Genomic DNA, 72,089 nt, shown 5'->3' with positions numbered 1-72,089 from the left:
GGGGGAAATTAGGGCAATATCTTAATTAATTATGCTGCTGCTGTAAATAAAACCTATCACCGTTTTAAGCATTAAAACTCAACATTGCTTTTTAAAGGTTTTTTTTAAGGAGCTCTGGAGTGAAACATATACCATTAAAGATTAGAGCAAGAAGAGACCTTCAACTGATTTGTGTGAGGTTTATTACCAGCCAGTGTTACTAAGAATAAACACTTCAAATCCTTTGACTTCAATTGAACCAAATTTCAGAAGTGGAGTACGACTGACTATTATTGACCAAGGTCAAGTTTTTCAATCAATATGTTTGTAATTTTTTAAGCATTTTGGTCTATAATGATTTTTCATATCATAGCACTCACTGTATTCCGCTGGGATGTTTCTTGAGGCTGCACAGACTGTAAATGACAGAATGACTGGGAAACATTTTTCAGTACTGCATTGTGATAAGGCTTAGTTCAGGAAATGTAGTACAGTCAGTTGTACACTCCTGGAATGGAGTTCATTTCATCACTAGATGTGAGCTAACGTGAATCTTATTTATGGCTCTCCATTGCTTAAAATGCAAAATAATACTGCAAGCTTCAATTGTAGCAGAACCTGGAAGTGAAAATAAGGGATGTTCAAGACTTGAATTAATTAATTTAAATAAACTGACTTGAATTAATTAATTAAAATAAACACACACAAATTAACAATATAGTTTATAATTCTGTTTAAATTGCAATATTTTGAAACCAATCTCATAATACACTGGGGTTTTATTAATATCAGTTAGCGAATCAGGCTGAAACTCAAGCTCTTCCCACTTTGCAGCAAAAACAGGTCTTTCAGTCTGACCTGCATATACTGACTTCAGATTGATTGATTGATTGATTTATTAAGTACAGCATGAAAACAGGTCCTTCAGCCCCCCGAGTCCATGCTGACCATCAAAAATCCATTTGCGCATGTTCTATATTATCCCATTTTAGCATCCACTCAATACACAACGAGGGGCAATTTACAGAAGCCAATTAACCTACAAACAGGGGTAAAATTTTGAGCTGGGCCATGGCAGTTCTCTCACTGCTAATTTAGGCACTTTAAGCAAAGTGAATGGAAGTTAAAGTGAAGCATTGCCTTATGCAATTATCAGTCCCAGTTCATATTTTATCTTAATTTAAATGTTTTCTATTTAAGCTTTGTTAAATGTAATCATCTCCACCAGGCAGAGATTCCATTTTGTAGTTAACCTTCCACTATGGCTAAAAGGATGAATGGTGCAGTAGAACAGAATCATGCAGGAAAGGGCCCTTTGCCCACCATATCTGTGCCGAACATAAAGCAAATTGAAACTGCCCAGCTGCCCACATGTAATGCTTTCTCCATTTCCCCTGATAGTGCATTTCAAGCGCCAACCAGTCTGTGTTTAAAAACTTGCCTCGTAAATCTCCTTTAAACTCTCCCTCCTCACCATAAAGCCATGCTTTCTATTATCTGACATTTCCACCCTGATAAAAAGGACTCGATCTGCCCTCTCTAAGCCTGTCTCATCCTTTTATTTGGTTCTATCGCGTTGCCTCTCAGCCTAGAAGCTCTGAGAAGATGAGATGGAGAGAGAAGGAGGGTGGGATTTATCCGAAATTGGAGAATTCAGTGTTCATGCATTTTTGCTGCAGACTACCCAAGTGGAATATGAGGTGCTATTCTTCCAGCAATTTCATTCTGGCAATGGAGGAAGACAAGAATAGACAGGTCTGTATGTGTCCCCCATTATCTCAACGTGTTTATCTTCCTCCAGACATTACGGAGGTGATCTTGCATTCACTCATCCCTCTAATTGTAAAGAGTCAATGTGAGAGCCTGCATTCACTGAGTATTAGCCAACAGAGAACACAATACACTAGTGCCACTGTACTATCAAACTGTGAGTGTATCCTTTCTTCAGTCAAGGAATTACAACTGTTAAACATTATTATATCATTTTCTATTGCCTCAAGCTTTACTTACATTGTAATGCAACAGACAACAAACAATGCAGGGCCTTCCATTTTCCATTTAGAGTTATTTTCTTGTCTCAGTTTCGATCCATAATTTACTATTGCTGCATTTTGTATAATATCACTATTGACTTGACGTAAATAATTTACATATTTTTGATACTAAAGCTAGTAATAGGAGCTAGTAATGTTGGAAATATTGAGTGAACATGAGAATATTCGGAATTGGCCTTGACATCAACCCAGCAGCCTCGGGTGCATCTGTATCCATGCTCGCCATTGTGGACATCGCTTCAGCCTTCCTGAGTGTGAACCTGCAAAAAATGACTGGCCCAGATAGAGTCCTGACCTGCTGTGTCCTCAGAACCTGCATGGACCAGCTGGCAGGACTGTATGTCAACATCTTTAACCTCTCTCTACGCCATTCCTATGTATCCACCTGCTTTAAAAAGACCACCATCATCTTCATCATATCATATCATATATATACAGCGCGGAAACAGGCCTTTTCGGCCCACCAAGTCCGCGCCGCCCAGCGATCCCCGCACACTAACACTATTAACACTATCCTACACACACTAGGGACAATTTTTAAAAAAAACATTTACCCAGCCTTTGGAGTGTGGGAGGAAACCGAAGATCTCGGAGAAAACCCACGCAGGTCACGGGGAGAACGTACAAACTCCTTACAGTACAGCACCCGTAGTCAGGATCGAACCTGAGTCTCCGGCGCTGCATTCGCTGTAAAGCAGCAACTCTACCGCTGCGCTACCGTGCCGCCAAAGATATGCCAAAGAAAATGAAGTAGCCTGCTTGAATGACAACTGTCCAGTGGCTCTGACATCCACCAACTTGAAGTGCTTTGAGAACTTTGTCGCTGCCTCTGTGGCGACACTTTAGTGTACTTTGTATGCAAAAACAAAGATTTTCACTCTACCTAGCTATTTACAAGTGACAATAAAATATCATTATCATCATCATCATCATCAACAGAATCCTATTTATTGATTATGGCTCTCCCTTCAACATTATAATCCCAAACAAACTCATCTCCACTCCATCCTATCCCCCCTGGTTAAATCCCTCCCCACCTATGTCCAAGACACCTCACACGCTCTCCATCTCCTGGATAACTTCCGGTTCCCAGGCCCCCACTCCCTCATTTTCACCATGGATGTCCAGTCACTCTACACTTCCATCCCCCACAAGGATGGTCTCGAAGCCCTCCGTTTCTTCCTCGACCGTAGAACCAGCCAATCCCCATCGACCAACACTCTCCTCCGCCTAGCAGAGCTGGTTCTTACCATCAACAACTTCTCCTTTGACTCCTCCCACTTCCTCCAAACCAGAGGCGTAGCTATGGGCACTCGCATGGGCCCTAGCTACGCCTGCCTCTTTGTCGGGTACGTCAAACAATCCCTGTTCCAGACGTACACTGGCCCCATCCCCGAACTCTACCTCTGCTACATCGACGACTGCATTGGTGCTACCTCTTGCACCCATGCAGAACTCACTGACTTCATACACTTCACCTCCAATTTCCATCCTGCCCTTAAATATACCTGGACTATCTCTGACATCTCCCTCCCGTTTCTGGACCTCACCATCTCCATCACAGGAGAAAAACTAGTGACGGACATTTTCTACAAGCCCACCGACTCGCACAGCTATCTGGACTACACTTCTTCCCACCCGGTCCCCTGCAAAAAGTCTATCCCCTACTCCCAATTCCTCCGTCTACGCCGCATCTGCGCCCGGGATGAGGTGTTTCAGACTAGGGCTTCCGAGATGTCCTCGTTTTTCAGAAAACGGGGCTTCCCCTCCTCCATTATAGATGAGGCTCTCACTAGGGTCTCTTCTACATCCCACAGCTCCGCTCTTGCTCCCCCTCCCCCCACTCGCAACAAGGACAGGATCCCCCTCGTTCTCACCTTCCACCCCACCAGCCAGCGGATCCAACATATCATCCACCAACATTTCCGTCACCTACAACAGGACCCCACCACTGGCCATATCTTCCCATCCCCTCCCCTCTCTGCGTTCCGCAGAGACCGTTCCCTCCGCAACTCCCTGGTCCACTCGTCCCTTCCTACCCAAACCACCCTAACCCCGGGCACTTTCCCTTGCAACCGCACGAGATGCAACCCCTGTCCCTTCACCTCCCCCCTCAACTCCATCAAAGGACCCAAACAGTCTTTCCAGGTGAGACAGAGGTTCACCTGCACCTCCTCCAACCTCATCTATTGCATCCGCTGCTCTAGATGTCAACTTACTTATATCGGCGAAACCAAGCGCAGGCTCGGCGATCGCTTCGCTGAACACCTGCGCTCGGTCCGCATTAACGCAACTGATCTCCCGGTGGCCCAGCACTTTAACTCCCCCTCCCATTCCCAGTCTGACCTCTCTGTCATGGGCCTCCTCCAGTGCCATAGTGAGGCCCACCGGAAATTGGAGGAGCAGCACCTCATATTTCGCCTGGGCAGTTTGCGGCCCGGTGGTATGAACGTCGACTTCTCCAACTTCAGATAGCTCCTCTGTCCCTCCCTTCCCCTCCTCCTTCCCAGATCTCCCTCTATCTTCCTGTCTCCACCTATATCCTTCCTTTGTCCCACCCCCGACATCAGTCTGAAGAAGGGTCTCGACCCGAAACGTCACCCATTCCTTCTCTCCCGAGATGCTGCCTGACCTGCTGAGTTACTCCAGCATTTTGTGAATAAACTCATCTCCAAACTCCTTAATTTTAAATGTAAATGAGGTCCTCATTTAATGTAAAAAGTATATATTGGATCATTAATATTCCTGATGTAATTTAAGAAGTGATACTAAAATTACAGATATGTAATGAAGGTGCAATCTCCATCTTATTGTTGACACCCTGCAAAGGAGGTTATGATGAAAGTTAAAACATAGAACATAGAACGGTACAGCACAAGAACAAGCCCTTCAGCCCACAAATGTCGATGCTGCACATAATTTTAAGACCAATTCTTATCTGCCTGCACATAATCCAATGCCTATCCAAAAGTCTCTTCAATGCCACAATCTCATCTGCCTCTGCCACCACTCCCGGGAGACCATTCCAAGGACTCACCACCTTTATAAAGAATTTGTCTTGCACATCTCCTTTAAACGTTGCCCCTCTCACCTTAAAGCTATGCCCTCTAGTATTTGACTTTTCCATCCTATCTACCCGAGCTATGCCTCTCATAATTATATATACTTAGATCAGAATCAAACCCGGGTCTCCGGCATCATGAGGCAGCAGCACTATCACTGCGCTACTGTGCTGCCCTTTGAATGAGAGCCCAGATAACAGGACTGAACTTCTTTGCAGAAAGATAATAAACGGCCCTGACAGTGACCACTGAAGATGTCATCAGAAAGTTGATTTTAAGATATATTTGGCCAGACCTGGTGGTTGGCAGCCGATCGCCACTTGCCTTATGCATAGTGGGAAGCTGTTGGAGTCTAACAATCTAGTATTGCCCATGGCAATTCTCCCAAACCTTGCTGATGACATTGCTATTTACATGTGAGGTATATAGGCCCTTAAATGGAACAGGGAAATTGATTTACTTCACAAGTAGACTGTTACTTTTGTGTACAGTTTTGGTCTCCTAATCTGAGGAAAGACATTCTAGCCTTAGAGGGAGTACAGAGAAGGTTCACCAGATTGATCCCTGGGATGGCAGGACTTTCATATGAAGAAAGACTGGATAGACTGGGCTTATACTCACTGGAATTTAGAAGACTGAGGGGGGATCTTATTGAAACATATAAAATTCTTAAGGGGTTGGAGAGGCTAGATGCGGGAAGATTGTTCCCGATGTTGGGGAAGTCCATAACCAGGGGTCACAGCTTAAGGATAAGTGGGAAGTCTTTTAGGACCGAGATGAGAAAACATTTCTTCACACAGAGAGTGGCGAGTCTGTGGAATTCTCTGCCGCAGAAGGTAGTTGAGGCCAGTTCATTGGCTATCTTTAAGAGGGAGTTAGATGTGGTCCTTATGGCTAAAGGGATCAGGGGGTATGGAGAGTAGGCAGGTACAGGTTACTGAGCTGGATGATCAGCCATGATCATATTGAATGGCGGTGCAGGCTCGAAGGGCCGAATGGCCTTCTCCTGTACCTATCTTCTATGTTTCTATGTTACAAATTATATTAACACTAGATTTTGTACTACTTAAATCAATAAGATTGGAAAGACTGGGCTTGTATTCACTGGAGTTTGCAAGGATGAGAGGGGATCTTATAGAGATATATAAAATTATAAAAGGAATGGACAAGCTAGATGCAGGAAAATGTTTCCTGTGTTGGGGGACTCCAGAACCAGGGGCCACATTCTAAGAATAAAGGGGGGGGGGGGCATTTAAAACTGAGGTGACAAGAAACTTTTTCACCCAGAGAGTAGTGAATTTGTGTAATTCTCTGCCACAGAAGGCCCTGGAGGCCAATTCACTGGATGAATTTAAATGAGAGTTAGATAGAGCTCTAGGGGCTAGTGGAATCAAGGGATATGGGGAGAAGGCAGGCACAGGTTACTGATTGTGGATGATCAGCCATGATCTCAATGAATGGTGGTGCTGGCTCGAAGGGCCAAATGGCCTCCTCCTGCACCAATTTTCTATGTTTCTATATCATATCCCTTAACTACTAACTGCGCATTCAATTCATCCACCTTATTTCGAATGCTCTTCGCATTAAGGCACAAAGCTTTCAGGTTAGTTTTTCTTATCTCCCTTTTACCTTTTGCTTCTGTCCTTTTATGGCCCTCTATCTCCTTGCATTGGGTCCCATCCCTCTGCCCTGTTAGTTTAAATGTGACCTTTCCTACACTCTCTTTACCATTAGCTGCATGGATACGCTTCCACGCACATTGTCGACTCCCCCCCCCCCACACTTTTTAGGTTAAACCCACCCTTCACATGATTACTGTGTGGGAATTATTCCATAAAATAAACTGTTACTTACCTTTAATAAAGACATCAGGAAATATGATTGGGAATACTTGACATTTTATATTGTATTTATATTAAGAAGAGACATTTTGTATGTAATTATTTCCAAAATGATAACTGCTATTGACTCCGAACCTATGAATTGTTCAAGCACAGATTATTAAATAGGCCTAAAGTGCTCAGATTTACATTTTATTCCTGGATCATATGCTTAAAAAAAAATCCATTGCTTATGCAGAATCTAGTAACGTGCTCAACTGTCAGCATTATAATAGTCTTCTATCATTGTCAATTCTCATCATAATAAACATCTACAAATTAAGTGATGTGAAATATAAAGCATATAATGTTCTACATTGTTGCTGCGTGGTAATATTTCAAGATTTCTATAATATACTGGTTGCTCTAAATTTGATTGAATGATTATATTGAAACCAAGTAGAAGTTCAGGTGTTGGTGGATATATATATCTAATAACAGGAAAGCCTGCTCTCAATGTCCAAAAGTCTAGGATATGCTGAATTTGAGTGATAATGCATATTGATGATGAATATTTTGTGGTGGAAGACAAATTGTCAACAAAAAGGTACGTACATATTAGAGTTCTTCAGTCTAAAATGAGCACAACACTAAATAAATTCACAATTGTATAAAAAATCATCTGTCTGGAAACAAGAATATTTGACAGGGTCCCAAGATATGCTACTCAAAATGAGAAAATGTTGGAACAACATAAACGATATATCATGAATTGCAAATGTTAGTGTTTTGGATATTATTTTCTGTCAGATCCACATGAGGCAAGGATTGACATGTGCTTACCCATTTCACTTGTACCATTTTGGTTTTGGTGTAATTTTACATAAATGACTGGAATTTGCATTGGAAGTACAGGCATCTTGCTTCTATGCATGTTTGATTTATGTGTTTTTGAAATCATACGCTTGTTCCTTTAATACCAAAGTTTGGTTTACGCGCTCGCAATTTTAAAATAAGGTCAGCATATGTTGCTGCTGCTGCAGCTGCTTTTAAGCATGTAACCCCCGCATAAAACACAAGACGCCTGTACACCTAATCTGCTTTTATTTGCCAAACAAAAAGTGCTGGATTAACTCAGCGGGTCAGGCAGCATCTGTGGAGTCATTAGACAGCTGATGTTTCAGGTCTGAAGAAGTGGCCCAACCCAAAACCTGCCTATTCATTCCCTCCACAAATTCTGCCTGTTCCACAGCACTTTTATGTTTTGCTCAAGATTACAGCAAGTTCTTTGTGTGTGCTTTGTTTTTCCATACTTTTCAATAAATTGGATTAAGAAAAATGCATTCCACTCAAGCTTGTCATTAATATAGATTCAACATTAATATAGAGTTAGTTGCTCCTTAGTAGGAACATCCATGCTCATCAGGTTAAGGCCGTGAGTGGCTGAGAAAGGCTAGTGAAGAAAATCCCAGTCTCAGTCCTCAGTTTGTGCTTCATTTCTTGATTTCATTCAAGGCAATGTACTAATCACATCTACCTGCACTGTCTTTTTCTATCATCTCTATGCTTTCTATTCCAGCTTACAAGATTGATGAAAGTAGCTGGAGATGAAGAGGCACAGGTTCCTACCTTTATAACCTTTCCAAATATCCATTGTTTCCCGTGAGTTCTAGCCAACTCAGTAATCTTCCAGTATCACAGGTAGAAATGGCTTCCTATCAGATGTGGCCATTGCAGAGAGGTGCACACTGGCACCTTCCCGAAATGGGCTTTTCATGCAGTCCACTTCAGTCATGATATGCAACCAAAAGCTTCCTAAATTAGAGGGTATGAGGTTTTAGGTCTGAAGAAGGGTCTCGACCCAAAACGTCACCCATTCCTTTTCTCCACAGATGCTGCCTGTCCCGTTGAATTACTCTAGCATTTTGTGTCTATCTTAGGTTTAAGGACAAATTGGACAAACTGGATTGTTTTCTCTTAAACATTAGAGGTTGAGGGGAAACCTGGTAGGTATATAAAATTATAAGAGGCATAGACAGGGTAGACAGTCGGAGACTTTTTCCCTGGGGACAAGAATATAATTGGGTGTTGGCTGTATGGAGTTTGCACATTCTCCTGTGACCACGTGGGTTACCTTCACCTATTTCAGTTTCTTACCATATTCCAAAGACTTGCAGGTTTGTCGGTTAATTGGCCTCTGTAAACAGTCACAAGCTCGTCGGGAGTGAATGCGAAAGTGGGATAGCATTCAACTGGTGCGAATGGGTGATCGATGGCCGATGTGGACTCGGTGGGCCAAAGGGCCTGTTTCCATGTTGTATTTCTCATTCATTTAATCAATCCTCTGCAGATATCCCTGCTGCAGGAGCCCCTCCTGGAACATGTGACACAGCACAGGGAAGGAGGCCCGAAATTTGGGAGGTGGGGGGGGGGGGGGATGTGAAATTGTCTCCTCTCTTTAATTATCCCCATCACCTCTTCATTCTGTCAAGATTAAAACAGAGAGAAATTATCAATAAATATCCTTTCTTTGATCATGAATTTGCTCCTTAATGTGATATATAAACTATGGTAAATCGATCGCTTGCTAATTTCATTTCACCATGTAATTGTTTTAGCATTCTCAGATCTTTTAGCAAAAGATACATTCAAATGTCCTCTCTGAGGTTACTTGCCTCAAAGAAACACCAATGTCATTGTTTATACTCTATACCACCCACTTTGTTGCTTCTTTGAGTAAAATAACTGGATTCCAGATGGTAAGCAGTGTTGCTGCTTAGTACATTGAGCTGCAAGCTTATTTCTTATGAACGTATTTATAGTCAACCACTGGGGAAATCCAGATTCCAGAGGTGAAATGCAACTATGTTGATCCATTTTCTCAAGCAGTCTGGATAATGTAGTACCTCACTAATTAAGTATTATTTTCTATTGTTATTTGCAACTTCCCCTGAGGATACATGGAATCAGCACAGAAAATGGAGAAGTGATTCTGCCACTTTGTGTATTTAAAGTGAACTGCACAAAGCAAAATGATTACTATGCAATGACTTAAATACCTAGAAATTTACCTAATACATTTATAAGGTCCTTTTGCAGCTATTGTGGGTGAATCTGTTGAAAGGAATAGAAACAGAAACTCTGACATCCTTCCATCTGCGGGAGATGATGGTGCAGATCAACATGTGTCCTGCTTGGAGAGGGGGATTTTTCATCTGTGTCCTCTCCACTGATTTGGCCGCTGAGCCTGGGCAAGTAAATGGGAATGCAAACTTGCCCAGCATCTGCATTCCCCTCTCGATCTGATAGGCTGATTCCAGAGGAACAGCATGGCTGCTACGTCTGGGGTCTACTCGGTTGCAGGAGTTGCCGGAAGGCGGACGCATGGGGGATCAGCCGACCGTCTTTAGGAACTCCAGTTCCAGTGCCTTTGGCTCTCCTGAGCCTTACCCACAAGGCAGCGGGGTGCTATTTAACCCATAGTTGGGACCTGGTTGATGGACGTCAGGACGTGCCCACACGCCGGTAGGCCTTCACATCACATCTCTGGGGACCAGAGTTCCTCCGAGATCCCCGCGCAGTTTAGCCTGGGACTGAAGGTGGCCCAGTTACCATGTATTGCCACGAGGAGGCACTGCGAGAGTCTTGATGATGCAGAGGTTATGTACTGGCGGGGGAGGCTTACGCACTCGGTTCCCTTTTTCACAAAGAAATTGCTAGCCAGCGGCATCTGGATTTATACCAGGGCACTAGACACATGCAACACCCTGTGGCTCGCGCCACCAACACACCGAAAAGGCTGCCAATATTCAAAAGATCGTTAAGCATCTGTGGAATGAGAAAAGCAGAATTGATGAGGGTGGCACAGTAGTGCTGCTGGTAGAGCTGCTGCCTCACAGCGCCAAGGACCCAGTTCGATCCTGACCATGGGTGCTGCCTGTGTGTAGTTTCCACATTCTCCCTGTGGACAACTTTTTAACACAAAAGGTGTTAGATATATGGAATGGGCTGCCAGAGGAGGTAGTTGAGGCAGGTACTATCACAATGTTTAAGAAACACCTCGACATGTACATGATTAGGAAAGGTTTGGAGAAATATGGGCCAAAAGCAGGCAGGTGGGACGAGTGTAGATGGGGCATGATGGTCAACATAGGGTAGTTGGGCCGAGGGGTCCATTTCCACGCTGTGTGACCCTATGACTCTATGACTGTATGACTCAATGTTCACATGGGTTTCATGCGGGTGCTTTGGTATCCTCCCACATCCCAAAGATGTGCAGGTTTGTAGATTAATTGGCCACTGTAAAATTGCCCTTAATGTGTAGGGAGCGGATGAGAAAGTGGGATAACATAGAACTAGTGTGAACAGGTGATCACTGATCAGCGTGGAATCAGTGGGCCAAAATGCCTGATCCATGCTGTATCTCTAAACAAAGCTAAATTAAACTAAACATTTCAAGTCAATGACTATTTATCAGAACTGAGAAAAGTTAGAAGTGGAGTAAGTTTTAAGTTGCAGAGAAAGCAGAAGTCTGACATCAGTGGTGGGGAAGATGCTGGAGTCAATTATAAAAGACGAAATTGCTGAGCATTTGGATAGCAGTAACGGGATCATTCCGAGTCAGCATGGATTTACGAAGGGGAAATCATGCTTGACAAATCTACTGGAATTTTTTGAGGATGTAACTAGGAAAATTGACAGGGGAGAGTCAGTGGATGTGGTGTACCTCGACTTTCAGAAAGCCTTCGACAAGGTCCCCCATAGGAGATTAGTGGGCAAAATTAGGGCACATGGTATTGGGGGTAGGGTACTGACATGGATAGAAAATTGGTTGACAGACAGAAAGCAAAGAGTGGGGATAAATGGGACCCTTTCGGAATGGCAGGCAGTGACCAGTGGAGTACCGCAAGGTTCGGTGCTGGGACCCCAGCTATTTACAATATACATTAATGACTTAGACGAAGGGATTAAAAGTACCATTAGCAAATTTGCAGATGATACTAAGCTGGGGGGTAGTGTGAATTATGAGGAAGATGCAATAAGGCTGCAGGGTGACTTGGACAGGTTGTGTGAGTGGGCGGATACATGGCAGATGCAGTTTAATGTAGATAAGTGTGAGGTTATTCACTTTGGAAGTAAGAATAGAAAGGCAGATTATTATCTGAATGGTGTCAAGTTAGGAGGAGGGGGAGTTCAACGAGATCTGGGTGTCCTAGTGCATCAGTCAATGAAAGGAAGCATGCAGGTACAGCAGGCAGTGAAGAAAGCCAATGGAATGTTGGCCTTCATAACAAGAGGAGTTGAGTATAGGAGCAAAGAGGTCCTTCTACAGTTGTACCGGGCCCTGGTGAGACCGCACCTGGAGTACTGTGTGCAGTTTTGGTCTCCAAATTTGAGGAAGGATATTCTTGCTATGGAGGGCGTGCAGCGTAGGTTCACTAGGTTAATTCCCGGAATGGCGGGACTGTCGTATGTTGAAAGGCTGGAGCGATTGGGCTTGTATACACTGGAATTTAGAAGGATGAGGGGGGATCTTATTGAAACATATAAGATAATTAGGGGATTGGACACATTAGAGGCAGGAAACATGTTCCCAATGTTGGGGGAGTCCAGAACAAGGGGCCACAGTTTAAGAATAAGGGGTAGGCCATTTAGAACGGAGATGAGGAAGAACTTTTTCAGTCAGAGAGTGGTGAAGGTGTGGAATTCTCCGCCTCAGAAGGCAGTGGAGGCCAGTTCGTTGGATGCTTTCAAGAGAGAGCTGGATAGAGCTCTTAAGGATAGCGGAGTGAGGGGGTATGGGGAGAAGGCAGGAACAGGGTACTGATTGAGAGTGATCAGCCATGATCGCATTGAATGGCGGTGCTGGCTCGAAGGGCTGAATGGCCTACTCCTGCACCTATTGTCTATTGTCTATTGTCTATTGAAAGGGGGAGAGAACAAAAAGGGGAAGATCTGTGATATATGGAGGTAAGGGGAGATTAAATGACATGACTGGTGGTTCTAGCTGAAGGCATGAATGGGAAGATTTGTAAATGGGATTTTGGTTTTAGTTTTAGTTTTATAGGGACAATATATAGAAGTCAATCAACCTACGAACCTGCACATCTTTGGGATGTGAGGGGAAAGCATGCGACAGCACCCGCAATAAGCTACGATACCTGGCGATAAGCCAGCTGTCGCTGAGAAATTTCTAGCGGGTAAATTTTTCCGCGACATGCCAAGATCCGCTACGATTCATTAAAGACTCCTCACGATCATGCCCGCGACACCCCGGAACGTTCGGCGACAGCCTAGCCGCCAGCAGTCGCCTTAAAATCGCTTAACTGGGACAGGCCCTTAAGACAATTCTCCTTGGGAGAAACAATCTACGTCCAAAATAACTCTAAAGAGCTCCTCAGATCCTCTTAAAAAATCAGACATGTTCTTGCAATAGCTAGTTAAATTACCTCAAAATATAATTTCATATTCCTAATATCTATGGTTCATTGTAACTATATGTATAATAAATCCATTTATTAAAGGAATTATATTAAAATCGCTCTAAACATATGAGAAAAAATATCCATAATTATCACCAGTTTCACAGATATCAAATAAGTAATAGAGAAGGTAAAAACCAAAAATACAAACTGCTCCAGCATTGAAAAATATACAACCATAAAATATTGTTATGTAATACTCTCACATAAATAGTAAGATTGATTGTTCAATATTGTAAAATATTCCTTATGCCCTTGTAAAATTACTTGGTGAAAAACATTATAAAAGCAATTTGTAGTTATATAACACAGAAGTATTTCGGTTCGACCGAATTATGGCAATTGTGTGCCATGGGCTCCCTCTACTGATTGTATTTAATATAGCAGCAAAGTATTCCTCTGAACTGGAGCACAAGGAACCGCAGATGCTGGAATCATGAGCAAAAGGCAAAGTGGTGGATGAACTCAGCGGGTCCGACGGCATCTGGGGAGAGAATAGACAGAAAGTGTTTTGGGTCGAGACTGTCCTTCTGACATGGAGTGGGGGAGAAAGCTGGTTGGGGTGAAGGGAAGCCTGGTAGGTGATGTGATTAGAGGTGAGGGGGGGGAGATTAATTGGCCATAGGTGGAGTAAGTGACAAAGACTGGAGGTGAAAAATAGACAAACAGAGTCAGATAAGTAATAAAGAGGAGGAGTGAAATGTTATATAGTAGAAACATAGAAAATAGGTGCAGGAGGAGGCCATTTGGCACTTCGAGCCAGCACCGCCATTCATTGTGATCATGGCTGATCGTCCACAATCAGTAACCCGTGCCTGCCTTCTCCCCATATCCCTTGATTCCACTAGCCCCTAGAGCTCTATCTAACTCTCTTTTAAATTCATCCAGTGAATTGGCCTCCAGGGTCTTCTGTGGCAGAGAATTACACAAATTCACTACTCTCTGGGTGAAAACGTTTCTTGTCACCTCAGTTTTAAATGCCCCCCCCCCTTTATTCTTAGAATGTGGCCCCTGGTTCTGGAGTCCCCCAACATTGGGAACATTTTTCCTGCATCTAGCTTGTCCATTCCTTTTATAATTTTATATATCTCTATAAGATCCCCTCTCATCCTTGCAAACTCCAGTGAATACAAGCCCAGTCTTTCCAATCTTATTGACTTAAGTAGTACAAAATCTAGTGTTAATATCATTTGTAACATAGAAACATAGAAAATAGGTGCAGGAGTAGGCCATTCGGCCCTTCGAGCCTGCACCGCCATTCAATATGATCATGGCTGATCATCCAGCTCAGTAACCTGTACCTGCCTTCTCTCCATACCCCCTGATCCCTTTAGCCATAAGGACCACATCTAACTCCCTCTTAAAGATAGCCAATGAACTGGCCTCAACTACCTTCTGCGGCAGAGAATTCCACAGACTCACCACTCTGTGTGAAGAAATGTTTTCTCATCTCGGTCCTAAAAGACTTCCCCCTTATCCTTAAGCTGTGACCGCTGGTTCTGGACTTCCCCAACATCGGGAACAATCTTCCCGCATCTAGCCTCTCCAACCCCTTGTTTCAATTAGATCCCCCCTTAGTCTTCTAAATTCCAGCGAGTATAAGCCCAGTCTATCCAGTCTTTCTTCATATGAAAGTCCTGCCATCCCAGGGATCAATCTGGTGAACCTTCTCTGTACTCCCTCTAAGGCTAGAATGTCTTTCCTCAGATTAGGAGACCAAAACTGTACACAAAGGTAACAGTCTACTTGTGAAGTAAATCAATTTCCCTGTTCCATTTAAGGGCCTATATACCTCACATGTAAATAGCAATGTCATCAGCAAGGTTTGGGAGAATTGCCATGGGCAATACTAGATTGTTAGACTCCAACAGCTTCCCACTATGCATAAGGCAAGTGGCGATCGGCTGCCAACCACCAGGTCTGGCGAAATATATCTTAAAATCAACTTTCTAATGACATCTTCAGTGGTCACTGTCAGGGCCGTTTATTATCTTTCTGCAAAGAAGTTCAGTCCTGTTATCTGGGCTCTCATTCAAAGGGCAGCACTGTAGCGCAGTGATAGTGCTGCTGCCTCATGATGCCGGAGACCCAGGTTTGATTCTGATCTAAGTATATATAATTATGAGAGGCATAGCTCGGGTAGATAGGATGGAAAAGTCAAATACTGGAGGCCATAGCTTTAAGGTGAGAGGGGCAACGTTTAAAGGAGATGTGCAAGACAAATTCTTTATAAAGGTGGTGAGTCCTTGGAATGGTCTCCCGGGAGTGGTGGCAGAGGCAGATGAGATTGTGGCATTGAAGAGACTTTTGGATAGGCATTGGATTATGTGCAGGCAGATAAGAATTGGTCTTAAAATTATGTGCAGCATCGACATTTGTGGGCTGAAGGGCTTGTTCTTGTGCTGTACTCTTCTATGTTCTATGTTTTAACTTTCATCATAACCTCCTTTGCAGGGTGTCAACAATAAGATGGAGATTGCACCTTCATTACATATCTGTCATTTTAGTATCACTTCTTAAATTACATCAGGAATATTAATGATCCAATATATACTTTTTACATTAAATGAGGACCTCATTTGCTTATTTAAAATTAAGGAGTTTGGAGATGAGTTTGTTTGGGATTATAATGTTGAAGGGAGAGCCATAATCAATAAATAGGATTCTGTTGATGATAATGATATTTTATTGTCACTTGTAAATAGCTAGGTAGAGTGAAAATCTTTGTTTTTGCATACGCAATGCGCAGTTAGTAGTTAAGGGATATGATATAGAAACATAGAAAATTGGTGCAGGAGGAGGCCATTTGGCCCTTCGAGCCAGCAACACCATTTATTGAGATCATGGCTGATCATCCACAATCAGCAACCTGTGCCTGCCTTCTCCCCATATCCCTTGATTCCACTAGCCCCTAGAGCTCTATCTAACTCTATTTTAAGTTCATCCAGTGAATTGGCCTCTACTGCCTTCTGTAGCAGAGAATTCCACAAATTCACAACTTTCTGGGTGAAAAATATTTTTCTCATCTCAGTTTTAAATGGCCTCCCCTTTATTCTTAGACTGTGGCCGTTGCTTCTGCAGTCCCCCATAATTGGGAACATTTTTCTTGCATCTAGCTTGTCCTGTCCTTTTATCATTTTATATGTTTCTATAAGATCCCCTCTCATCCTAAATTCCAGTGAATACAAGCCCAGTCTTTCCAATCCTTCCTCATTTGAGTCCCGCCATCCCGGGGATTAACCTCGTGAACCTACGCTGCACTGCCTCAATAGCAAGGATATCCTTCCTCAAATTAGGAGACCAAAACTGCACACAATACCTCAAATGTGGTCTCACCGGGGCAGACAAATTCAGAAGGACCTCTTTACTCCTATACTCAAATCCTCCCGTTATGGTGGCCAACATGCCGTTAGCTTTCTTCACTGCCTGCTGTACCTGCATGTTTACTTTCAGTGACTGGTGTACAAGGACACCCAGGTCTCGTTGTACTTCCCTTTTTCCTAATTTGACACTATTGAGATAATAATCTGCCTCCTTGTTCTTGCCACCAAAGTGGATAACCTCATATTTATCTACATTATACTGCATCTGCCATGCATCTGTCCACTCACTCAACCTGTCCAAGTCACCCTGCAACCTCCTAGCATCCTCTTTGCAGTTCACACTGCCACCCAGCTTTGTGTCATCTGCAAATTTGCGAGTGTTGCTGGATGTCAATCCAGAGGGATGGATATGGGTGAAAGGGGACAAGGGAGAAGGGAAAGAGGGGTATAAAAGGAAAATAAGGAACTCAAGGATGGGATGGGATTGGAGTGCAATGAGTATTTACTAGGCTGGTTCGAAAGATGGCAGGTGAGATGAAATTAAGTATACAAGCCACGTATTCTGAAAAGTTTGTTAGAAAGAAAGGACACTCTGGTCTCCGTTAGAAGTACATAATATTATGAGAACCATAGTCAGAATAGAAGTCAGAACCTTTTCCCCCAGGGTGGAAATATCAAATACTAGAGGGTATAGTTTTAAGGTGAGAGTGGCAACATTTAAAGGTAATGTGTGGGGCAAGTTTTTAATTTACACAGAGGGTGGTGGATGTCTGAATGCTGCTAAGGGTGGTGGCAGATACTTAAAGTGGTGTTTAAGAGGCCTTTAGATAGGCACATGGGTATGCAGTAAATGGAGGGATATGGACCACATATAGACTGAGAAAATTAGTTTCACTTGGCATCATGTTGGACACTGACGTTGTGGGTGAAAGGACCTGTTCCTGTGCTGTGTTCTGAGACCATGTTGAAACTTCTTAAAGAGCTCAAATGGCTGGATACTGAAAGGATGTTTCATCTGCCTTAGGACTCTAGAACCAGAGGCCATAGCCTCAGGAAGTGGCGGAAGCCAGAGAGGACGTACAGGTATGTAGGTTAATTGGCTGGGTAAATGTAAAAATTGTCCCTAGTGGGTGTAGGATAGTGTTAATGTGCGGGGATCGCTGGGCGGCACGGACTTGGAGGGCCGAAAAGGCCTGTTTCCGGCTGTATATATATGATATGATATGATATGATAGGACACTGGAATTTAGAAGGATGAGAGGGGATCTTATTGAAACATATAAGATAATTAGGGGATTGGACACATTAGAGGCAGGAAACATGTTCCCAATGTTGGGGGAGTCCAGAACAAGGGGCCACAGTTTAAGAATAAGGGGTAGGCCATTTAGAACGGAGATGAGGAAGAACGTTTTCAGTCAGAGAGTGGTGAAGGTGTGGAATTCTCTGCCTCAGAAGGCAGTGGAGGCCAGTTCGTTGGATGCTTTCAAGAGAGAGCTGGATAGAGCTCTTAAGGATAGTGGAGTGAGGGGGTATGGGGAGAAGGCAGGAACGGGGTACTGATTGAGAGTGATCAGCCATGATCACATTGAATGGCGGTGCTGGCTCGAAGGGCTGAATGGCCTACTCCTGCACCTATTGTCTATTGTCTATTGTCTATTGAATGTGGAAATAATGCAAGAAATTAGTGTTGAGGTCGAGGATCAACCATCATCTTGATGTAGCAGGCGAGAAGTGTAAATCTGCTACTCCTGGTCTTTATTCTTAAGTTTTTACATTCTTACTACAGTGTCCAGACCAACTGGCTTCTTTTGGAAGGTGATGAAAATATATCTTTTGCAGCCGTAGCATTGCTTCGGTCAGGATTTAAGTGGGCAGCATCAGACTATTATCAGACTCAATTAGATTCTAAGTAATAGAATTGTTAATCATTTCTGTGGAAAAAAATCAATACAAACCATCAACAGAGTTTTTTATTCTCCTCCTGTTATTACTCACCAATCATCATTTTGCAATGATGCCAAAATCATCTTCCATTAGTATGAGTGTGGGTCCAAAATGGGACTTGCATGGATATGCATCACAGTCAGCATGGAGAGGTTGGGCTGAGGGCCTGTTTTCTGTATTGCACAGCACTGTGGCTCTATAACAGAACTCAGAATCTAGTATTTTGGGAACCTGGTGCTGGTCATTCAAATGACTGAGTATAACTTGGACCTCAATGCCGCTGAGGTAATCCTCGGAGAGAACATTTACATTGGTTTGTTTATTTTTGCAGTGCATTTGCAGGATTTTGTAGAGACATCATTGATGGTATTTCCAGTGCCTTCAGGTACTTAATATTGGTACTGCAAGTCTCAAAGGTACAGAGGTCAAGGATCACTGGTGCCAGCAGACCAAAGCATTGTTCCGGGTCTGAGTTAATGACCTTTTCCTCAATTCATCAATGAGTTCAGTTTATGAGTTAAGGGTGGCATGGAGTTGACCTCCAAATGTGTGCAGCCATAAATGTTACCTAGTTACTGTAGCTGGTGAAATTTGGGTGACCTTGGCTCCGAAGTATGTAGGAAAATAACTGCAGATGCTCGTACAAATCGAAGGTATCACAAAAAGCTGGAGTAACTCAGCGGGTCAGACAGTATCTCAGGCGAGAAGGAATGGGTGACGTTTCGGGTCGAGACGCTTCTTCAGACTGAAGTCTGCTACATGCAGCACGCAAGAATGACAAAAGTGTTGCGGCAAATACACAGCCTTCTAAGAAACCAACCTGCACTGAGATTGTCTCTATTGTGGTCCCGTTGGTTAGTATCCATGCTATCATGAATTAAATGTACATAGCGACAACTTTGTGTAGGCAGCTGAATTCGAGACGGATGTTCTAAATCCATCCTAATAGACAATAGACAATAGGTGTAGGAGTAGGCCATTCAGCCCTTCGAGCCAGCACCGCCATTCAATGCGATCATGGCTGATCACTCTCAATCAGTACCCCGTTCCTGCCTTCTCCCCATACCCCCTGACTCCGCTATCCTTAAGAGCTCTATCTAGCTCTCTCCTGAACGCATTCAGAGAATTGGCCTCCACTGCCTTCTGAGGCAGAGAATTCCACAGATTTACAACTCTGACTGAAAAAGTTTTTCCTCATCTCCGTTCTAAATGGCCTACCCCTTATTCTAAAACTGTGGCCCCTGGTTCTGGACTCCCCCAACATTGGGAACATGTTTCCTGCCTCTAACGTGTCCAATCCCTTAATAATCTTATACATTTCGATAAGATCCCCTCTCATCCTTCTAAATTCCAGTGTATACAAGCCTAGTCGCTCCAGTCTTTCAACATATGACAGTCCCGCCATTCCGGGAATTAACCTAGTAAACCAACGCTGCACGCCCTCAATAGCAAGAATATCCTTCCTCAAATTTGGAGACCAAAACTGCACACAGTACTCCAGGTGCGGTCTCACCAGGGCCCTGTACAACTGCAGAAGGACCTCTTTGCTCCTATACTCAACTCCTCTTGTTATGAAGGAGAACATTCCATTGGCTTTCTTCACTGCCTGCTGTAACTGCATGCTTCCTTTCAGTGACTGATGCACTTGGACACCCAGATCTCGTTGTACGTCCCCTTTTCCTAACGTGACAGATAATACTCTGCCTTCCTATTCTTACCTCCAAAGAGGAAACCTCACACTTATCCACATTAAACTGCATCTGCCCTGCATCCGCCCACTCACACAACCTGTCCAAGTCACCCTGCAACCTCATAGCATCTTCCTCGCAGTTCACACTACCACCCAGCTTTGTATCATCTGCAATTTTGCTAATGGTACTTTTAATCCCTTCATCCAAGTCATTGATGTATATTGTAAATTGCTGCGGTCCCAGCACCGAAGCCTTGCGGTACCCCACTAGTCACTGCCTGCCATTCTGAAAGGGACCCATTTATCCCCACTCTTTGCTTTCTGTCTGTCAACCAATTTTCTATCCATGTCAGTATCCTACCTCCAATACCATGTGCTCCAACTTTGCCCACCAATCTCCTATGTGGGACCTTGTCGAAGGCTTTCTGAAAGTCGAGGTACACCACACATCCACCGGCTCTCCCCTGTCAATTTTCCTAGTTACATCCCCAAAAAATTCCAGTAGATTAGTCAAGCATGATTTCCCCTTCGTAAATCCATGCTGACTCGGAACGATCCTGTTACTGCTATCCAAATGCTCCACAATTTCGTCTTTTATAATTGACTCCAGCATCTTCCCCACCACTGATGTCAGACTAACTGGTCTATAATTTCCCGTTTTCTCTCTCCCTCCTTTTTTAAAAAGTGGGATAACATTAGCTACCCTCCAATCCACAGGAACTGACCCTGAATCTATAGAACATTGGAAATATTTATTATAATTAAATATGTATAATAAATATTTTCATTATAAATATTTATTCACAATTAAATTTGAATAAATGTATTATTTGGCTAATAAATGACAGACTTTTAAGGTGCTTTTGACAACACATTTTACAAACTTGCTGAAAAAATTGGAACCAAACCAGAATTATAGAGATATTTTAATATTTTCATGTGAAAGAACATTATTTCTATTCATACTTTAAAAACTTTATATGAACATCTCAAACACTGACTGCATGATAACATTTGACAATTCCAACTATTTTTTGGACCACAACTACAGTAAAAAGTTTTAATTGAGAATAATGTTACAACTACTTAGTCAGCATATTGATAGGAATTTGTTATCAATGTTGTGCCCAGAATAAGCTGACAAAAAAATTGTGCCTCAACTTGAAATTTTGAAACCGTTCTAACATTTCAGAAATTGCAAAAGTTGATGCATTTAACCTTTTTTTTTAAAATCTTAAATTCCTTGAAGAAATTATAAATGTTTAACAGGTTAAAGTCTCTGATATCTGAATTTCATCCAGGACCTCACGGAATGTTTCTACTGACACCTCTCCCTTTAAATGTCTCATGGCAGCTTGCGTCCATACCTCTTCAAAGGTCTCCCTGGTCATATCCACTCCAGCTTTACAAAATATTCGCTTTATCTGACGCAATAAAATGGGAAATGAGTGTCAGTGCAAATTCAACACCAAATTACTGCCTTCTTTGTGATTACATATTGAATCTGTAAATATGATTTAACCATCAAAAGGAAAATTGAAATAAAGGGTTATTGGAATGAATTTGATTGAAAAGATCCAACAGTTACCTAACACAGATTAAAATGTAAATACATACATTCACTAAATAAAATAATCAGAACATTTTATTATTAATTCATCCACTACATTAAGGGCCAAATCTGTATTTTTTTAAATCAGCATCTTACAGCAACGTGGAAAGAATCAAGGTTACATTCTTGAATGTACAAATGGTATGTAATTGTAACCAGCATATCATGATAGTCAGCATCTGGTACCATAAATGCAGCTGTATTGCATTGACGTTGTATTACTATGTTATGTTTCCCACAGCCAAGTAACCATGCCAAGGCAAGACATAGCTATATGAAACAAGGGCTATATGCTCTGACTACTTGGCTTTTAGCTTCAGTGTGCAATCCATGTACAACAGCACAATGAGTTACCAACTAAAGCCCTGCTTCCACCAGTGATAATTGTAAATCCCAGAACAAGCTTTGTTGCCTGGGACCCTCAGGAAAGGTCTTGCTGTAGGAGTTGAGTGAGTTCACTGTGGTGTGCTCCATGTTACACAATGTCATAATCATACCGCCTGAGGAGCAGGATGAAGCAAGAGAGATGAATATATGGAAATCCCCTCCTCACACCCAACTCCCTTTTCAGTCTTGGCTGTCACAGTCCAGCTCATTATATCACACCTTCCATGAACTCAGTGACAATTTCTCATTCTAAAGTTCTTCGCTCTGTTGAACCAAGGAACTGCAGATGCTAGTTTACAAAAAAAGACACAAAGTGCTGGAGTAACTCAATGGATCCGGCATCTCTGCAGAACATTCCTAGGTAACATTTTTTACCGTGGGGTCATGGTCAAGAGAGTAGGTTTGAGGAGGGTGCCGCAGAAAGCTGCCACCTGGCCTCAGCATGCCGGAGGTCAGCCTGTTAAACTGCAACAGCTCTCCCTTGTCAGCGAGTTTAATAATAATGTTGGGATTGTTGTTGAGTGAACAGAGGGCTCTGCATTCAGAGGGGGTGAGATTGGAGTGGGCAAGGGGAGTGGTTGATGTTGCACCGGCAGTAGGAAATGAAGGTCCAAAAAGAGTAGGAGGCCGACAGGGGGAGGAGGAGGAACTTTAGAAATGGGACAAGGAGTCCTCACTGGTTGACGAGGACCCGCCTATCCATATTCTCCAGAGATGCTGCCTAATCCGCTGAGTTACTCCAGCACTTTGTGTCTTTCTACGCTCTATTATTTGATATCTCACCATCTATTTGGGAACCCAAACCAATAGTGTGGCAGATGGGAGAATAGAGCCTGATATCTATGTTAATATAAACAATTTCAGTGGAGAGGACAGACAGGGAGTGAGGAAGGTCAGATAGATGAACAAGGTACCAGACGTGGCAGAAATGAGTACAGTTATGACACTTAGACAGATACGTGGATTGGAAAGACTTGTTGGGATATGAGCCAGGCACAAGCAAGTGGGACTAGCTTGGTTAGGCATTTTGGTCAGCATGGACACATTGGGCCAAATGGCCTGTTTCTGTACTAGATAGCTCTGTGACACTAGGACTGTAAGTGTTGAAATGGAGCTGGTCTTCACTTCTATGATGGAAAGGATGAGCACCATACACTCTGCAAAGCACTGTCACTGTCCATGTTCCTTGACATTGATCCCATATTTTCTTGCAGCCTGCCATTGCTCAGGGTGTTGTTATTGCAGGCTGGCAAAATCTTTTTTTTTTTTTTTTTGCAGGCTGCCTCTATGAATCTTAATCTAAGTCGACAGCTGCAGAAAGAATATACAACTTCATCCTTGAAAGTTCATAGCCGGGCTATCTTTTCTTTCTGCCTTGCTCAGCTTACTCATACCAGGTTACTCACATTTTGAGATCCGACTTCTAACCCAACCTCTTCAGACTGCTAAATCTGAGCTATTAGTTTTGAATGCCAGATTAAGCAAAAATCTGCCTTAATCTTTGATCTCAAACTATTAAATCATTGCAATGGCAAATGGGACTCCTTGACTGACTGGAAGGTGAATAAAGGAAGGTGAGGTCATGATGAGGGAAAGGTGAGTAACAAGAAATGCATGTTAACACCGTCTGCAGCTTGTAAATGTGAAGACCCTTGAGTTAAAGGGAAGTGAAATATTAGAAAAAATGAATATGTACGAGTACATAGACATGGGTAGATAGATGAGTATGTTATATATACACCAAGATCTATTCCCCACTGCTAATAAGAGACAAGGATTACTTAAATATGGTCAGCAAACTCTCTTTGGGGTGAGTAAATCATTGCAAGAGCGCGTGTTTCCATATGTTTTTGCTGTCCATTATGGGTCACGCTATGGGACACAGAGGGACAGAGTGTGGTGTTTGGTGTACTATGTGGGGTGGGAGGACCCATTGCTCCTCCTGTGCCGCAGGTGGCGTTGCACAGGACAAAGGGAGATGTTTTGTACATAGTTATCTTGGCTGTACACAGTGTGGAGTGTGCAGTCAGATTGTGGGGTGGCAGACATTTTAGCTGTCCTGCTGCCAGCATTGAGTTACTGTAATAAAGACTTCTGTTGTACCTTGAAGACACGCAAAGTTTCATATAGGCATAGAACAAGAACACAAAAGTGGTGTCAGGAACGGGAGACTTCAGATTGTGTCCAAAGACCCAGATAGGAGCCTATTTTTCAATTTAAAAAAAAAACATGTCTCGGCAATTCGATCGTTTCGATCCCGAGCGAGAAAGGTGGTCATCGTATTTAATGTGCGCTGAGTTTTAGTTTGAAAGTATGGGAATTACGACTGACCTGAGGAAGAAGGCTCTCTTGTGTTCATCAATGTCTCCAGAAACTTTTGCACTACTTCAAAATTTACTTACAGAAGAAGTAACTGAAGTTTCATATGCTGAAATCACAACGGCTTTGCAGCTGCATTACGACGAAAGTCAAAATTTCCTCGCAGCTCGCCTCGATTTCTACCGGACGGTGCAACAGGAAGGGCAATCTATCACCGAATTTCTTGCCGAACTTCGCACCAAGGCAAAGGCATGTGATTTTAAAGCTCAATGCTGTGAAAAGTGCCAAGACAATGCGTTGCGGGATAGACTGGTCACGGGCTGCAGGCACGCATTCATCCAGCAGGCGATTCTCAAGGAATCGGACGCCTCATTGAAGAATGTGCTGCAGTGTGCTAAGATGGCCGAGCTGCTAAGTAAAGAACTGCACAAAATGGCCGGCGATACAGCGTCGAAGCTCCCTCAAGAGGTGCATACAGTTCGTCAGACTTGTCCGCAACACGTGCATACAGTTTATCAGACTTGTCCGCAATGCCAGAAACCATTTGATCGACCCAGAGCAAATCCGGAGAAGAAGGGACAGTTTCAGAAGAGCCGCTCCCCTGTGGAGGAAGGATCAAAACCCTGCTACCGGTGCGGCTCGACTACTCATCATCACCGTGATTGCCCGTATATCGAGTCCGTTTGTTACGCCTGTGACCAAAAAGGTAATCTCCAGGCAGTGTGTCAATCTGTAAGAAAGCGGAGAAAGGGCAAGAAAGCGCAAAACATAGTCGACCAAATTGCGGAGACCATTTCTATTGAAGTGCTCGGTGTGTCCACGATCACCGACAAGCCGAGGATTTCGCTGCAGGTCTCGAACGTTGATCTACAGTTCCAGGTGGGCACTGGTGCGGCTGTGTCACTAGTAGGTCAGGACATCTGGCAGAGGATCGGATCGCCGAAACTGAAACCGGCCAACATCCGCCTTTTCGGATACGGACGACATGCCATTCCCACGAAAGGCAAGTGCACTGTTGCCGTTTCCTGTAATGGTATGACACAGATGTTGCCGCTGATTGTCGTTGGCAAAGAAGGCCATCGACTGGATCCATGCACCATCGACTGGATCCGTGCTTTCAAGCTCGACATGAATGCCTTGATCTACGAAGGATCAACTAGGGCATTATCATCTACCACAGACTGCAACATGGTTAGCAAGTGCGAGAACAACCTGCAGAAGGGTCATGACCATTTTACAGCCGTTTTCGCACCTGGACTCGGGCATTGCACAAAGATGAAGTCATGGCTCATACTCAAAGATGATGCCGGCCCTAAGTTCTTCAAACCAAGACCAGTTCGGTTCAGTCGGATGGACTCCGTCAACAAGGAACTCTGCCGTCAGTCTGCAAAGGAGCACTCGGGTAATACGGCCGCCAAAACAACAGCAGCAACACCAGCAAGCAAGCAGCGACCACCTCTGGAAGCGGGTATGGCTTCAGGAGATCTATACGAGGTGGAGAAAATTGTCGACAAAAGGAAAAATGAAAAAGGGGAAGTGGGAGTACCTTACACGATGGAAAGGCTATGGAAGTAATGAAGACACTTGGGAACCAGAGCATCACCTTCTTCACTGGGAAGAATTTATTGATGAGTTCAATGGACTCAACTCATCCAAAGAAAAGCTAACTAATAATACTCTTCAGAAGCAAAAGCGGGTATTCAATGGCTAAAGATGGAAAGCATGCTCTGGGGGATAACAAGAAAATCGTAGCTAAGAAAACAGTGCATTACAGAACCATTGCAAGCGTAGTACAGATTATGTCTTACAGAAAGACGTTAACTCGTTTCAGAATGGCAATGCTAGACATAGCAAAAATGCATTACAGTTTGACAATACCCCAAGGCGACTCGTTCAGGAATAGAGACGTTCAAACTGGAAAGGGGGAGTGTGGTGTTTGGTGTACTGTGTGGGGTGGGACGACCCGTTGCTCCTCATGTGCAGCAGGAGATGTTTTGTACATAGTTATCTTGGCTGTACACAGTGTGGAGTGTGCAGCCATTTTAGTTGTCTTGCTGCCAGCATTGAGTTACTGTAATAAAGACTTCTGTTGTACCTTGAAGACTCACAAAGTTTCATACAGGCATAGAACAAGAACACGAGGCGGAGAGGCATGAAGTGTGCAAGCAAGAGCTGTCACACTAGGCTAGGTGCAAGTCCTAATCAATAGAGTGTTGGTCATTGAGCAGTGAGTGTGATACACTGAGCAACATACGAGGCTGGTGATGCAGTTGGATGATGACCTACGCAGCAACACTGAACATTTTTGTAGCACTGCATCCTGATCCTTAACATTAGATTCCTTGCAATGATTTCTATGGTTGTGCCTTGTATTTTATTACAAAAGCATTTGCCTGGAGGACCACTTCATTAAAATTCAGCTCAGATCAAAGGCCTCATACTTTGTCAGAAAATCTCAGGTCCCACCCTTGCCAATGATCTTATCAGCCAATTCAAGTGACTCCCGAAATGGACACCAAGATGAGATCCAGCTAAAAGTATGTATCCCATTTATGAGTGTTTCTCATCATTATAGTCCAATTCACAAAATTAGAATCAGTGCTGATATCCTAATGAAATGAACAACACATTTATAGCTGGGTAATAACTGATAGCGTGGTAAAGGCGGCTTTAAGTGCATTGAGTAGAAACAAAGAACTGCAGATGCTGGTTTATACCAAAGATAAACACAATGTGCTGGAGTAACTCAGCAGGTCTGACAGCATCTCTGGAGAAATAGGTCAGGTGACGTTTCAGGTCAGGACCCTTCTTCAGTGCCTCCACCCACAATCTGAAGAAAGGTCCTGACCTGAAACGTCACCTGACCTTTTTCTCCAGAGATGTTGTCAGACCTGCTGAGTTGCTCCAGCTTTTTGTGTCCCTTCTTCAGACTGTTGGGCTTTGTTGTTGTCAAGGAATAATCATCCATCATGCTGATCAATGCAAGCTTCCTTAATTGTACTTGGATCAGGAAGATTTAAATGATGTTTGCTAATAACTTACCTCTTCTTTAGACCTGCCTAAAAACATGTCTTTCTCATAAACGTGTCTTTGAGCAAAGATAGAAGGATTTAGCAAGCCAGTAGCTGTTGCTTCATCACCGTAGTTAATTGTATCACTAATACGGCGAAAACGAGGAGCTGCTAAATCAGTTCGAATAGTAGGTACACCATAGGTTCGAAAATCTGTTGGAAATAAAATATTCAAATATTTCATATTTTAAACAAAATTAGACCAACAACAGGTATATTTCTTGAAAATTATAACTAAATTGTTGTTGGACTATATTTGAGTTCTTCTAGGTATAGCATGCTGTTATAAATCATTAGCAGCCTATCGTAAAACCACTTATTAGAGTAAACTTTTAGTTTTAAATATCTAATTTATTAATTCTCATTTGACACAATCTTTATAGATACCTTTTCATATTCAGCATTCAAAATGCTGAGCCTCAGATAAGGAGCATTCATCAGGAATCCGTGCATGGCCTATATCCCATCCAATAAAGTAAATGAATAAGGAATTTTCTCTAAGCAGTGAATTAAATTCACTGACTAAGTAGTGAATTAACAATTGAAATGATTAAATTCCTTGAATGGTGCAAAGAGGAGCCGATTTGTATTTATGGAGCACTGAAATAAAAAGTACCCCTTCACTTTCTCCTGATCACACCCTGTTTACTAGATAATTGGAACATGAGAAACAGAAGCAGGAATAGGCTGCCTCCTGCAAAGTATCTAATGCACAAGACAAGAGTTGCATGCCATAGGATGAAACTATAATTTCAGATATTCAAGAATTAATCTGAACTATATCATATATTCTGTCTAGAAGCACAAAACTTAATCTAAAATAACATTATCTGTGAAGAAAATTAAAATATTTGTCAGCACACTTACCTTCTGGTGAGTAATTACCAACAACAGCATTGATCAATGAAGAGCTTTTACTATAGTGGCCATTAGACTTATCTTCCTTTCTAGTTATGGTTCTGAGTGTCTTGACTGAGCTACCAATTTCTAATGGTACAATATCGTCATGTGCTACTAGCCCACAGCCATCATCGTTTGTTGCATTTCCTATTGAAGAATTGATTTCTCTTTAATAAAGGGGCACATGGATATCAAAAGTAAAATAAGTTAATACAATTAAACTGAAAATTGCAGTCAGTTAACTTCTGGGGTGAGCAAAAAAGAATTAATGATAACTCTTCTCTCCACAGACATTGCGTGACCTAATTAATATTTACAACATTTTTAATATTTTCCAAAATATGCAGCACAGATATCTTGTACCTTTTGTAATTATCATTTGTTCTCGTTCTCCAATAAGCATTTTATCTTTCCAGTTCAGAAAATTTGCAAACTCTAAGAAGTTGATGGCGCCAACCCCTTCTAAGTCACAGTAGTCAAATAATTCATCTATTATCTTGGGGTCTAATTTCAGGTTAAACTGTAAAAGGACATCTCGTAGTTCTTCTCGGTCAATCTTACCATCCCCATTCTGGACAGAATAAAAAAAAGAATAGGTCAATTATCTTGCTTCTGTCTGACACAATTACATACATTCATAAGTTGTAGCAGCAGAATTAGGCTATTTGGCCCTTTGAGTCCACTGCATTCAATCATGGCATACCTACCATTCTCTCTCAATCTATTCTCCTGCCTTCTCCCCATAACCATTGAGACCCTAACCAATCAAGAATCTGTCAATCTCCACCTTAAAAATATTCATTCACGGCCTCCACAGCGGTCTGGAGTCTTGATCTTTGTGACAGAGAACATAGTCTATACTATCCCCAAGACAACTACGTATCTCTTCTCTCTCCCTGTTGAATGGCTCCCTAATCCACGGTTTGGATGCCCATGCTTTTCTAAACCCCCACACTCATCTGCACAGGGAGCAAGAATCTCAGACCTGCTTAACAAGGTCAAGGGCTGAGGCTCCTCTAACACTGCCTTTACCTCTATCCCACTACCTGCCTCACTTGCTGTCACATCCTCCTCCTGACCACGGACTATGTTGGAAGCAGTTACCCAAAGAGGTGTGACCGCCTCCAGAAATGCAGCATCCAGGTAATTCTCCCCCCACCCATCCCTGATGTGCTGCAGCGTTTGAAGCTCAGACATTGAGCCCGAGTTCTTCAATCAACCCAACTAGTTTTTACAATTAATATATTCAGATTATTTTTCTAACAATGTATCTGCTATCATTTGGAATTCTCCTATCTCCTTGGTAATTTATTGTTTTTTTCCAAAGAACGTAACCTAACACTTTTAGGAAGTTTGGTCTAGATATGGCCCTAGAGAAAGATATATTCACTGGCATGGACTGTGAAGTTTGTATGCATTCCCTTTGGTTCTCAGTAATGGATCCATTACTATCACAAATAACAATTCTTCATTATATCCCTACTTCATTATATACAATTTAAATATTTTCTCAGTACCCAAGACAAAAAGCATGGTTTCTAATACCTTTTAAGATTATTTATTATTCTTAACACATTGTTAATTGGCCAAAATAATTTGAATAACATTGAAATAAAAAGGGAAACCAACAGTATTAATTAATGGAATCAGGTTTCTACTTGTTAATTAATTAAGACTGAGTAGAGTCATAGTCACAGTGATATAGTGTGGAAACAGGCCCTTCGGTCCAACTTGCCCACACCGGTCAACATGTCCCAGCTACACTAATCCTATCTGCCTGTGCTTGGGCCATAACCTGTCCTATCCATGTACCTGTCTAACTGTTTCTTAAATGTTGGGATAGTCCCAAGCCTCAACAACCTCATATGGCAGCTTGTTCCATACACCCAACATCCTTTATGTGAAAAAGTTACCCCTCGGATTCCTATTAAATCTTTTCCCCTTCACCTTGAACCTATGTCCTCTAGTCCTCGATTCCCATACTCTGCTCAAGAGAATCTGTGCATCTACCTGATCTAATCCTCTCATAATTTTAGACACCTCTATAAGATCACCCCTCTTCCTCTTGCGCTCCATGGAATAGAGACCCAGCCTACTCAACCTCTCCCTATAGCTCACACCCTCTAGTCCTGGCAACATCCTCATAAATCATCTCAGAACCCTTTCAAGCTTGACAATATCTTTCCTATAAAATGGTGCCCAGAACTGAACACAATATTCTAAATACAATCTCACCAACGTCTTATACAACTGCAACATGGTCTCCCAACTTCTATACTCAATACTCTGACTGATGAAGGCCAATGTGTCAAAAGCCTTTTTGACCACCTTATGAAGTACGATACACCGATGAGCCAAAACATTATGACCACTGACAGGTGAAGTGAAAAAAATGGATTATCTTGTTACAATGGCACCTGTCAAGGGATGGGATTATATTAGGCAGCAAGTGAACAGTCAGTTCTTGAAGTTGATGTGTTGGATGCAGGAGAAATGGGCAGGAGGAAAGACCTAAGCGACTTTGACAAGGGCCAAATTGTTATGGCCAGACGACCGGGTCAGAGCATCTCTGAAACGACAAAGCTTGTGGGGTGCTCCCAGTCAGCAGTGGTGAGTACCTACCGACAGTGGTCCTAGGAGGGACAAACCACAAACCAGCGACAGGTTGTTGGGCGCCCAAGGCTCATCGATGCGCGAGGGCAACGACGGCTATCCCGTCTGGTCCAAACCGACAGAAGGTCTACTGTGGCACAAGTCACAGAACATTTTAATGGTGATCAGAAGGGGAATGTGTCACAATACACAGTGCATCACACCCTGCTGTGTATGGGGCTGCGTAACCGCAGACCAGTTTTCCCCTGTCCACCGTCAAAAGTGCCTACATTGGGCACGTGAGTGTTGGAACTGAACCTTGGAACAGTGGAAGAAGGTCACTTGGTCCGATGTCCCGTTTCCTTTTAGATCACGTGGATGGCCATGTACGTGTGCGCCGTTTACCTGGGGAAGTGATGGCACCAGGATGCACTGTGGGAAAACAACAAGCCGTGGAGGGAGTGTGATGCTCTGGGCAATGTTCTGCTGGGAAACCTTGGGTCCGACTATTCATGTGGACGTCAATTTGACACATGTCACCAATAGACAATAGGTGCAGGAGTAGGCCATTTGGCCCTTCGAGTCAGCACCGCCATTCAATGTGATCATGGCTGATCATTCATAATCAGTACCCCATTCCTGCCTTCTCCCCAACCCCCTGACTCCACTATCATTAGAGCTCTATCAAGCTCTCTCTTGAATGCGTCCAAAAAATTGGCCTCCACTGCCTTCTGAGACAAAGAATTCCACATATTTACAATTCTCTGACTGAAAAAGTTTTTCCTCATTTCAGTTCTAAATGGCCTACCCCATATTCTTAAACTGTGGCCCTTGGTTCTGGACTCCCCCAACATTGGGAACATGTTTCCTGTCTCTAATGTGTCCAATCCCTTAATAATCTTATGTTTCAATAAGATCCCCTCTCATCCTTCTAAATTCCAGTGTATACAAGCCTAGTCGCTCCAGTTTTTCAACCTACCTAAACATCGTTGCAGACCAGGTACACCCCTTCATGGCAATGGTATTCCCTGATGGCAGGATAATGCGCCCTGCCACACTGCACACATTGTTCGGGAATGGTTTGAGGAACATGATGAAGTGTTCATGGTGTTGCCCTGGCCTCCAAATTCTCCAGATCTCAATCTGATTGAGCATCTGTGGGATGTGCTGGATCGACAAGTCTGATCCACGGCGGCTCCACCTCGCAACTTACAGGACTTGAAGGATCTGCTGCTAATGTTTTAGTGCCAAATACCACAGGACACCTTCAGGGGTCTTGTAGAGTCCATGCCTCGGCGGGTCAGTGCTGTTTTGGTGGCACACGGATGTCCAACAGCATATTAGGCAGGTGGTCATAATGTTTTGGCTCATCAGTGTATGTGCAACTGTTATATTTTTATAATATTAAAAGAAAGCTAATCAAAAAATTACTTACTTTGTCATAATGTCGAAAAGCTTCAAGAAGTGACTTGAAATTCTGAAAGTTAATTTTTTTCAAATGCTGGCGAATTGTAGTTAAGGTCCCTTTTTCCCTGTCCTTCTCTCGATTAAATTTGGTATGAGTCTTATTGTAAATAAGATCTCCAACACCTGAAATAACAATGCAATAACATCAGTCTGTAGAAGGGTCTCGACCCAAATCATCACCCATTCCTTCTTTCCAGAGATACTGCCTGTCCCACAAAGTTACTCCAGCATTTTGTGTCTACCTTCTATAGCAATGCATTTATTGCAATAATTCAAGCCAGGTTTTTTTTTTAAAGTAATATGAATTAGATTTGCAAACAATTGCAGTGCTCCATGGAACCATTGTTCCGGGGCAATAGGTGCCAATTTGCTTCCAATTTGGCTTGCAATGGACATATACTAATTTTGAAAATAATTTATTAAAAATAATGAACGGTCATTGACCCGAAACATCTGCTCCAGAAGCTACACAAGTATTTTTGGGTTTTTTTTACATTAAAAGCTTGCTAGTGCATGCAAAGTTCTCCCACAACATTCGGCATAATCTCATGATTGTGCTCCTGTGATTGCATGACTACAAAATTGGACCCAACGCCATGTACTTAACTGCACAGCAGATTAGATATTTACAACTCTATAGCAAGGAAGTGCAAATAAATTAATAAATTGTGTGTGCCCATGTATATATTTTTAATTACATCATGATATTAGCTTTAACCACTTTAAATCAACATTATTGCCAATGTGGATAAATATGGAAATTTTAGTTTAGCTTTAAATCATTACCATACTCATCAGGATGCAGTAGAACACCAAACGTGTGATCAGGAGGAACGTTAAGGGTGTCTGCAATTCTGGAAAAAAAAACAGAAAGAAGAAACAGCTATGAAACTGTTTACCTACAGCAATAAAATTTCCTTAAAACCTGGGGCTCCAATGTTACCAAATTGGTTGCCAGGAATATTAGGTGCAATTTCAACTAGGAGAACATCTCCCAACATTGTTCGCAAAAACATACAAGACCCACAGCCATTGGTGGATGGTTTAACGAGGTCTCCTGTCGTGGTTAATTTGCCACTACCACTAACACCACCATTGCTGGCACTTTGGGAAACTAACACTGCAGGAGGTCTGTGCTAAAATAACTGGCTCTAATGTGGAGCTTGGTAAAACATGTATGGCCTCACACCATCTCCTGAACTTACATGTGACTGCCAGTACTCCCAACCCCTCGGTCTTCAAGAGCCACAAGTTTGAGATTTCCTAATCATCTTCCCCCGTGCTTTAGTCTTTCTCCAGCCTAACACGATTATTTATCTACTGATTTATATCGACGGCTACTGCAATCCAGCATGAGCCTAAACCTCAAAAAGACACAAAATACTGGAGTAACAGCGGGTCAGGCAGCATCTCTGGAGAACCTGGATAGGTATAGTTTCGGGTCAGGACCTTCTTCAGACTGAAGAAGGTCCTTAGGAAATTGGGTAACATGGTGTTCCCATGGCATTGTTGGTTGTAGAGGAAGATAATTAATGTTCTCCTGACATGCTGTCTGACTCACAGAGTTACTCCAGCTCTTTGTAAACCACCATCTGCAGTTCCTTATTTCTACATGATTCTAAAACTCCATCATATACCTTCTAAACCTCCTTTGACAACCCAATTTCTACATGAAAGAAATCCGAGACCAAATGTTTGGGGGCTCCAAGCATATGAACATGAGAAAATAGGAGCAGGAAGAGACCATTCGCTCCTTCAACCATGCCCACACACTTTAATATATCATGACTGATCTGCACCAGGCCTCATCTTTTGTTCTGTGCCAGTTCCCCATACCCTTCAATTCACTGGTCTCTCAAAAAATGATCTACTTCCTTTTTATAACCCCATGATCTACCTCCACAGTCCTCTCTACATACACACATACATATACATACACATACACACATATACATACATACATATATACACATACATATATAGCAGTATATATTTCTTTAATTGCCCATGATAGATTATCCTCACTTCCCAGGAATTACCTTCGTGAATCTCTTTTGGACACCCTCCAATGACAGTACATTCATTTAAAATTAAGGGGACCAAAACTGTGCAATCCACTCCAGCTGTGGCATTATCAGTTTTCTGTATAATTTTAGCAATACTTCCTTAATTCAAAACTGCATTCAGCTTACAATAAAGGCCAATACACCATTTGCATTTCTAACTACTTACTGCATCTGCCTGCTGATTTTATTTTACAATTGATGTGCAAGAACACCAAGATCTTGTTGTGCTTCATTAATCTGCAATCCTTCTCCATTTAAGTAATAGTCTGCCCTTAGGTCCCTTTGACCAAGTCCATGACCTTCACTCAGAGTCCAAAATACCTCATTGCAAGACGTCTTCCTACCTATTTGTATGTCATGGGCAAACTACTGATCCATACTGTTATTCATTTATACATTATTCCTTTCTCCTTTGTGCCAGTCTTTTTCTTATTCCCATAAAAGTGACATCTAGTTCATCTCATACAAGTCACCTGTTTAATATTATTTGCAGCATCTCCTACTGACAAGACCAGGCAGTGGATACCCAGGCAGGTGGATACCTAGGCAGGGTATATTCAAATCAGCTTCTCATCCCAAGCTTTGCTGATTACACAATGCACTATCAAATGAACTACATTTGGCATATGTACCCTTTATGATTTAATTGTACATTGTGGATGGCTTGATTGTAAGCTTGTAGTCTTTCCGCTGAATGGTTAGCACACAACAAAAAAGCTTTTCATTGTACCTCGGTACATGTGACAATAAACAAAATTAAACTAAAAAAGTAATGCTCTCCAGTTAGGTAGCGCCTGCTGACTTAATATATGTTTGGATGGAACACAGTGACATGTAACTGCTCGTAGTGAAATGTAATGCCCGTTGATTGTGGATCATCGAAATTTATGCATTTTAAAACATTGCAATTTGCACCAAGTTTCAGAAATTGATTGATATTGTTTATAAGTGTCATTGCCTGCAATTTAAAATAAAGAATATGAATTGGTGCATTCCTTTATGTTATTACATCTTTTAATTCAAAGAAAACAAGATTAACATATTGAGTAAAACAAAGTGCTGAAGTAACTCAGTGGGTTAGACAGCATCTCTGGAGGGAATGGACGGGCAATGTTTTGAGTCGCGATCCGAAATGGCCCTGTTTGTTCTCTCCAGAGTTACTGCCTGACCCATTGAGTCTCCAGCACTTTATGATTAACATATGTCTGGGTTTTTTGTACAATTTGGGTAATACCTATAAGATAACATCAATTCCAATCTGTTGTTCCCTGGGAATGTACCACTTGACAATGGAAAAGCTCTTGTCCCAACAGTAGTAGCATTCCAAAAAGAGGTTAGGTAAGAAATTCATGGATGACATCCAGGAATGAGAGAGGAAGAGAGATTCATATGCAATATCGAATGGTGGAGAACATGCTTAAGAAATTGGATAACAATGGTGTTCTCATGGAATTGTTAGCTGTAGAGGAAGACAATGTTGGAGCTGGACACGAGTTGATATGGGGAAAAAAAATTAGCCGAGTTAGTGTGGGAAAGGAAGGTTCCTGTTCATGAGCACTAGTTTTGGCTGAGGAAGAAACTGATGATATAAGAGGCTGTACCTGAACAGGAATGAATCTAGGGTACAAGGTAATAAAGTAAATACAGCGGTCAATTAGGCTTCAAACTAGCTGATTAGTAGAAGGGGTTCATAAGAACAAGATTAAATATAAACCAAACAACAAACAAGGCCGATCAGACTAAAATACTCCAGAAATAAGGGCTTGTAAACAAAACTAGAGAGAGGAACTGCTCAAAAATATTATTTAAACAATCTGTGCAACAAAAAGTACAGAACACACAATTAAAGTGAAGAATTCAAGGAGTAACACATTCTAAAGAAAGAGAGTAGGGATTACTAAAACATGGAAGCAGAAAAATCAAGATCAGAAATTAAATACAACAGCATTTAACACATTAGGTGTTTTAAATTAATTTTTCAGATCATAACATTGCTAGAAAGGACAGGATTGATTGCCCATTGCTAATTCCACCAAAGACATTTTATGTCTGAACACGTTGGTAGTTTAAGAGTTACATGGAAGCCAGCATTAATTATACATAAATTACAGATCAATTCTCCAAGAAAGTGAAATGAAAAAATTGTAAAAAAACTAGACATTAGTGTAAAATACAATTAGAAAACAATTAGAAAGTAGAGCAACAAGTGGTCCATAGTGATCAATTGCCGAGGTAGGATTAAGGTTGTGCAGGCCAGTTCAAGAACTCGATGGTTGCAGGAAAGTAGCTGTTCCTGAACCTGGTTGTATGGGATTTCAGACCTGTGTGGCTCCTGTCCAAAGATAACAATGAGAATTGAGCATGGCCCATATGGTGGGGATCCTTAATGATAGATGTCACCTCCTTGACACAGCACCTATGTGGATGATGGGGAGGACTGTGCCCATGATGGATCGAGCAGAGCCCACCATCCTCTGCATCCTTGGACATTCCTGTCTATTGGAATTGCTGCACCAAGCCATAATGAAACAATGCATCTGTAGAGGTTTATTAAATAATTCGGTGACGTGCCAAATCTTTAAAATTCTGAGAAAGTCAATTCACTGGCATGCCTTATTTGTAACTACCGTTGGCATAGCAGTAGAGCTACTGCCTTACACCGCCCAAGACCCGGGTTCGATCCAAACTACGGGTGCTTTTCTGTATGGAGTTTCTACGTTCTCCCCGTGACCTATGCGGGTTTTTTCCAAGATCTTCCGTTTCCTCCCACATTCCAAAGACATACGGGTTTGTAGATTAATTGGCTTGGTATAAATGTAAAATTGTCCCTAGTGTGTGTAGGGTAGTGATAATCCTAGAGTAGGGTATTGCTGGTCGGTGCTGACTCGGTGGGTCGAAGGACCTGTTTCCGTGTTATATCGCCAAACTAAACTAAAATCTGCATGGTGGGTCCAAGACAATGTTAATGCCCATGAATATGAAACAGCCAACTTCCTCCATCACCGATCCGCCAATGAAAACCAGTACATGGTCTCCCAACTTCTCTTCCTCTGAAGTCAACAAATAGTTTCTGAACTATTTAGATTGCAATGAACCAAATGGGTTTAATCACAATCTTGTGGCTTTTGGCAAATGGTCTTAACCAGGATTTATTTTTAATGCCAGGTCATTAACTGAATTTATATCCTACAGCTTTGATCACAGGACTGGTTTGTTGCTCCATGCCTCTGGATTACTTGTCGATTCATATATTCAAGGGCTATTCTATTGCATATGTTGCCTTGGTCATGCACAAGAAAATTTGTCCACTGGGAGCTCCATACAAAACTGTTACAGATCTCACAGGCTGCCGTGCTGCGTGGGGAAATGTTTCTTGGTCATTGCCCTTATTTTTCTTCAGAAGATCCTTCGCACATTCTCCAAATACACAATTTCCAGGAAAGTCTAGTTAACCTTGATTTATCTTTCCCCAAAACATAATTTTGACTTACGGATCAAGGACTTTTCCAAGTTGACGGTATGTTTTTTCTCTGTAGTCATCAATTTGTTTTGACACGATCTTTGCAGATTTTTGCCTGTATTGAAAAGGATTGAAAATTCAATGTAATGTTTGAATAATATTAATATTTAAATGATGCATGGCAAGTAAATATCATGAGCTATTAGGGAATAGCTTATTGATGCACAACAAAGAATGAAAATGCTGAAAATATTCAAGATGGTGAAGATGGATGTCAGATAGTGAAGATGGATGTCAACATTTGCAGCAGGATTTTGATTGGTTGGTCAGGTGAGCTGAGGAATGGTTGATGGGATTTAATACAGAAAAATGTAAGGTGTTCCATTTTAGAATTTCTAACATGGCAGGGCCTACACAGTGAATGGTGGGGTTCAGGGGAGTGCTTTTGGCACATTGAATTTCATCGGTCAGAGTATTAAGTATAGTAGTTGAGAGGTCATGTTGCAGTTATATAAGACGTTGGTGAGGCCGCATTGTGTTCTGTGCACCATGTTGTAGGAAAGATGTTGTCAAGTTGTAAAGGTTATAGAGAAGATTTACGAGAATGTTGCCAGGACTCAACATGCCAGGTTTGAGCTACAGGGAGAGGTTGAGCAGGCTGGGGGTCTATTCCTTGGAGTCCAGAAGTATGAGGGTGACCTTGTAATGATGTATAAAATCATGAGAGTAGATTGGGTAGACGCACAGTCTCTTTCCCAGAGATGGGGAATCAAAAACCAGAGGACATAGGTTTAAGGTGAGGGGGCAAAGATTTGATAGGAATCCGAGAGGTAACTTTGTCACACAAAGGGTAGTGGGTATATGGAACGAGCTGCCTGAGGAGGTAGTTAAGGCAGGGGCTATTGAAATGTTTAAAAAATAATTAGATCAGTACATGGATAGGACAGAGGGATATCGGCTAGCGCAGGCAGATGGGACATGTTGGTCGATGTGGGCAAGTTGGGGCGAAGGACCTGCTTTCTCAGTATGACTCTGCGGAATGAAACATTAACTCTGTTTCTCATTCCACAGATGCTGTTGACCTGCAATATTTCCAACATTTTCTGCTGTTTCAGATTTCCAGCATCTGCAGTTTTTGTTTTAATTTAAATTTATAAATGTACAAAATTTACAGACAGATAAAGAATAGCTAGTTATCAGCATATAATACTGTTCAACACTCAGACAAATAAGATAACCAACATCTGTACAAATACACACTAATTTTGTGATTAAGGACTAGTACATATTTTTGTTAGGAAATTTAACAATGCTTAATTACACAATACCAGTCCAATACCAGTGGGGGTAGGGTACTGACATGGATAGAAAATTGGTTAACAGACAGAAAGCAAAGAGTGGGGATAAATGGGTCCCTTTCGGAATGGCAGGCAGTGACCAGTGGGGTACCGCAAGGTTCGGTGCTGGGACCCCAGCTATTTACGATATACATTAATGACTTAGACGAAGGGATTAAAAGTACCATTAGCAAATTTGCAGATGATACTAAGTTGGGGGGTAGTGTGAATTGTGAGGAAGATGCAATAAGGCTGCAGGGTGACCTGGACAGGTTGTGTGAGTGGGCGGATACATGGCAGATGCAGTTTAATGTAGATAAGTGTGAGGTTATTCACTTTGGAAGTAAGAATAGAAAGGCAGATTATTATCTGAATGGTGTCAAGTTAGGAGGAGGGGGAGTTCAACGAGATCTGGGTGTCCTAGTGCATCAGTCAATGAAAGGAAGCATGCAGGTTCAGCAGGCAGTGAAGAAAGCCAATGGAATGTTGGCCTTCGTAACAAGAGGAGTTGAGTATAGGAGCAAAGAGGTCCTTCTACAGTTGTACCGGGCCCTGGTGAGACCGCACCTGGAGTACTGTGTGCAGTTTTGGTCTCCAAATTTGAGGAAGGATATTCTTGCTATGGAGGGCGTGCAGCGTAGGTTCACTAGATTAATTCCCGGAATGGCGGGACTGTCGTATGTTGAAAGGCTGGAGCGATTGGGCTTGTATACACTGGAATTTAGAAGGATGAGGGGGGATCTTATTGAAACATATAAGATAATTAGGGGATTGGACACATTAGAGGCAGATAACATGTTCCCAATGTTGGGGGAGTCCAGAACAAGGGGCCACAGTTTGAGAATAAGGGGTAGGCCATTTAGAACGGAGATGAGGAAGAACTTTTTCAGTCAGAGGGTGGTGAAGGTGTGGAATTCTCTGCCTCAGAAGGCAGTGGAGGCCAGTTCGTTGGATGCTTTCAAGAGAGAGCTGGATAGAGCTCTTAAGGATAGCGGAGTGAGGGGGTATGGGGAGAAGGCAGGAACGGGGTACTGATTGATAGTGATCAGCCATGATCGCATTGAATGGCGGTGCTGGCTCGAAGGGCTGAATGGCCTACTCCTGCACCTATTGTCTATTGTCTATTGTCTATTGTCTATTTTACATAAATTGTGTGCTGATAGCTTTTTGTGCATGCTGTTTAGCTTGACATTTCATTCAACAGTGACCAATATTAAGACTCATCTGACAAAGGCTCAGTTAGCCTGAATATTTATTAATTTATTCAGTGTGGCCATCACTAGAGAGGCTAATGCGAATTGCCCATTTTTAATGCTGATTGCCTTCTTGAATTGGTTCAAACCGTTAAATGAAGGTAATCCTAGGGGGCTGTCCAATAGGTAATGCCAACATTTTGACACAGCAACAATGAGACGTGCCTTGAAATTCATCCCTGGTAGGTGGCATTGTTAGTACATTATCCAAAATACATTCTATGGACTTCAATAGAATACACTTTAAAGGATGTGTAGGAGCCATTTACGCTTAATTTAGTTACTATCATTGTAGTATGGTTATGTTTAATATTTCTAGTTCCTGTCTTTTTTGCATGCTTGTGGGCGTGATTTGATACGTAATGGGGAATGTCCACATGGGGGGAGGCTAGCGTAGCAACAGAGATTGTGGGTCAGTTTAGTCTCAGAGGATGGAGAGAATACAGTTTTTTTCCACACTCGCGCCAGCTACACTCACAAGGACCACACGGTAACGAATACACAATTTTTACTGTATTGTTTGAAGAAGAAACAGTAGATAAGAACAAAAAGTTATGAATTACTCTTTTGATTTGTGCTACTTTAATAAAGACCAATTAATTAAAAAACAGCATTTGGAAGATTTGTTTTTGTTATCTCAGAGTGCAGTGTGTGCGTAAGCTAAACCTCCATTCCATCCCCGAGCAGTAATAGCTATCAAAGTTGGACTTTGAGAAGGTATAGAAACTGCCATTACATTAGAGTAAAAAACTTTTCTCCAAATGGAATTTGAGCAAAAAAACTATTCTAACAGAAGAATCTAAGAAAGACTTGTTCTACAAGCAAAATCCGATTCAACAGTGGAACTGAACAAGAAGCTGAATCTCTGCCAGAGATTAGAGCTGAAATCCTGGAACAAAGAATCTGCTGATCGAAGGCAAATTGACACGGTCTACACCTGGATCATTAGAAGATTGAAGACTTCAAGAAGAGTGGGAAGACAGAGCATTGGGACTCTTTTAAAGAGCAACAAAAGTTAACTAAAAAGGCAATACGGGGAGAAAAGATGAGGTACGAGGGTAAACTAGCCAATAATATAAAGGAGGATAGCAAAAGTTTTTTTAGGTACGTGAAGAGGAAAAAAATAGTCAAGGCAAATGTGGGTCCCTTGAAGACAGAAACAGGGGAATTTATTATGGGGAACAAAGAAATGGCAGACGAGTTAAACCGTTACTTTGGATCTGTCTTCACTGAGGAAGATACACACAATCTCCCAAATGTTCTAGGGGCCGGAGAACCTAGGGTGATGGAAGAACTGAAGGAAATCCACATTAGGCAGGAAATGGTTTTGGGTAGGCTGATGGGACTGAAGGCTGATAAATCCCCAGGGCCTGATGGTCTGCATCCCAGGGTACTTAAGGAGGTGGCTCTAGAAATAGTGGAAGCATTGGAGATCATGTTTCAATGTTCTATAGATTCAGGATCAGTTCCTGTGGATTGGAGGATAGCAAATGTTATCCCACTTTTTAAGAAAGGAGGGAGAGAGAAAACGGGTAATTATAGACCAGTTAGTCTGACATCAGTGGTGGGGAAGATGCTGGAGTCAATTATAAAAGACGAAATTGCTGAGCATTTGGATAGCAGTAACGGGATCATTCCGAGTCAGCATGGATTTACGAAGGGGAAATCATGCTTGACAAATCTACTGGGATTTTTTGAGGATGTAACTAGGAAAATTGACAGGGGAGAGTCAGTGGATGTGGTGTACCTCGACTTTCAGAAAGCCTTCGACAAGGTCCCACATAGGAGATTAGTGGGCAAAATTAGGGCACATGGTATTGGGGGTAGGGTACTGACATGGATAGAAAATTGGTTGACAGACAGAAAGCAAAGAGTGGGGATAAATGGGTCCCTTTCGGAATGGCAGGCAGTGACCAGTGGGGTACCGCAAGGTTCGGTGCTGGGACCCCAGCTATTTACGATATACATTAATGACTTAGACAAAGGGATTAAAAGTACCATTAGCAAATTTGCAGATGATACTAAGCTGGGGGGTAGTGTGAATTGTGAGGAAGATGCAATAAGGCTGCAGGGTGACTTGGACAGGTTGTGTGAGTGGGCGGATACATGGCAGATGCAGTTTAATGTAGATAAGTGTGAGGTTATTCACTTTGGAAGTAAGAATAGAAAGGCAGATTATTATCTGAATGGTGTCAAGTTAGGAGGAGGGGGAGTTCAACGAGATCTGGGTGTCCTAGTGCATCAGTCAATGAAAGGAAGCATGCAGGTACAGCAGGCAGTGAAGAAAGCCAATGGAATGTTGGCCTTCATAACAAGAGGAGTTGAGTATAGGAGCAAAGAGGTCCTTCTACAGTTGTACCGGGCCCTGGTGAGACCGCACCTGGAGTACTGTGTGCAGTTTTGGTCTCCAAATTTGAGGAAGGATATTCTTGCTATGGAGGGCGTGCAGCGTAGGTTCACTAGGTTAATTCCCGGAATGGCGGGACTGTCGTATGTTGAAAGGCTGGAGCGATTGGGCTTGTATACACTGGAATTTAGAAGGATGAGGGGGGATCTTATTGAAACATATAAGATAATTAGGGGATTGGACACATTAGAGGCAGGAAACATGTTCCCAATGTTGGGGGAGTCCAGAACAAGGGGCCACAGTTTAAGGAAAAGGGGTAGGCCATTTAGAACGGAGATGAGGAAGAACTTTTTCAGTCAGAGAGTGGTGAAGGTGTGGAATTCTCTGCCTCAGAAGGCAGTGGAGGCCAGTTCGTTTTATGCTTTCAAGAGAGAGCTGGATAGAGCTCTTAAGGATAGCGGAGTGAGGGGGTATGGGGAGAAGGCAGGAACGGGGTACTGATTGAGAGTGATCAGCCATGATCGCATTGAATGGCGGTGCTGGCTCGAAGGGCTGAATGGCCTACTCCTGCACCTATTGTCTATTGTCTATTCATTGACCGGGTACCGGGAGTAGACAACTGTTTAGTCGTAATTTTAAGTTAAGAAGTTTAAAAAAACAAAAGCCTGTGAGAAAATTCTGCAGAAGTACTATTTGATACAAGAAGCTTGCTTATGCTACGAGGAGATAAGAACACCAAACTCGCAGAGCACGACCTTGAAAATTAACGATGTTGTGAACTTCTACAAGATAGGGTGCTCAGCTAGCAATTGTTTCCCATAGGTACTGGCCGAAGACTCTCAGCCTTGGAATTAATTATGTGTTTTGAAAAAATACTCATTCTGTTTTGAATCCTTCTGGTATTTCTGGAACATAGCGATAAGCACCAATTCATCATGGATCTTCCATCAGGGAAGTATGAAGAACCGCCACAGGAGGGAGATGCGGAGCAAAAATCAAGAAGATATGAGAAAAGAGATATTACACTTTTGGAAAAGGGAGAGGCAGCCTATCTGGAAAGATGCCAGAAGGATAGAGACAAGTTGTGGAAGCAGGTCATCAAATTAATTGAACATCAGAAGGAACTAATAGAATCAGATGAGAATGCGAACATTGTACAATCTAATCTGGATCAACTACTCAACCTTTGCCATGGGGTTGGAGAAAAACAACACTCAATACTGAGTTTACAACTACCAAAGGAGCAGCTTGAATGGCACACTCAGTGGTTCCAAGAGAGGGTGGAATTTTTTTATGGTTTCATGGCTGACATGGAGAAGTGGTTGTCTGAAACCATAGCTCAAACATTGCACTCTACAGTAGAAGGTGCGATGCAACAAGGTGTTGAAGTGGGAGAAGAAATTACACCTCAGGATAGTGCCTCAAACATTTCAACACGAAGATCCAGACGTAAATCTGGTTCTGTAACCAGTTCAACCACGAGGGTCTCTGCTCAAATGGAAGCTGAAGCTGAGATGGCTGCTCTCTCGCTAGAAGCTGCCGCCTTAGAGAAAAAATATGAGATTGAGGAACAAGAAGAACAGCTGAGAAGACACGAAGAACAGCTGAAAAGAGAGGCTGAGAGACAAGAAGAACAGCTGAGAAGGCAAGCAGAACAGCTGAAGAGAGAGAAGGAACGGTTGGAAATAGCCACGAAGCTGACAGCTGCTGGAGCAAGGAGGCCAAAGATCAAAATGTGACTCGAGAGTATCTCAGAAGAAGAGTTCCTTAATCCAAGAAGGAGCTACTAAGCTGGAAACAGCAGCTAAAGTCATCCCACAGCCAGAGCCAGTCTGGTCTCGTGACGCCAAACTGGCACTGAGTAAATGGATGGCCGACAAAACGTCACCAAAGCAACTGGGTGCTAGACCGAAGCAACCTACCTTTGGGATGCCTGTTAAAGCTCGAAATGAGCCAACCTAGTACTCTTCTCAGAGGCCTGTTCATCAGCTACCTGCACCCAGCCAGAGACAAACAACTGATTATGGGATTTGTAACAAAATTTATCCGGATCAATCTGCACTAAGCCAGGGATCTCAAAATGAATTCTATGAATTGGTAAGGAATCAAATGAAAATCAGCGAGCTCCTGGTTCAACAAAATCTTTCTTCCACCTTACCCCCAATGGAAATTCCTAAATATGATGGTGGTCCTTTACAATATGAAACTTTCATAGTAGCGTTTGAAGAAGGAGTGGAAATTAAAACTACAAGCCCATTCCTTCTCTCCCGAGATGCTGCCTGACCTGCTGAGTTACTCCAGCATTTTGTGAATAAATAGCTTCGATTTGTACCAGCATCTGCAGTTATTTTCTTATACAACAAGCCACAGAGATCGCTTACGATTTCTGGAGCAATACACAAGCAGATATTCAAACTAGCTTGTTAAAAGTTGTCGACAGTTGCCTGCGGATGAGGGCTATCAAATGGCAAGAGAGTTGCTTGAAGAGCATTTTGGTAACAAACAGAAGGTTGCTAACGCATACATGAAAAAGGCCTTTGCTTGGTCAGTTATCAAGACGGAAGATGTGAAGGCTTTGCATGAGTTTGCGATATTTCTTAGGGGTTGTTGTAATTCAATGAGAAATAGCATCCACATGGAAGAAATGAATGTTGTTTGTAATATGAAGGCTATCATTCTAAAACTGCCCTATAGGCTTAGAGAAAAGTGGAGAGATAAAGCAGGCCTGATACAAGAGGTTGATGATAGAGAGGCCATGCTTCCTGACCTGGTGAATTTCATGGAAAGAGAAGTGCGGTTAATGTCAAACCTACGCCATGGGAATATTCAAGATCCTAAACCAGCAACTGTCAAAGGCTCTACCTTTACTAAAACAAAGGGAAGATCAGGACCTAAGGAAAGCAGTTTTGCTGCTGCCGTAATACCGGTAGAAACGAACGATGGAATGAAAAAAGATGTATCTACCGTTAAGCCACAAGGGTTTTGTTTTTCATGTAAGGAAGTTGGTCACACTATAAGATGGTGTCGAAAATTTAAGAAAAAGGAATATTTTTTAATAATTGACTTCTTGAAGGACTTCTTGAGGACGACACGGTGGCGCGGCACGGTGGCGCAGCGGTAGAGTTGTTGCCTTACAGCGAATGCAGCGCCGGAGACTCAGGTTCGATCCTGACTACGGGCGCCGTCTGTATGGAGTTTGTACGTTCTCCCCGTGACCTGCGTGGGTTTTCTCCGAGATCTTCGGTTTCCTCCCACACTCCAAAGACGTACAGGTATTTAGGTTTATTGACTGGGTAAATGTAAAAATTGTCCCTAGTGTGTGTAGGATAGTGTTAATGTGCGGGGATCGCTGGGCGGCGCGGACTCGGTGGGCCGAAGTGCCTGTTTCCGCGCTGTATCTCTAAAAAAATTTTTTTTTTAAAGGAATCTGTTATGGATGTCTGAAGGAAGGATACATCGTTAAAGACTGCACTAATCGGATAACTTGTAATATATGCAAACAAGATAATCCTGAATTACTTCACATTGAACAGAGGAATATGGACGAGAAGCCGGAGCAAATGGAACAAAAGGAGAAGCCAGCTACGAGTGATGTTGTTGCCTCACCTCAGTTAAATGTGCATATTGGGGCCGGGGTAGAAACCTGTATTTTCTCCATCTTACCAGTGCAGGTAAGGAGCAGCGAGCGGAATACAGGAGAAAAGGTTAAGCTTCTCTTGAACACCATGAATGGTCAGAAATGCAACGATAGTTATCTTATCACAAGTATGGAAATATCTAGTCTGGAGGAAGACAATTTTATACATATATCTGATGTGTTTACACAAGAGACTATGCCCGTCTCTCATCCAAATATACTTAAGCAAGAAGATTTGGAAAAATGACCTTACTTGAAGGATGTCAAGATACCTAAAATAAATTCTGATATCGACCTACTTATCGGAACGAATGCTTTGAATGCTAGAATGGTTGTTACCAGTCAAGGAGATGGACCGTTTGCTGTGAGAACCATACTCGGATGGGTTATCTATGGCTCCTTGAGAAGGAACAACAAAGGCAGGAAAAGGAATAACTATACAACTGCTGCCATCAATCGAATATCTATTGTAAATCTAGAGGAGTTGTTGACCAAACAATATAATCACGACTTCAATGAAAGAACCAGCAAGGAATCAGAAGAAATGTCCAGAGACAAAGTAAAATTTTTGGAAATTATGAATCACTCAGTAAAGATGATAGAAGAACACTATTGCCTAGACTTACCTTTTAAACAAGAAAGTGTTAGTCTGCCAAATAACCGTTGCATTGCAGAACAACGCATTCAGAATCTGAAACGCAAGTTTGGAAAGAATATGAAATTTCATGATGAATGTACATCATTCCTCACAGAGATGATTGATAATGGTTATGCCGAAAGGGTGCCAGAAGACCAATTGAATCGAAGTGATGGAGAGCTTTGGTTTATAGACAATAGGTGCAGGAGTAGGCCATTCAGCCCTTCAAGCCAGCACCACCATTCAATGTAATCATGGCTGATCATTCTCAATCAGTACCCCGTTCCTGCCTTCTCCCATGGGGTGTATCATTCAAAGAAAGGAACATTAAGAGTGGTCTTCGACTGTGCTGCGGTTTTCAAGGGTAAATCACTTAACTGTCAACTGCTGCAGGGTCCAGACCTAACGAACTCACTCATCGGAGTTCTCATCAGGTTCAGACAAGAGCCGGTAGCATTGATGGCGGATATCAAGGCAATGTTTCATCAGGTCAAGGTATCAGGAAAACATATTGACTACTTGTGATTCCTATGGTGGCCGGATGGTGATGCACAACAAGATCTCATTGAATACCGGATGAAGGTACATCTCTTTGGAGCTGTGTCATCACCAAGTTGTGCAAACTTCGCATTGAGGAAAACCGCTGAAGACAATAAAGCTCACTTTCCTGAAGAAGTGACAAACACAGCAAAGAGTAATTTCTATGTGGACAATAGTTTAAAATCCATGTCTACCGAACAGGAACCAATTCAAATGGTAAAACATTTGATTTCCCTCTGCCACAAGGGAGAATTCATGCTATCGAAATGGATTAGCAACAGCCGTGCTGTATAGGAAACCATTCCATTAGATAACAGAGCCAAGGAGACCCGGGAGTTGGATCTGGACAAAGACAATCTGCCCATGGAGAGAGCACTAGGATAGCATTGGTGCATTGAAACAGATGTGTTCAAGTTCAGAATCTCGATTCAGGATCGACCATGTACAAGACGGGTCATCCTGTCCATGATTGGTCCTGTTTACGACCCTTTGGGATTTCTTGCACCATTTACACTACCAGCCAAGTTAATTTTGCAGGATCTCTGTAAGAAGAAAATTGGATGGGATGAGAGCATAAAGCAAATCTTCTCTCAGTGATGGACAGAGTGGTTAAAAAAGCTCAACAAGATCTCGGAGTTCAGAGTGGACCGGTGTATGAAGCCTACAAACTTTGGTCGAATCAAATTTGCGCAGCTGCGTCACTTTTCTGACGCAAGTGAAAGTGGTTACGGTACTGTTTCATATCTGAGACTGTAAAATGGTAACAATGAAGTACATGCTGCATTCTTAATGGGAAAGGCCAGAGAGGCACCATTGAAGCAAATGACGATTCCCAAAATGGAGCTTGCAGCCGCAGTCTTAGCTGTCAGAATTGACATATTGCTGCAAAAAGAACTGCAGCTTAAGCTGGAGGAATCTACCTTCTGGACTGATAGCATGACAGTGCTTAAGTACATCAACAATGAAAACAAACGCTTCCTAACATTTGTCGCAAACAGGATCTCTTTTGTAAGGGATGCTCCTAATGTATCACAGTGGAAGTATATTAATACCAAGGAAAATCCTGCGGATGAAGCTTCTAGAGGATTAACAGCAGACCACTTCTTAAGCAGTAAGAGATGGATCAATAGGCCAGAGTTTCTCTGTAAACTAGACCGAGAATGGCCAAAGTTTAACCTGGAAACTGAAATCTCTGCTAATGATCCGGAGATCAAGCAAGACATCTTAGTGAATGCCATTATTAAGGACCCATTGGATTCAACAAACTATTTAATTACCCATTTTTCATCACGGAATAAGTTGGTTGGTTTCCTAAATTAAAAGCAATGCTTTTGCAGTGGACTCGTAAGAGAAAGGAAACTCGGGCTGCTGTGAGTAGCTTTGAAACGGATCCTGGCAAGCTGAAAGAAAAGGTTGACAAAGAGATGCAAGTCTTTAAGGCATCATATCAGGGGCAGTGTTTATGTCCGGATGATCTTTTTACGGCACAAAATGCAGTTATCTCTTTCTGTAAAAGACAGGAATATAAGGAAGAGCTAACAACATTACAAGCTGGTGAACATGGTGTTAAAAGAAGTAGTTATTTATACAGGCTTGATCCGATACTGGATAAAGGACTTCTGAGAGTAGGTGGTCGCCTAAATAAACTAGCGATGCCTGAAGAAACTAAGCATCCTATTATTCTCTCGAAGGACTTTCATATTTCAACATTGCTGTTACAACATATTCATGAACAGAGGAAGAAATCACATCTTGTCGAAACTTTGTAAAAAGGTACTGGAGATCATGCCAGACGTTAAAGGTTTTGTGCGTACTGTACGACTTCAGACTAAGGACAACATCTTGGTAAGACCGATAACCAAGAAGGTGCTTCGAGAAGGTGAAGGAGAAGATTGAAGAATCGCTAATGAAGTTTGAATGCCAACATATAATGCATATTACTTTTGTTTTTGATAAATATTAAGCTTTTATAGCTCCTTTTAATATCTATTGGTAATTGCTTCGTTATATACGCAGAACAATTGGGGGCCGGTGTGTAGGAGCCATTTACGCTTAATTTAGTTACTGTCATTGTATTATGGCTATGTTTGATATTTCTAGTTTCTGTCTTTTTTGCATTCTTGTGGGTGTGATTTGAAACATAATGGGGAAGTGTCCACATGGGAGGAGGCTAGCGTAGCGACAGAGATTGTGGATCAGTTTAGTCTCGAAGGATGGAGAGAATACAGTTTTTTACCACACTCGCGCCAGCTACACTCACAAGGACCACACGGTAATGACTACATGATTTTTACTGTATTGTTTGAAGAAGAAACAGTTGATAAGAACAAAAAGTTATGAATTACTCTTTTGATTTGTGCTACTTTAAAAAAGACCAATTAATTAAGAAAAAGCGTTTGGAAGATTCGTTTTTTTAATCTCAGAGTGCGGTGTGTGCGTAAGCTATACCTCCATTCCATCCCCGAGCAGTAATGGCTATTGAAGTTGGACTCTGAGAAGGTATAGAAACTGCCATTACAGGATGAATGAAACATTTACAGCATTCTTTGTGCAATGGACCAAGAATACATTTTTGGACAAGCGATAGACTTTAAAGTCAAGAATATGGAAGGCTCAGAGCATAATTTGCAGCTATTGCTGTTCCTGGGCACCCACAGCTTTCTCCAGGAAATGGAAGTTGTGAATTCAAAAGGTATATTCAAAGATGCCTTGGTACATATCGGAGATGGTGTTCACAGTGAAACACTGGATCCAGGGATAGAGGAAGGGGTAGAGTGCCAATCAAGCAGGGTGCTCTCTCTTAAATTATATTGAGGTTGGGCATATTTGGAACTGCACTCATCTAGATAAGTGGAGATAATCCAACTGACTCCTGATTTATACTTGGAAAGTCAAAAGATGAGTCAATTGTTACAGAATAACATCTGCTCTGTTCTTGTGGTCACTGGAGTTTTGAGATCAGTTTGCAATGAAAATCAGTGAGGTAGAAAATGCAATGGTTAAATGAGATGAATGCAAGAAGCACCAAAAAAATTAAACTCCATTATGATCCTTTTGATAATCTTATAGATGGCCTTGAACATTCTAATGCCTATTTTTGAAGTCACTGATCTTCATGTGGCTCAGTCATATTTTTGGTTCAGTCCATGAAAAGCCTGATAGAAAAACTTATAAGCAGTTTATGTCAACGTTGACAATGGTGAACGAGGTCTGATTGACATGGACGATGACACGTTGGCCTGGCTCACCTCAACGGAGCTGCAGGTCTAAAAGACATACGACAGAAGAAGAAGTCTATGTACAACATTTTATGGGCAGGGGAGGGGGGAGAAACTGCAATGCTAGTCTTCATGAATACTTACAGTTGCATTTCAGTTAACCAGCGCAATGATTTTGCTGTCATTCTTCCATCATTGAAACAAGGAGTCTCTAAACCAAATGCACTGTCTTTGCTGATTCTCGACCAATCGTACTTTCTATCCACCTTTTCCCCTATGGAAATAGTTCAAATCAGTTTAAACATTGAAATCCACGCTATTTTTCTTTTTTCTATTGTATGTACCATAACAAATTATCATCCAATTGTGAATAATTCCAAACAATGTGAACCAGCCTTTCCACCCATGTTGATGAAAACCAGAAGAAAAAAAATGCATGGTGACCCTCTTGATTTAAACTGATGATTTTAATTAAAAGAGTTCAGAAAAAAGCTCTGAGATTTAAAAAAATAAAACTAACTACACCTTGATCCTCATAAAATCTGTAGTGCTTGGATTTAAGTATCACCACAAGGCCACAGAGCCTTAGAGCCACTCAGCCATAGCACTATAGAGTTATCTTAACCATGCAGGCAGCCATCTCAGCCATAGAGCCACAGAGCCATCTCGGCTATAGAGGAATCGCAACCATAGCACTCTAGAGCCATCTCAGCTATGAAGCCATAGAGCCATCAATGGGTGTCAGAGGTTATGGGGAGAAGGCAGGAGAATGGGGTTAGGAGGGAGAGATAGATCAGCCATTATTGAATGGCAGACTAGACTTGATGGGCCAAAGAGCCTACTTCTACTCCTATCACCTATGATTTTATGCCCATGAAAATCCAGCAACTGACTTACTTGGCAGAAAGGTCTAATTACTGAAAGCATGGCTATAAAATCTACATTTTTCAGGAACTGACAGCAAGCAATGTAATGAGAGTCCTGCAGCTACGCATTTCATCATTGCCCTTACAGCAGGTGTTCGGATTCAGTAGTTTATTTGTCTGAACATATGTGTTGCAATCCAATAAACATCTGAATGAGTATACACATTTTTATTGGCATGTATCATCCTAAATATAACTTCCCAAGTAGCCGGAAGGCTGCAGACAGTGGAGATTGACATTCAGAAAATCTCTAGCAGTTTTTGACTTTGTTCAGCCAGCTCAGTCAACATCCACTCAGCTCCTTGACCTCATGTGTGGGAAACAAGAACCAGAGGACATAGGTTTAAGGTGAGGGGGAAAAGATTTAATAGAAACCTGAGGGGTAGCCTTTTTAGCACAGTGGGTGGTGGATATATGGAAGCAGCTGGCAGGTTTTAAGGTGAGAAGGGAAAGATGTAATAGGTACAGGCCCTTTGGACCAACTTGCCTATGCCAACCAAGATACCCCATCTATGCTAATCCCACCTATCCACGTTTGGGTCACATCCCTCTAAGCCATTCCTATCCCTTTACCTGGCCAAATAGCTTTTAAATGTCGTTCGAGTATATGTCTCAAATACCTCCTCTGGCTGATGGTTCCATATACCCACCACAATCTGTGAAAATGGTGCCCTTCAGGTTCCTATTAAATCTTTTCCCACTCACCTTGAAATGTCTTCTGGTTCCTGATTCCCCTACTTTGGGTAAAAGAGTCTTTGCATTCACCCTATCTATCACTTTCATGATTTTATACTAATATACTCAAAATCTTGTTTAATATACATATGTAGTCATGCTGGCCTCAGTTCAAGTATCCACTGCTATGTTTAAGATGTTGAGTAACTTCTGCTTGTACTGCGATGAAAGTGAGGACATTGGTTATCAAATGCTGCTTGATTGATTGTTGGGTCTACCTCGGTTGGAATGGAAACAACTGGTTCTTCCATGTTGGACAAGCTGAGATCTAGATTCCACACAGAGCCTTGTGCAAGATGAAGCTCAACTCTCCAAAGCTCCTTGACACTGCACTCAAGCCTTAGAGCTTGAGTGAAGAAATGCCATAATATCTCAATATCTCATAAAAATAAATATCAGCATTCTGTAGATTTTCTGTAGTTAAAATATTTAATCACTGAAAGTTCAACGTATAAGACACTCATTGTTTATGGTGCTGCTTCCTTTCATTCCCATCCTCATACCCCTCTTTTATTGAAGATGCTACTGTAGGCTATTCATATGGTTAGCACATCCAATTTCCCATCCTCAGAAAGCAACTTGTTCCTGCATTGCTTATTTACCATGATATAATTAAATCTGCAACCAGATGAAAACGGGACCAGTGCGATCTCTGGGTGGTTGCTACATTAATCCCATCCACTGTACAGTTGAAAAAGAATCCAAATGAAAATTGTTCAAAGGGTCACGCAGTCATAAAGTCATAGAGCATGTAAGCAAGCCGTTTGGCGCATAATAAAAACTGCACTCAAGATTACGGACAAATCCTGACCAAATGGAACCACAGATCATATTTGAATCATTACTTCACGCAGCATGCTGCCATGCTTTACATTTTATATAGACTTGCAGAGACAAGCAATAATTACATTATTGCAAATAAACAAGAATTCAGTACAATTTGCTTACGAGTCATCCATCCTTACCAACGTTGTAATCATTATGCGTTACCCTATACAGTGAATGCCCACTTTGCGATTCTTCATTAATTTGTAGTCGAGTCTTTGGTGGGTTTACAAGCTCTCCAACAGTGATATCTGAAGTAAATTTTTAAACATTGATTTGCGATCAAGATTATAATCAATCATTAATTACATATTATATAGGAGCAATTATATTGCATTGCAATATATATATTATATATTACATTACACCATATTATTTTGCAGCTTTCATTACTGTCAAAGCCGAATATTTTGTTAGAAGGGCAGCTCAACCTACATGCAAATAGACTCATGCAGAGTCATACAGGCTCTTTGGCCCAACTTGCCCACGCCAATCAAGATGCCCAATCTATGGTAGCCCACTTGCCCATGTTTGGCCCATATCACAAGCCCTTTCCTGTCCATGTGCTTGTCCAAATGCCTTTTTAATGTTGTTGTAGTATCTGCCTCAACTACTTCCTCTGGCAGCTAGTTTCATATACTCACCACTCTCTGTGCAAACCAATTGCACCCCCCCTCCCCCTCCTCCCTCCCCCCCCCCCCCTCAGTTTACTATTAAATCTTTCCCCTCTCACCTTAAACCTATGTCCTCTGGTTCTTGATGCCCCTTCTCTGGGTAAAAGACTGTGCATTCACCCTATCTGTTCCCCTCATGATTTTTAGACTTATATGAAGTCTAACATTTTGTTTTAAGATGTTGCCTTTCAATAATGACTTACAATGTTTGTAGACCCTTGTAGACAGGTCAGATAGTTTGCTAAATGTGTTCATTAAACTAGCACAGTAGGGTTAGAGAGGTGGGTTCATCCATTAGCCGTTTTTACAGCTTCCTCCGTGACAATAAACGGAGTGGCAGAAAGGGGATTGTGGGTCTTGGGTCATGGAGAAAAATAGCTGAGAGGGGCTTAGAGTGGTGATAGAGAGGTTTGTATCTTGAATGGGACTTTAAGAAATAGATTTGCCGGTGTGATTGGGTTGTGAATGATTTTAGGATGATCATCATTTGAGGGACTCAAACACAGATAGCTAATAGGCAGTGTGTGAGGCAGGAGGCAGAAAAGGGAAACACTCAGACCCAATATGTAGGAGAGAAAGAAGTGAAAAGAAATAAACTGAGAATAAGAAATGATGGGTCCCTCAAATGTGTATATTTTAATGCTAGGAGCATTGTAAGAAAGGTGGATGAGCTTAGAGCCTGGATTGACATATGGAAGTATGATGTTGTGGCGATCAGAGAAACATGGTTGCAGGAGGATTGCGATTGGCAATTAAATATTCCAGGATTACATTGTTTTAGATGTGATAGAATCGGAGGGGCAAGAGGTGGGGGTGTTGCATTGCTTGTCAGGGAGGATATCACAGCAGTGCTTTGGCAGGACAGACTAGAAGGCTCGATTAGGGAGGCTGTTTGGGTGGAACTCAGAAATGAGAAAGGCTTAGCAACACTTATAGGGGTGTATTATAGACCGCCAAATAGGGAACGAGAATTGGAAGAGCAAATATGTAAGGAGATAGCAGATATTAGTAGTAAGCACAGAGTAGTGATTGTGGGTGATTTCAATTATCCGTACATAGACTGGGAATCACATTCTGTTAAAGGGCTGGATGGTTTGGAGTTTGTAAAATGTGTGCAGGATAGTTTTTTGCAGCAATACATAGAGGTACCTACCAGAGAAGGGGCAGTGTTGGACCTCCTGTTAGGAAATGAGACGGGTCAGGTGACGGAGGTATGTGTTGAGGAGCACTTTGGGTCTAGTGATCACAATGCCATTAGTTTCAATATAATTATGGAGGTGGTCAAATCTGGACCAAGGGTTGAGATTTTGGATTGGAGAAAGGCTAATTTTGAGGAGATGAGAAAGGATTTAAAAGGAGTGAAATGGGACATTTTGTTTTATGAAAAGGATATAATAGAGAAATGGAGGATATTTAAAGGTGAAATTTTGAGAGTAGTCTCTATGTCCCTGTTCGGTGGAAAGGAAAGAATAATAATTTGAAAGAGCCGTGGTTTTCCAGGGAAATTGGACACTTGGTTCGGAAAAAGAGGGAGATATACAATAAATATAAGCGGCAGGGAGTAAATGAGGTTCTTGAGGAATATAAAGAATGTAAAAGGAATCTTAAGAAGGAAATTAGAAGAAAAAAAAAAATGAGGTTGCTTTGGCAAGTAATGTAAAAGTAAACCCCAAGGGGTTCTACAGATATGTCAATAGCAAAAGGATAGCGAGGGATAAAATTGGTCCGTTAGAGAGTCAGAGTTGACAGCTATGTGCTGAGCCGGAAGAAATGGGGGAGATATTAAACAATTTCTTTTCTTCGGTATTCACCGAGGAGAAGGATATTGAATTATGTGAGGTAAGCGAAACAAGTAGAGTAGTGATGGAAATTATGAGGATCAAAGAAGAAGAGGTACGGACACTTTTGAAAAATATAAAAGTGGATAAGTCTCCAGGTCCTGATAGGATATTCCCTAGGACATTGAGGGAAGTTAGTGCAGAAATAGCAGGGGCTATGACGGAAATATTTCAAACGTCATTAGAAACGGGGATGGTGCTGGGAGATTGGCGCATTGCGCATGTTGTACCTTTGTTTAAAAAAGGTTCTAAAAGTAAACCTAGCAATTATAGACCTGTTAGTTTGACGTCTGTGGTGGGAAAATTCATGGAAAAGATACTTAGGGACAATATATATAATCACATGGATAAACAAGGCCTGATTAGAAACAGTCAACATGGATTTGTGCCTGGAAGGTCATATCATATCATCATATATCATATATCATATATATACAGCCGGAAACAGGCCTTTTCGGCCCACCAAGTCCGTGCCGCCCAGCGATCCCCGTACATTAACACTATCCTACACCCACTAGGGACAATTTTTACATTTACCCAGCCAATTAATCTACAAACCTGTACGTCTTTGGAGTGTGGGAGGAAACCGAAGATCTCGGAGAAAACCCACGCAGGTCACGGGGAGAACGTACAAACTCCTTACAGTGCAGCACCCGTAGTCAGGATCGAACCTGAGTATCCGGCGCTGCATTCGCTGTAAAGCAGCAACTCTACCGCTGCGCTACTAATCTTCTTGAATTTTTTGAAGAGGTTACCAGGGAAATTGATAAGGGCAAGGCTGTGGATGTTGTCTATATGGACTTCAGTAAGGCATTTGACAAGGTTCCACATGGAAGGTTGATTAAGAAGGTTAAATCATTGGGTATTAATAGTGAGGTTGCAAGATGGATTCAACAATGGCTGAATGGGAGATACCAGAGGGTAATGGTTGACAACTGTATGTCAGGTTGGAGGCCAGTGTCTAGTGGAGTACCCCAAGGATCTGTGTTGGGTCCACTGTTTGTCATTTACATTAATGATCTGGATGATGGTGTGGCAAATTGGATTAGTAAGTATGCAGATGATACTAAGATAGGTGGTGTAGTTAATAATGAAGTAGATTTTCAAAGTCTACAGAGAGACTTGGGCCTTTTGGAAGGGTGGGCTGAAAGATGGCAGATGGAGTTTAATGCTGATAAGTGTGAGGTGCTGCATTTTGGTAGGACAAATCAAAATAGGACGTACAGGGTAAATGGTAGGGAATTGAGGAATGCAGTGGAACAGAGGGATCTGGGAATAACTGTGCATTGTTCCCTGAAGGTGGAATCTCATGTGGATAGGGTGGTGAAGAAGGCGTTTGGTATGCTTGCCTTTATAAATCAGAGCATCGAATATAGAAGTTGGGATGTAACGTTGAAATTGTACAGGGCATTGGTGAGGCCGAATCTGGAGTATGGTGTGCAGTCCTGGTCGCCAAATTATAGGAAGGATGTCGACAAAATGGAGAGGGTACAGAGATTTACTAGAATGTTGCCTGGGTTTCAGCACTTAAGCTACAGAGAGAGGTTGAACAGGTTGGGTCTTTATTCTTTGGAGCGTAGAAGGTTGAGGGGGGACGATAGAGATTTTTAAAATTTTAAGAGGGCCGGACAGAGTTGACGTGGGTAGGCTTTTCCCTTTGAGAGTGGGGAAGATTCCAACAAGGGGACATAACTTCAGAATTAAGGGACAAAAGTTTAGGGGTAACATGAGGGGTAACTTCTTTACTCAGAGGGTGGTGGCTGTGTGGAATGAGCTTCCGGTGGAAGTGGGGGAGGCAGGCTCGATTTTATTATTTAAGAGTAAATTGGATAGGTATATGGGTGGGAGGGGATTGGAGGGTTATGGTCTGAGAGCAGGTAGATGAGACTAGGTCAGAGAAAGTGGTCGGCGTGGACTGGTAGGGCCGAACGGGCCTGTTTCCATGCTGTAATTGTTATATGGTTATATGGTTATATATCAACAGAGCTGGAATTAACCTACAGTCCATTTTTGACCAGTATGCAGAAGATGGATGAAGTAGCTTCCCACCCTCACCCCCACCCTCACCCCCACCCTCACTTATGAGTTCTACACATTAGACTAAGCTGTACATATAGCTGATGGGCCAACCCACTTCCCTAACCCTGCTGTACTAGTTTAATGCACCTGACATAAAAATATTCCAAGGCACTTTACAGAAACTGTTCCGCTGGGCTGTAATGGAGGCTTTGGAAGACATGTTGCCAGAGCTGGGCATGCTTTGGGAGATAAGATAATGTTCAGGGATTCTTCCCATGAATAGGAGGTTGGCCATAGTACAGCAGCGTGAAAATATACTTTATTTGTGGCTAATTTTGCACAGCTCTAAAATCCTGGCAGCTGAAGGCAGGAACTGCTTGCTGCATTGCAGCTTGCAGGACAGGAGAAACAAGAATGTTCTCCTTCAGATCTTCAAGCAAATCTGCCACAACCTCTCCTTCAAGCAAATCTCCAACAATCTCTCAGTTAACCTACCCCAAATGACTGAAATCTTTACTTTTAACCACAAATTTTCAGATCTGATATCTTAAATCACCTCTGCACCATGCCCAATGGAATCACATCATTCCTGCAATATATTGACCAAAAATGTACTTGCTACTCAGTACTCAGGCCGTGGCCTAACTGGTATTATGTGCAGTTCTCCTATAACCCTTATCATGATCATAAGATCATAGGAGATAGGAGTAGAATTAGGCCATTCGGCCCATCATGTCCACTCCGCCATTCAATCATGGCTGATCTATCTCTCCCTCTTAACCCCATTCTCCTGCCTCCTCCACATAACCAATCAAGAATCTATCTATCTCTGCTTTAAATATATCCATTGCTTTTGCCTCCACAGCCTTCTGTGGCAAAGAATTCCACAGATTCACCACCCTTTGACCAAAGAAATTCCTCCTCATCTCCTTCCTAAAAGAACTTCCTTTAATTCTGAGGCTAGAACCTCTAGTCGTAGACTCTCCCACTAGTGGAAATATCCTCTCCACATCCACTCTATCCAAGCCTTTCACTATTCTGTACGTTTCAATGAGGTCCCCCCTCATTCTTCTAAACTCCAGCGAATATAGGCCCAGTGCCGTCAAACGCTCATCATATGTTAACCTACTCATTCCTGGGATCATTATTATAAACCTCCTCTGGACCCTCTCCAGAGCCAGCACAATCCTCCTCAGATATGATGCCCAAAAGTGTTCACAATATTCCAAATGCGACCTGACCAGTGCCTTATAGAGCCTCAGCATTACATCCCTGTTTTTGTATACAAGCCTTCTTGAAATAAATGCTAGCATTGTGTTTGCTTTCTTTACTACTGATTTGACTTGCAGATGAACTTTTTGGGAATCTTACCAGCACTCCCAAGTCCCTTTGCACCTCTGATTTCTGGATTCTCTCTTATGATTATATTATGTGGCTCAGCTCATGAAGGAAAGCACCTCATCTATCTTATTAACTACTTTGTAGGCCTGTCCTCATTATGGATCTATAAACATGTTCCTCTATTCCTTTGGATCTATAATTCCATTATGGATCTATAATTCCATTATGGATCTATAAACATGTTCCCCTGTTCCTCTATACTACCGAATATCCTTCAATTCACTGTATTTTCTTAAATCTGGTCATGACATTGGCCACAATATACACAGCTGGAGATATCAATGTTTTACTGTTAGCATAGTGTCCTTCACTTTGTACTCTATGCCTCTAATTTAAAAGTAAAGGATACCATATTGCTACTTATCAACACACATAAAAGTCCTGGTCTCTCTGTTCATGCAACTCCCTTAAAATGTTACCCTTATGCTTCATCTCAGATGTTCATTGATTCTTAAAATATTTTAAGTTTTAGAATATTTTTGTCTTCCATTGTTCCTTTATCTGTGTATTACCACCTTTGATTACTCTTTTCCCAAATGTGGTATTGTATATGTCTAGTCCGTCAGGTAATCCCGGTGCTTGATCGTGAGACTTTCCCAGTGGAGCTCGTTGATGGCTTGGGTAAGCTGCAGTAATTTTGTCTGAAAATAGATGCGCAACCCGTGTCCTGATTGGAGGATTTATCAATGATGCAACCTAGATGACAAAGAGAAATGAAAGTAAGTTACAGTATGATTAACTTTAAGCAATCATCTCAGTCTTCAATTAAATGTTGTGCACACTTCAATATACAATTCTTCCAAATATTGCTTGGCTTCATTGCCATTAAAATCATTGCTGGGTCTACGGTTTAGATTTGAGCCCGCACAAGGACTTGGACACAATATTCTTTAGTAATAAACAAATATCACTGCCAGAATGACTGCTCTAAAACTGAGATCATATTTGTATGGCTTGGTGGAGAATAAGGATCCCCTGACATTATTCAATAAAGAATACAGTTCTCCAACTATAATAAATGGCAATCCAAGATGTGCCAAAACATGGCAACACTGCTTGCTGCTCGAAATGGATCTACTTACATCTTACAATTGTAAATTCTAGTACAATTTTTTCCTCACACATTATCAACAAAAATAAACAGTAGTTGTTATTTCAACAACTCCACCCATAGTTCTTCCTCTGGCTTCAAAATTCGTACCCATTCTATCCTTATCTTACATTTATTATCTCCTCATCACTGACCATTGTCCAACTATCTACCCATCAACCCCTTCCCCTCACATGTATCCACCTATCACTTGCCAAGCTTTGTCTTGCCCCCATCTCTCTTCAGTTTCCTTCCCCGCCCCACTACCACAATCAGTCTGAAGGGTCCCAACCCAAAACGTCACCTATCCATGTTCTTCAGAGATGCTGCCTGACCTGCTGAATTACTCCAGCACTGTGTCTTTCAACTGTTCACAATGCTCCAATGAGGCAATCATTGATGACCATTTTAACTTTATTGCTGTCACTGCAACCTAACAACAATTAACCATGAGTAATATGCTTATGAAATAATATTTCACAATACAAAAACATGTGTATGTTGCTCCTTTGTCAGATAGTATACTTGAAATGATCCTATGTAGTTCACTAAAACTTTCCAGATCTTTACATGTACAAGCAATATGGGTGAAACTGGGAAATAAATAAGTTTGTCTTTTCAAGCATTGAACCATTTGTGTACAAACAAAATAGATGCTATTAACTGATTGTGTAATTTCCTTCCTTTTAATGGAAACTCGAGAAAATCTAGTTTTTTAAAATTTGTGTTTATGATCAATTGATAGATTGCAGGCTTCTCATAGACAAATCATTCATAAATCCTGGGCTAGATTTTACAAGGAAAATCTGGTAATCCCACGTGGAATGCTTGCATTCAGCTGTGATTAGTGTCAGATTATTCAGGATTTCATTAGAATACAAGTAGGAGTTGAAGTAAGTGATAAGACCAATAAAACTTGCCCTACCTTTCAGTGTGATGAAGTCTGATCTCATTTTGGCCTCAACTCCACCTTCCTGCTTGTTCCTCCTAACCCCTAACTCCCCAATAGATCACCTTTTTTTCTCTATCAGCTTTGAATATATTCAATGATTTGGGCTCCATAGGTCTGAGGGGTAGAAAACTTAAATATCTGCATTCCTCAGAAGAAATCCTTCCTCATCTCTGTCGTCAATGGGTGACCTCTTATTCTAAACCTTTACCATCAATTCTAGTTTACCCAAGGAGAAACATTTTCTCAGCATCCACACGAAGGCATGGAAGACCCACAATTTGATGTCAGCTGCTAACTCCTGATTCCAGTCCAATGCTGGTGTCAAGAAGCAGAGTTCAATACGTATGTTGGGAAATCTATTCATATCTGCACTAGGCTAGACCACATCATTATTTTTTTTTAATTGTTTGAAATTATTGAACTATTTTAAATATGGTGGTTTAGGGTGTTGTTTGAATCATTTAAATGTTTATTTTACATAGTTTGATATTTTTTAACAATTTTGGAATGCTTTTGAATATGTTTGAACTTCAAAATCAGCTTCAAAATCATTGTTTATCAGTAATTTTGTGGACAAGTTCTAGTCTCTCCTGCCCATAACTCCTAGTCACCCATGATTCAGGCTTTCTAAAGGGAGAGCCTTTCATTTGCAGGGTCTCATCACCAAGTTTAGAAGTTGTACTTTGCAACAATTCATTCTCATTTTCTATACTTTCAAACTGTACATCATATGGATGGGTTGTAGCCCAATTTAGATCTAAATTAGGTTAAAAATGTTATGAAAACAATCAAGATTTAAGAATTATTTTCACCCATGTCTTTTCCAGATTTTAATCGACAATTTTTGCAATACATTATTTTGTTGGTCATGCCTGCAATTGAGATAATAATGGTAAATAATTTCACATCAAGCATAGAAATCAAATCAATTGGCAACAGTTTTTTATGCTCAATTAGCCCACTGATCATTTTCTGGTGAAATTGCACCTGACAAATTAGTCCAGCCGTGTGTAATATTCATATTTGTATGTTTTGTTTTGTGCACCAGGTGTGCTCCTAATGACATCACTATTCACATAATGCCTATTTCCCCCCTTACTAATGAAAGTTGGACTTTTGAGCTCAATTTTTGACTTGTGTAACATTCCAATACATCTGGGAGCACATAATGTTGTTTTGTCATCATATGTTTACACATCATTTAAAAGGCCACTCTTCTGACATTGGGAGATCTGACTTAGGAATTTCAAAACTCACTGAAGGTGAGTTCACCATATCTGACCATGCAGACCAGCCAGTTGGTCATGTGCAATAGCCCTTAGCTCCAGACCATGAGCTGCTGGAGGATGTTGGAAGATGATTTGTTGGATATGCTGGCTGATGGGGTGGAAGGTGAGGACAAAGGGGATTCTGTCCTTGTTATGAATGGGGGGAGAGGGACCAAGAGTGGAGCTGCGGGATATGGAAGAGGCCCTAGTGAGAGCCTCATCCATCAGCCAGCGTATCCAATAAATCATCCTCCAACATTTCCGTCACCTCCAAAGGGATCCCATTACTGGCCACATCTTCCCATCTCCTCCCCTTTCTGCATAGACCATTCCCTCCCTAACTCTCTGGTCCACTCGTCCCTTCCTACCCAAACCACCCCCACCCCAGGCACTTTCCCCAGCAACCGGAGATGCAACATCTGTCCCTTTACCTCCCCCCTCGACTCCATCCAAGAACCCAAACAGTCTTCCAGGTGAGGCAGAGGTTCACCTGCACCTCCTCCAACCTCATCTATTGTATCCGCTGTTCCAGATGTCAACTTCTCAACATCGGCGAGACCAAACGCAGGCCCGGCGATCATTTCGCTCAACACCTTCGCTCAGTCTGCCTTAACCAACCTGATCTCCCGGTGGATGAGCACTTCAACTCCCCCTCCCACTCCCAGTCTGACCTTTCTGTCATGGGCCTCCTCTAGTGTCATAGTGAGGCCCACCGGAAATTGGAGGAACAGGACCTCATATTTCACTTGGGCAGCTTACAGCCCAGCGGTACGAACATTGACTTCTCTAACTTTAGATAGCTCCTCTGTCCCTCTCTGTCCCTCTCTTCCCCTCCCCAGTTCTCCCACTGTCTTCCTGTCTCCACCTATATCATTTCTTTGTCCCGCCCCCCCGACATCAGTCTGAAGAAGGGTCTCGACCTGAAACGTCACCCATTCCTTCTCTCCTAGATGCTGCCTGACCTGTTGAGTTACTCCAGCATTTTGTGATACATTCTGATGAAAGGTAACTTTAACTCACTTTTTCTCATTCCACAAATGGTACCTGATCTGCCGAGTACTTCCAACAGTCTCTAGTTTATTTCAGGTTTCCGGCAGCTACAGTTTTCTCCATTTCACAATTTGAATATTATTTTTTTCTCTCTCTTTTTTATTCACCTCATTCTATTTTCATTTCCTTCATAAAGGTTAGATACGCTTTTAAGTCTTCACTGCCCTTTTTCACACAACACCAATCCCATTGTTCTTTCTATCCCACTAAATTCTCCACATTGTAAAAGATATATGATTTCTAACCTTTCCTCAGTCTAATGAAAGCATTAGTTCCTGAAACATTAACATCTGTTTCTCTCCCCACAGATGCTATCTCACCACTTGACTAACCGCACCCTTTCCTGTGTCTATGTTAAGACTTAGAGATGCAGAATTGTGTTTTATTTAAACGATCATGTCTGAATTTTTCCATACAATCACTACTGTAAACATAACGAATCACATTTTCCATTGCTTCTCATGTCTAAAAATATGAGAAAAAAATACAATTTTGAAACAATGATTAGAGAAAAAGCCAAGAAATATTGCAACATTACAACAAATACTTACAGTATGAGAGAATTTGCTAGAAACTCCATGTTGCAACAATGATGCAACATCAGGATCATTTGCTTTGCCATAGAAAATAGTGGCAGCACCTGGTTTGGGATTCCTACAATTGAAAAACTTTTTTACCGTGGGTGGTGTAATAGGCTGCAAGAATAAGCAATGAGAAAAATAAATACACGTTATTTATTCAAGCTATAATATCTGACATAGTTTAACCAATCATTAAATAAAAAGTATCTGAACATCCAATAATAAGTCCAGAATTTATCATCTTTAATCATATCATCATATCATATATATACAGCCGGAAACAGGCCTTTTCGGCCCTCCAAGTCCGTGCCGCCCAGCGATCCCCGTACATTAACACTATCCTACACCCACTAGGGATAATTTTTACATTTACCCAGCCAATTAACCTACATACCTGTACGTCTTTGGAGTGTGGGAGGAAACCGAAGATCTCGTACGAGGGAACAAATGCTTAATTGATTCATGAGACTTTTCTGTTATCTATAATGTTACCAAAGATATTAACTCACTTAATGCAAACTGGTATACAAGAAAGACAACAAAAAAAATTGAACATAGAACAGCACAGCACAGAAAGCCAGTCGGCCTATAATATCCATGTTGGACATGATGCCAAATGAATTTCCTCTGCCTTATGTGATCATTATTTCTCCTTTCTTTAAACGCTGCCATCATATCTGCCTCCAAAACCATTGCTGGGAACACATTACAGGCACCCACCCCGGCTGTGTATAAAAAAAACTTGCCGCACACATCTCCTTTCAACTCTCCCCCCGTCCATCTCAACCCCCTCAGAGAAAACAATTAAAGTTTGGCAGCAATCTGGTAAAACATTTCCAAAGCCTCCACAACCTTCCAGTAACTGATCAGAACTAGGTGCAATACTCCAAATGTGGCCTAACCAAAGTTTTATAAAACTGCAACATGATTTTCTGACTCACACTCAATGCCTTGAACACAAGCACACCATATGCCCTTTTTACCACTATCTACTTGAGCTGTCACTTTTAGGGAGCTACAGAGTTATGCAGCATAGTTGGTGAAGGTCTTGCCCTCAACTGCATATCTTACCATTACATTTGAAATCCCAAAGTGCAAACCCTCATACTAAGCACAGATCCCCGAGGAACACGACAGGTCACAGACCATCAGCCAGAATAAAAACCTTACACCACTAGTCTGTCTTCTATGGGGTAAGGCAGTTCTGAATCCAAACAACCGAGTCACTAATCTCACGTATCTTAATCTTCTGGATCAGTCCATCATCAATGACTTTACCAAATGCCTTGAGTCAATGGGCTACAGAAAAAGACATTGGATGAATAATTGAATGGGCAATAAGATTGCTTTAGATGTCGTTGAAACAAAATTGTAAACTGTTTTGCTTCAGCTTCTTTGCAACTTATGATTGATAAAATAAAATTTATTTTATATTACCATATGAATAGATTACCATATGAACCAAACAATGGATTTGTTTATATATAATTAGATGTTTTATGAACAGATAGCTTCATAGAATCTTTCAGCACAGGAGTCAAATTGTTCCATGACATTTATGCCACAGTCTGATAGCCATTTTAGATGTACTTTATTAATATTTTTCCTTTATCTACATATTAATAATTATTCATGCAGGCTCATCATTACCTCGTTGGGTTTGCACTCCATGCATGAGTTGTGTATTTACCTCAACCAATCACCAAATATTTTCCAAAGTTTATATTTATATAACTTTGAGGCATGATTACTACGAGGTATCATCTTTGTGAGGGCACAATTATAGCCTGTGAGGCTGGGTGACTTTAAAAATAAATTAAAACTGAAAAATAAATAAATGTATCCATTTTATACACCAAAACCTAAACACAGAGGCCACAATTTTATATTTCTTGCAAAATCTGTATTAATAATTGGAATAACTGACTATTTCAGCCAAATCAGTCTGCTGTGCATGGAGACAACAATCCCAAATATTCTGGGACCAGGTAATTAGAATAATTAGCATAAAGTCCCAACACTTCCTTGGCCCAGCCAATATTGGGCTAAAGATTATAAAGATGTGCATATTTAAAGGCAAGTGACTACATAAAGAAAATACACTCTGTTTCTGGGGGTTTTTCTGTCAAGTTACCTTGCCCTAGTTAGTTATTCGTCTATTCTCATATACAAAGATTCTTTCCCTTGGAATCAATATTCTTTTTCATTTTCTTATTTTCCCATCTTTCCTTGGACCATGTCTTCTAATGCTATTAGTAATAACTAAATTTTCCAAAATGAAATAGTAGCAATGATGTAGAAAACCCAAGCAAAAGGACAGAAAAATAAACTGAGAAGACACCTGGTGTAGAAGTGTTACATAGAATACATTATCATGTAGAGTTCAGTCGAACATACTGATTAGGTACCAGGGCATGCAGTTGGCAGGGGGACTCCCTTATCAGAAGTACATGAGCCAGCTCACTCAAGAACCATGTGCTTGCTTGAAAATTGTTGTATTCCAAAACCATTCCATGCCATCAAGCTAGTCTTCCCTATCCATGAATAAAATAATGAACAGGCATTGTAAACTAGATCTCGGTCACTTTCTTGAAACAACTAATGCCAACAAATTGACTTGTTGCACACTACTGGCTCAGTGAAAAGATAGAAAGAAAGCAGTATGCCCCATTAAACTATATCTAGGAATGTAATTTTGCAACTTCAGTAAGGAAGACTTTAGGCCCTGTCCCAGTTAGCCGTTTTCTAAGGCGACTGCCGGCGACTGTCATAGTCGTAGCAGATTGCCGAAAAACCGGTAAATGGATCCCGCCTACGACAATATCTACGACAAGCTACAACAACCTACCACCTAGTCGATGTCAAGCAACGGCAAGCTACCGAAAATTGGCGACCCAATCGTCGCAAGTAGAACGTCCACCTACGACCGCACCTACGGCAACCTACCACCACAGAGGCGACAACCTATGACAACCAAAGTCATCCTGCGTCCACCTGCGACAAGCTACGACACGTTATGACCCTGAAGACAATTCACGTTTCACCCACTTTCCCTATAAAAGGGGGTGTACGGTAGGGTTTCCAATCATTCTGCATCATGACTATTTGAAAGTGATGCCATGAGAAGCTGCTCTGAAATACAATAACTTCATACATCAATTTTCTGTCAAAATATCAAAAATTTCCTTTATTGATATACAAACAATATTTTTCAAAAGATTGATAAGAACATACAACAGTGCATACAAAAATATTGTAATAAACTTCAATAAACTTCAAACTTTAAACAGAATACAAGTACAAAAACATACAAAACCTAATATCATTTATGGACACATTACACTGATGGCTGATCAGATCAAGTCCACACTTGGAATTCGCCAAAGTCAGCACCGGCAACAACCTTAATCACCTGGCGACAACCTGGCGACAACCTACGACAGCGCCCACATCAGCAGATGTCAAGCTACGCTCATTGGCGTCAAACCAACAGTCGCCGAAAAATGTCATGTCTTCACAAAATCCAGCAACGACTAGAAAAACGCTACGACCCTTCGGAGACTACTCACGACCATGCCCACAACCGTGCGACGACATCCTAGTCGCCTGTAGTCGCCTAAAAAAATCACTGAACTGGGACAGGGCCTTTTAAGACTTATATGTAAGCTAGCCTTTAACAAAATCTCAAAAACAAATTACCATAAACCTCAGCCCACCACAAATTTGTCTTCACATGCTTGTGTTCCTATTCCACGCTTAAAATCATGTTCTGCACTATGAGCAATGCCATAGAAAATCACTATAAAAATCACTCAAATATTGTACATTTGCCTCAAACTATCAGTTTTGAATATAGCACCTTAAAAAAAACCAATGTAGGAGAATTGATGATGGTAAGAATGTAATATCATCAGAGTTTTAAACTGTTATTTAAAAAAAAGAATTGGAGGCTTGAGACCAATCCTGAATCTTTAATATATATTTAAAATTGATACTGCAGTGTTTAGTCTTAATATTTTCTTATATACGACGTAGTACATCCGAAATATAATATTCAGCTAGACAAATAAAATAAATCCTACATGACTATTCCTAAAGTATCAGGCGATTGATTCTCTCCCATCCTAGCTAACATCCTAAAAACTGTTTCATTGGATATTAATCTTGTTTGCAAATCCTGGCTCTGGATGAATTGGTTTCAAGCAAAATAGCAGATACAATTTTTAAAAAGCATGGAGGAACTAAACAAGCTAGTAAAACCAGTTATCTGAAATGCTGTTTTCAAACTATAAATACTTTCAGAACATCACAGACTAATTATTTTGTGGCATATCTACCTGCTTCATTATATGATAGAATCCACATTCAATGTGATTGCAGTACAGAATTGAAAGCATTGTAGCTTTCTTGGAATTGGAGCAATTCCAAGACATCTGCACCACAATCTTCACAGTGAAGCATTATTATAGATTGTTTCCTCTAACGAATACCCAAAGAATGTTACAATGAAGGCTTTCATTTGCTTTAAGGCGTTCTCAATAGATAGGCTCACAAGAGTTGTTGTCCAGACTAGGACAAAAATACTGGCTATCTTGCCAAAGCCAATCCTGAGCTGCAGATTAGCAGGCAGTGTGTCCAAAAACCCAGGAAATGGAACAAGATTAAAACAACAGTGAATGTTGAGCAAAATACAAACTGTCAGACAACAACTGGCCATAGAATGAAGGCAAATGGATGGTCGACTTTTCAGATTCAAGGCCCTGTATTAGGACTGAGAGTTCAGACAGTAAACAGAAGTGAGAAGAAGGGGTGAGAGGGGGACTTGTTGGAGATAGGTGGAAACTGATTTTTATAAAAATGAAGGAATTGGAGACAATTGGGGATAAGGAAGAAGGGTAGAGATGGAGACTGGTAGATGATGGGTGGACCAGATAAGGAAGGGTTGGTGGCCAGATGTAACCAGATGGTGGAGGAATAGGAAAGATGAACCAGAGCAGAGGAAATACAGGCAGCTAGGTATGTAGGTGATGGAACCAGGCAGATCATTCCATTTGCACTGCAGTCAGAGTCGCCTCAATAACCGGCAAAGGGGTCTGAAATCAGGAAAGCTTTGGAAGCAAATGGTCACCTAACCCCATTCCATGTCCTAAGAAATGTTGATTGAAAGATCCAGCTCCATATAGTTAAACTTCTACCATCCATGCAGCCAAAAATAGAATAGAATTGTACTTGCCAGCTAATTACAATCCTTCAAATTACAATAGACCTAGTTGGAAAATCCAAGTACTGGAATGCTTTGGGATTCAAGTTACCATTTCCCTCCAGAGAATGCTGGTTTACCACATGTATTTTCTCAAAGTACAATATTCCATTGTATACTTATTTTTGAAAGAAATCCATCTAATTCAAGTCCCTCAAGGTTCCCTTCACCCGAGAGAGCTTTTTCCAAAGATTGTTCATTTGCCAATTCAAATATTATGTAAATTGTACTGAATATACACCCACCCCATTCCACATCTCAAATGCTATATTATCTGGTCTTACTGCTCTGAATATGGCAAAATCCTTCAATTGTATTCCTTCTTTAGGGACCTCATTTTGAAAAAGTGCCAGAATAATTGGTAACGCTTCAGAAAACACAGTTTTGAAAGGGAAATTCCATGGTTACACTGCGAAAAATAGATTTGTAGGCAGAGTCTGCAACAAATATGTACATATCTTGTCATGAATGAGAAAAGTTAGGGCTTCAGAGTATGATTAATAGTTGTGGTAGGGGATTGTAACCTATCTCTTTAAGATTTATGTAAAATGTCACAGCAGTGGAAGGTTAAGGCAGAGGGTTGATGTGTTCTGGAACATGACACCTTTGGTACTCTTACCCAAATTAGGTTTTCTACATTCTGGTGCTAGGATGCCAAAGCATCCCTTTTAGTCAGACTACTCCACTTTCCAGGCACTAATTGGATATTTGATTCTGAATTCCGACAACAGTAGCTAGTGTCCCTTTCTATTTGTTTTGGGAATTCCTCTCAACAGGAGCACAGCGACCCACATCATTGCTTTTCATCGACAACACCCTGAACCTGAGGAATGTCTGCAGTCCTCCTCCCCCCCATATTCGACCTTCGACAAATGATCAGTGTTGTGATCTATTCCTTTTCGCCAGAGATGCTGCCTGACCCGCTGAGTTCTCCAGTATTTTGTGCTTATCATCTGTTGTCTTTCGGCTTCATCGAGTCAATATTTTTTCTACCAGTAGTGTACGGATGGAATGTATAACACCGTCCTCAATCTTTACTTTTAAGTCCATTGCCCATTTAACTACTTGTTTTACATGCCTCATCTAGGTTTTATTTTTGTGATTTAACTCACTTCAGATCAATTCCCTTTTCCAAACAAAATCTTCCTGCGTTTTAACTGGCGTTCGATAGATACGGTACCATTCTTGCATTTAAAAAAAAAAGACATCAGGATTATTTATACTTCTCAACTTGTATGACACCGGTGTATTACATACCCTGGGCTGAATTTCAGTCAGACATTCCGAAACGGTTCCAGTAATAGGCACTAATTTCCCCGCCTGCAAAATAAATATTAATTAGTGGCAGTCTGTGACCATATGTGGGTTGCACCTCTAGTCCTGTTAATTTACACTATCTGAATATTTTTAAAAGACAGCAAATAATTACAGGGATCGTATAAATGTTGCGCTTCACGATATTTGTCAAGGACACAACAAAAACATGACAAAACTGGAAAATAAAGAAAAAAAATCCACATACTGTACATAACACGGGATCCGTGTCGGTGAACTTTCCCTTATAGACGGGTCTTGCAGGTTGGAGAACTGCCGGCATAATGAGTTTGTTTTCTGGTTGCAGCTGACAATTTGGAAATGATTGCGTCCAGCTTGCAGGCATCGTGGCCGCAACTCGCTCCGGGATCTGGCTCTGCTCCTCTGGAATGTTGATCCTGACTGTCGCCAGGCAACCGGCTGCACGTGAGCGCGGGGCAGGTGGGGGCTGCACGTGAGCGCTGGGCGGGGAAAGATGCTCAGGCTCCTGGCTGGCCTGACCTGCAACGTCCATGGGACTGGTGCTACACTGGGTGGGAGATCACGTCACTTCTTCAGGTAACTTTGCCTTCTTACAATATTCGGTAACTGGGAAATATCGTAAATTATTCATTTTATGACTCTCCTTAATTTTTTAATCAGCGTGCAAGACAATATTTATCACACATCCGTAAATACCCTGTGAGGGTGGTAAAATACTTTGTTTTAAGATCTGTATTTATCTTAATAGCATACTCTCCAGGAGCCAAATCCCAGAGAACTGCTTTTCCACTCCCCTTACCTACTCTAACCTCACCCCCTCTGAACATTACAGCCCTCCGCTCACTCTGCAACAACCCTGACATTAGAATCAAACCCGCCGACAAGGGAGGTGCCGTGGTATAAGAAAATAACTGCAGATGCTGGTACAAATCGATTTATTCACAAAATGCTGGAGTAACTCAGCAGGTCAGGCAGCA

General features: G+C 41.7%; 1 protein-coding gene across 1 annotated transcript; it reads right to left on the bottom strand.

Annotated features, from left to right (window-relative positions):
- Positions 1-21,300: 21,300 nt before the first annotated feature.
- efhb (EF-hand domain family, member B) lies at positions 21,301-71,509 on the bottom strand. Its single transcript, XM_078427883.1, has 13 exons — positions 71,339-71,509; positions 71,074-71,136; positions 64,527-64,670; positions 60,131-60,311; positions 53,824-53,934; positions 51,342-51,471; positions 38,260-38,343; positions 33,489-33,556; positions 32,671-32,825; positions 29,007-29,214; positions 28,611-28,790; positions 27,715-27,896; positions 21,301-21,778 (listed from the first exon to the last, which is right to left on the bottom strand). Exons 1-13 carry the CDS (start codon positions 71,474-71,476, stop codon positions 21,617-21,619), a joined length of 1,806 nt encoding a protein of 601 aa, XP_078284009.1. The 5' UTR covers positions 71,477-71,509; the 3' UTR covers positions 21,301-21,616.
- Between the last annotated feature and the right edge of the window lie 580 nt (positions 71,510-72,089).

The sequence above is a fragment of the Rhinoraja longicauda genome, chromosome 2 (genome assembly GCF_053455715.1).
Source record: "Rhinoraja longicauda isolate Sanriku21f chromosome 2, sRhiLon1.1, whole genome shotgun sequence".
NCBI lineage: Eukaryota > Metazoa > Chordata > Chondrichthyes > Rajiformes > Arhynchobatidae > Rhinoraja > Rhinoraja longicauda.
This window is presented reverse-complemented; position numbering and strand designations above follow the sequence as displayed.

Coding starts and splice junctions, on each gene's coding strand:
- efhb (XM_078427883.1), bottom strand. CDS start 71,476: ATGCCTGCAAGCTGGACGCAATCATTTCCAAATTGTCAGCTGCAACCA. Junction 38,344..51,341: donor TGGTTAACTGAAATGCAACT/GTAAGTATTCAT, acceptor TTTTCAATACAG/GCAAAAATCTGCAAAGATCG. Junction 32,826..33,488: donor ACTGCATCCTGATGAGTATG/GTAATGATTTAA, acceptor TTGTTATTTCAG/GTGTTGGAGATCTTATTTAC.